Here is a 72,089-nt window from a genome sequence, read left to right on the forward strand (position 1 = left end):
TCAACGGATGAGTCCATGGCTCTTTATATGGATCTGTTGGTTGATCTTGCTGATCTTCAACGAGAGTCCATCTTGATAAGTGATTATATTATCGAGTATTATGGGCTAGGGATTAGGAAACGGCCCCTGAGTGGACAGGTGGTGAGCGTCCTAGTTACCAATGATGCCATAGATACTCTGATGAAGGAATGATGGGAAAATTGAGAATCAACTGGATAAATTGGAAGATGGTGATCAGTGATACTATGGTTTTATTAAAGGATTATTTTAAATTGGTTGAATTTGTGAAAAGGCAATTTCATATTGGGTGTGTGAGTGGCGTGACTAGTTTTATTTTGCATGAACATCCGGCTAGGGGGCCTTGGGACTCTTTTCCTTGGTACCCGGGACAAAACCTAACCAAATTCTTAATTGGATCCTATCACTACAGTGGTTGGGCAGTTGGCTAACCCATGGGATTGGATGGGGTTAGGCTGGATTGATGGATCCGTAAATCGAGACTGAATTTCTGTTATTACGATAGATAAAGTAAATCCCGGATAGTAATTGTTCTATGGATAGGAATCAATGGCTGTGCCTCCTTGGTGGGGAAAAAAGCGTTGATCCCAATGATCCAAGTGCAAGTTTCTTCCTTGATCTGACCAAGTATCTTATAGATGCAATTGGATCAGCTCGAATAGAAATGTTATTGACTACGTTAGAGTAAAAAGTTATCCAGGTGGAATCGCCCGTGCTTTTCGGTAAAGGAAGTTTTTTCGGGTTCGGTTTTGGAACAACCGACGGATTAGTCTCTTATCCGGATATCCGTGGGTGAGGCCCCGAATGTGGGACCCCTATCCCGCGCGAGAAGTGCTACTTCCGCTGCCAGTATCGTGAATCCGTTGCTCGGTGGGAACAGGGATCTCACAGTTGGTATCAGAGCCTTTGGGTTAATAAAGATCAACTGAGAAGACAAATATGTCAAAAAGTTATCAAGAAACACAAAAAGGTTATAATTGTGTGAGATAATTCATACAATTTGATATTCAAACTGAAATTCATAATTTTGGTAATTGGGTCTTCAAGGGAAGAACCGCAATTATATAGAATCCCTGACTTGCTTGAGGCCTAGACATGATGGTAATTACCTTATAATTCCAAGGTCCGTGACTACCCGTATATACCGAGAGTATACTGCAGCTCTTTACTGACAGTATATACGAGTAAATCTAAGACTTGAAATTATAAGCGTTAATGCTATCTAGATGAGGATTTCAAATGTGATTGATATGATTTTTAACTCTGTTTGAGAATGCATGAATTGATTTGGATTCTGATTGAAAATTCTGATTGAAAAATGATGATTTTTTAAAAATTAGTTGAAATATAATGAAACCACAATGAGGGGGAATGGGACGAGTCCCTGTGATGATATTCATAACTGGAATGATGATAATGATTTCAGCAAATCACTATGAGATTAGTGGATTGTGCTGTCAGATTGCTACTGTTAACACTTGACCAGTAGATCAAGTTAAGGGATGACAAATTGAGAACTAGTTTAACTGAAATTCCCGTAGAGGAATGTTTAGAAGGAAATTTTTCGGTCTGATGGACCATTATCGTGTTAAAGTTATGAATGATATGATTTAAATGAATTGTTATTTAATGATGAGTTCTATTTAAGGGATAATTATCCCAGTATTCTGTTGGGTTGACCAGAATATAAGGAACCCAGAATAAAATTGGATCTTAAGAAAAAGAATTGTCCTCTACCTTGCGAGATGAGGACATCTCGCACTTTGCAAGTGGGATAGAATGTAAGATTCTCCCCCAGCCTTCGAGGTATACAGGAGTAAGAATCTCCCTTTCTGATCTTATAATTATTCTCTCTCTAAAATAGAAGAAAGATTCTGTTTTTTTTTAAAACAAAGAACCTTTTCCCTGAATACTTCTCAAGAGTCCCACCTATTTTAAGGATTCAGAATAATGAGTTCAAAAGTGAGAATCAGTGTTTTGGATACCAAGGTTTTGGTCTTCATTCGTGTACGGCCCAAAAGAAGTTCTTTATCTCTTGGGAAGTATAAGAAGTTATCTCCCAGATATTGTGGACCAAAGAAAGTAGGTGATTTAGCTTACGAACTTCTTTTATCTCCTCATCTCAAAGTTCTTAATGCCTTCTATAGAAAAATGTGCCAAACCCAAATCTTGGAAAGACGGTAAAACTTCAGTGGCAAGTTACCGTTGGCTTCTAGGTTACGCTAGCTCCTTCCTTTATATAAGTCGTAACTTTTACTTGTCGCTCACAGTAATCTTACTTCCATCAATCTCCCTTCTTTCTTAATCTCCTTCATGGCTTGGCAACAGGAACTAGTTTTATCCATAATGATTCCTCACCTTCAAGACGCAAGTGAGTCTGTAAAGAAGGATTTTATAGAGCAGTATGAGCACTCACTTTTTCCTCACCTAGGAACTTCTGTAGCTCAAACCAAATGGCGGACCTATCAAAACATAACTAGGGTAACACCCTGGGGTCAGCAGCACTTTCGTAACAATGTCCGCTTGGCCATGGCTATTGAAGCTTTGGGTTTGGGTCCCCGATACTACTGTGTTATGAGATCAAGGCATCTTGGGTTTTCTGAGCGGGTCTTCTTACTGGCGTGTTTTCTTCCTCATGAGAAGATATACCTTTACCCCGTTTTTGGCTTGCCTCTCAAAGGTCCTTTTGTTAGATCACCTCATACCACTGAGATAGGTGCGGCAATAACCAGCAGAATCATTCCCATAGATGAGTTACCCTATACTTGTGCAGCTTGTGAGGACTGCTTTTGTGATCATATGATGGACGGGCTTATGGAAGTGTAAAGAGTTCTTCTATCTTTACTGTATAAGTTCTGAGAATGAATAAAGTTTAAATCTTGTTCTTATCTTAAATCTTGCTCTTTTTGAGACTTTTCTTGGTGGTTAATCCTGATTTAAATTTTCTCTAAGTCTCATAATTCGTGCATCTTGCGAAATTATCCCAGTTTGCGAGATGAGGACATCTCGCTTTTTTTAAGTGGGGTAGAATGTAAGATTCCTCCCCCAGCCCCTTTTTGATGTCTAGCATATTCCCCTGTAATCAATTCCTTTTCTGAAATATAAGAGATCTTGTTTGTGGCTGTTTTAACCTAGAGAGAGAAAATATTCTAGAGAGAGAATATTCAGATTTTGAATATTTTTGGATAGAAAAATATCTCTTATAATTCAGATGAGTTTCCCTGAAATAGAAATTCAAAAAGAATTTTCCAATGTGCAATTGGAATTAATTAGAAATAGGTATAAAGAACCTTAGTCTAAGGGTCTAGATTTTCAAAAATCTTTAGACTATGGTCCAATTAAGGTTCCTATGGGCCACGAGGAGATAAATCCAATTTGTAAAAAGAAAATACCCAAAAATGAGTAAATGCTCACATGAGGTGAAGAGTTGAAAATGTACAAGGTTTATTAGTAAAAAAACTATGAGCAATATTAAAAATATGAGATATTTTGGGTATAATGATTTTATTATGACACATATGTAAGGAAGGGGAGTCCCTTAAATGCTCACATAAGATGAAGAGTTGAAAATGTACAAGGTTTAATAGTAAAAAAATATGAGTAATATAAAAATATGAGATATTTTGAGTGTAAGGATTCCATTTTTGACACATCAGTAAGGAAAAGGACTGCCTTCAATGAGGCGCCTAAAACACATGCCTAAATGAGTTTTAAAATCATAAAAGTTGAGATATTTCATCTCTCTTCTCTCCTCATTCAAGTCTAGTTCCAAAAAGTTAGCTTAACTGATCTAAAAATGGTCAAAAAGTGACCAAACTGACTTGGAAAATTCTAGAATCAGTTTGTTTGGTTAGGAGCTCAAATTTTCCTATAAATAGAAGCCTTCCCTTGTTGAAAAAAATATAGTGTCTTATACATAGTTACTCTACTCCACCATAGCCAAGAACTGTGAATTCTTTAATAATTCACTAGTTTTTGACACTTCCCTCTTCTCTAATACCCATTGGTGGCTCCATCAACATACTAAACCAATTGATTGGTTGGGGGCCTCTACCGTGATCAAAGAATCAAGCAAATTGTAAGGTAAGTATGGAATTTTGATTTTTCTATAATTTCTCAATGTTTCTCTCTTCTCAACCCCTCTCAAGCTTGAGAAGCTTAATTGGTATGGTTTTTGAATATTATTAAAGTTATTTTTATCTATGCTTTTAATTTATATATTCTATGATTATTTTTTTTGATCCAATTAGGATCATTCTAATCATTTCCTTAAAGTTAACCTATCTTTTAAAATAATTGAGAATTATTAGTTATAGTAGCGGAGCTATGGTAAAATTTTATAAAAATTTACACATAAAATAATTTCATTCAAAGCATGAAAAGAGGATTTCCTACCATATTCTAGGAATTATCATCCTAGATTAATTGAAAGAAATTCATTAGAATCATGAGAAAACTGAATTTTTATATGCATAAAGAATAAATTTTTATATCAAAAGTATTACTTTTATCATTTTTTATTATATGCATAAAAGATAAATATTTTATTATAAAAGTGTTACTTTTAACATAATTAAATTTTATGCATAGAGGTATGCATAAAAGATAAATATTTTATTATAAAAGTGTTACTTTTAACATAATTGAATTTTATGCATAAAGGTATGCATAGAAGATAAATATTTTATTATAAAAGTGTTACTTTTAACATAATTGAATTTCATGCATAAAGGTATGTATAAAAGATAAATATTTTATTATAAAAGTATTACTTTTAACCTAATAGAATTTCATGCATAGTGTTATGCATAAAAGATGAATATTTTATTATTTTATTATAAAACTGTAAAGAAAAAAAATGATTATTTTATTATAAAAAGTTATTTCCATCATATTGAATTTCGTGCATAAAAATGAAAAAAATAAATAAATTATTATTTTATTATAAAAATTTTTACAGAGAAAAAAAAATATTGTAAAAGTGTTACTTTTATCACAATTGAAATTCTTGCATAGAGGTATGCATAAAAGATGAGTTAGGATGTGATAAGATGAGTTAGGATGTGATAAGAGGTGTATGAGATGTGATAAGAGGTGTATGAGATGTGATAAGATGAGATAAGATGCATATGAGATGAGTTAGGATGTGATAAGAGGAGTTAGGATGTGATAAGAGGTGTATGAGAGGTGATAAGATGAGATAAGATGCATATGAGATGAGTTAGGATGTGATAAGATGAGTTAAGAGGTGATAAGATGTGTATGGAATGAGATAAGAAGTGTATGTGATGAGATAAGATGAATATGGGTTGTGATAGGGTGAGAATGGAGGTGATGAAAGGGTTATATGAATGGGAATGAGGAAATGGTGTATGGATGTGTATGTATGGATGAGGATGCATGAATGTGCATGAAGATGTGGATGTGAAAATTAGATGCATGGATGTAGATGTGGATGTATGGATGTGGATGTGGACATAAGAATGGATGTGAATATATGATATGTGATGAGAAGGAATCTCAATGTGATGAGATGGAAAATGATGTGATGGGATGAGTACACATATAACTGGAATGTGGGATAAGCAATGTGGATTGATGAGGGATAATGTGGATTGATGAGGGATAAGCAATGTGGATTAATGAGGGATAATGTGGAAAAATGAGAGTTAATATAGAAACTATATTTTATGACTGTTTGTAAATGCTGTTTGTAAATGACTGTTTTATGTCAAGATTGCTGGGGAAGCATTGTGACCGTCTTGTGATCAAGGTCGTGAAGACCTAACTGATAAAGTTGCAACTGCTAACGGAGAGTCAATGAAGGACGTCTCGCGTAGCAAGGTTGGCCGAGGTCTTGACCAGCCTCGGTGCGATTAAAATGGTGAGCTTCCGGTACGGTGGATGAGGGGCCAAGGAAGCGGCCTATGCGTGAAGCGCTAGGTTACCTGCAAAGAAGGATCCTAGAGGGTGCTGACCATACGGTGCTCGGGCTCTGGGTCGCCCAGGATACCCACGCGTGCGTCCAGGAAGATATTGGAACAGAGTTGGAGTTGTTTTCTGAAACCGGGCATGGATCTGGTTGACTGACCTTGCTGGTCCTCAACGGATGAGTCCATGGCTCTTTATATGGATCTGTTGGTTGATCTTGCTGATCTTCAACGAGAGTCCATCTTGATAAGTGATTATATTATCGAGTATTATGGGCTAGGGATTAGGAAACGGCCCCTGAGTGGACAGGTGGTGAGCGTCCTAGTTACCAATGATGCCATAGATACTCTGATGAAGGAATGATGGGAAAATTGAGAATCAACTGGATAAATTGGAAGATGGTGATCAGTGATACTATGGTTTTATTAAAGGATTATTTTAAATTGGTTGAATTTGTGAAAAGGCAATTTCATATTGGGTGTGTGAGTGGCGTGACTAGTTTTATTTTGCATGAACATCCGGCTAGGGGGCCTTGGGACTCTTTTCCTTGGTACCCGGGACAAAACCTAACCAAATTCTTAATTGGATCCTATCACTACAGTGGTTGGGCAGTTGGCTAACCCATGGGATTGGATGGGGTTAGGCTGGATTGATGGATCCGTAAATCGAGACTGAATTTCTGTTATTACGATAGATAAAGTAAATCCCGGATAGTAATTGTTCTATGGATAGGAATCAACGGCTGTGCCTCCTTGGTGGGGAAAAAAGCGTTGATCCCAATGATCCAAGTGCAAGTTTCTTCCTTGATCTGACCAAGTATCTTATAGATGCAATTGGATCAGCTCGAATAGAAATGTTCTTGACTACGTTAGAGTAAAAAGTTTTCGAGGTGGAATCGCCCGTGCTTTCTGATAAAGGAAGTTTTTCCAGGTTCGGTTTTGGAACAACCGACGGATTAGTCTCTTATCCGGATATCCGTGGTGGGTGAGGCCCCGAATGTGGGACCCCTATCCCGCGCGAGAAGTGCTACTTCCGCTGCCAGTATCGTGAATCCGTTGCTCGGTGGGAACAGGGATCTCACAATTTCAAGTCTTAGATTTACTCGTATATACTGTCAGTAAAGAGCTGCAGTATACTCTCGGTATATACGGGTAGTCACGGCCCTTGGAATTATAAGGTAAATACTATCATGTCTAGGCCTCAAGCAAGTCAGGGATTCTATATAATTGCGGTACTTCCATCTGAAGACCTAATTACCAAATTACGAGTTTCAGTTTGAATATTAAATTGTATGAATTATCTCACACAATTATAACCTTTTTGTGTTTCTTGATAAATTTTTGATATATTTGTCTTCTCAGTTGATCTTTATTAACCAAATACTCTGATACCAACTGTAAGATCCTTGTTCCCACCGAGCAACGGATTCAAGATACTGGCAGCGGAAGTAGCACTTCTCGCGCGGGACAGGGGTCCCACATTCGGGGCCTCACCTTCGGATATCCGGATAAGAGACTAATCCGTCGGTTGTTCCAAAACTGAACCCGGAAAAACTTCCTTTACCGGAAAGCACGGGCGATTCCACCTGGATAACTTTTTACTCTAACGTAGTCAAGAACATTTCTGATCGAGCTGATCCAATTGCATCTATAAGATACATGGTCAGATTAAGGAAGAAACTTGCACTTGGATCATTGGGATCAACGCTTTTTTCCCCATTCAAGAGGCACAGCCGTTGATTCCTATCCATAGAACAGTTACTGTCCGGGATTTATTTTATCTATCGTAAAAAACAAAAGTTTGAGTCTCGATTTCCGGATCCATTAGTCCAGCCTAACCCCATCCAATCCCATGGGTTAGCCAACCGCCCAACCACTGTAGTGATGGGATCCAATTAAGAATTTGGTTAGGTTTTGTCCCGGGTACCAAGGAAAAGAGTTCCAAGGCCCCCTAGCCGGATGTTCATGCAAAATAAAACTAGTCACACCACTCACACACCCAATATGAAATTGCCTTTTTCACAGATTCAACCAGTTTAAAACAATCCTTTAATAAAACCATAGTATCACTGATCACAATCTTCCAATTTATCCAATTGATTCTTAATTTTCCATCATTCCTTCATCAGAGTATCTATGGCATCATTGGCAACTAGAACGCTCAGGGGCCGTTTCGATAGTTCCTAGTCCTTAATACTCCGCAATATAATCACTTATCAAGATGGACTCTCGTTGAAGATCAGCAAGATCAACCAACAGATCCATATAAAGAGCCATGGACTCATCCATTGAAGACCAGCAAGGTCAATCAACCAGATCCATGCCCGATTTCAGAAAACAACTCCAACTCTGTTCCAATATCTTCCTCGACGCACGCGTGGGTATCCTAAGCGACCCAGAGCCCGAGCACCGTATGGTCAGCACCCTCTAGGATCCTTCGCAGGTGACCTAGCGCTTCACTCATAGGCCGCTTCCTTGGCCCCTCATTCACCGTACCGGAAGCTCACCATTTTAATCGCACCGAGGCTGGTCAAGACCTCGACCGACCTTGCTACGCGAGACGTCCTTCATTGACTCCCCATCAGCAGTTGCAACTTTACCATCACGACCTTAATCACAAGACGGTCAAAATGCTCCCCCCAGCATTCTTGACATAAAACAATCATTTACAAACAGTTTACAATACAATTTCTATTTTAACTTTCATTTTTTCACATTATCCCTCATCAATCTACATTACTTATTCCATATTCCATTTATATGTATACTCATCCCATCACATCATTTCCATCTCATCACTTCAGATTCCCTCACATCACATATCGTATATTCACATCCATACATCCACATCTATATGCGTACATTCACATCTACATGCATACATCTACATCTCTATGCATACATCCACATCCACATTCACATTCACCTCCATACATCTACATCTATATGTATACATCCACCTCCACATTCACATCCACATCTATACATCTACATATACATCCACCTCTACATCCACATCTACATCTATACACCTACATCTACATGCATACATCCACATCTCCATTCACATCTACATCTATACATCTACATCTACATGCATCCATCCACCTCCACATCCACATCTACATCTACATGCATACATCCATATCTCCATTCCCATCTACATCTATACATCTACATCTACATGCATCCATCCACCTCCACATCCACATCTACATCTATACATCTACATCTACATGTATACATCCACATCTCCATTCACATCTACATCTATACATCTACATCTACATGCATACATCCATATCTCCATTCCCATCTACATCTATACATCTACATCTACATGCATCCATCCACCTCCACATCCACCTCCACATCTATACATCTACATCTACATGTATACATCCACATCTCCATGCACATCTACATCTATACATCTACATCTACATGCATACATCCATATCTCCATTCCCATCTACATCTATACATCTACATCTACATGCATCCATCCACCTCCACATCCACATCTACATCTATACATCTACATGTATACATCCACATCTCCATTCACATCTACATCTACATACATCCATCCACATCTCCATTTACATCCTCATCTACACATCTATTTCTACATGCATACATCCACATCTCCATGCATACATCCACCTCCACATTCACACTCACATCCATACCTCTACATCTACATGCAAACATCCATATCTCCATGCATAATAATATTCTTTTAATTAATCTAGGATGATAGTTCCTAGAATATGGTAGGAAGTCCTCTTTTTATGCTTTGAATGAAATTATTTTATGCGTAATTTCTATAAAAATTTTGCCATAGCTCCGCTACTATAACTGATAAGTCTCAATTTTTTCTAAGGGATAAGGTTTATCATTAAGGAAATAATTAGAATGGTCTCTAATTGGATCATCAATCCATAATGGATTGAATCATCGATAAACATAAACTAAAAGTATAGAAAAAAGCCATTAATTTGGTCTCAAGAATAGCTTAATCTTGGATTAAGGAAAAGCCTTATGAAAAACTTCATTTGGATTGAAAAGGATCATGAGTATGACTATTTCTTAAGTGAGAGAGAGAAAAACCATTAGAATTAAATATAAATAGAATCTTATGTAATTCTTTACTATCATTAATTAATTAACTTCAATAGCATTTCAAAAACCATATCAATTAAGCTTCTCAAGCTTGAGAGGGGTTTTGAAGAGAGAATCATTGAGAAATTATAGAAAAGATCAAAATTCACTATACTTATCTTATAATTTGCTTGATTCTTTGATCACGATAGAGGCCCCCAACCAATCAATTGGTTTAGTATGTTGATGGAGCCACCAATGGGGATTTAAGAAAGAGAGAAGTGTCAAAAACTAGTGAATTATTAAAGAATTCATAGTTCTTGGCTTAGGTGGAGTAGAGTAACAATGCATAAGACACTATATCTACATAAAGAATTTATAGTTCTTGGCTGAGGTGGAGTAGAGTAACAATGCATAAGACACTATATATATCTACATAAAAAATTCATAGTTCTTGGCTTAGGTGGAGTAGAGTAACAATGCATAAGACACTATATTTTTTTCAGCAAGGGAAGGCTTCTATTTATAGGAAAATTTGAGCTCCTAACCAAACAAACTGATTCTAGAATTTTCCAAGTCAGTTTGGTTGAATTTGGACTAGATTTAGACCTAGTTTGGTTACTTTATGATTCGATTTGGTTCCATTTTGATTTGGTTTGGTTCAAGAGATATGAGAGATAAAAATATCACATTATTTTTTAGTTAAAAACTCATTCAAGCATGTGAAATATGCACCTCCTTTAAAGAACTCCCCTTCCTTACATATGTGTCAAAATTTTATTGCTCATAGTTTTTTTACTAATAAACCTTGTACATTTTCAACTTTTCATCTTATGTGAAATATGCACCTTCTTTAAAGAACTCCCCTTCCTTACATATGTGTCAAAATTTTATTGCTCATAGTTTTTTACTAATAAACCTTGTACATTTTCAACTCTTCATCTTATGTGAAATATGCACCCTCTTTAAAGAACTCCCCTTCCTTACATATGTGTCAAAATTTTATTGCTCATAGTTTTTTACTAATAAACCTTGTACATTTTCAACTCTTCATCTTATGTGAGCATTTACTCATTTTTGGGTATCTTCTTTTACAAATTGGATTTATCTCCTCCCTACACATGGATTGATGCTATTGGCCCATAGGAACCTTAATTGGACCATAATCCAAAAAAATTTCTGAAAATCTAGACCCTTAGACTAAGATTCTTTATACCTATTTCCAATTAATTCCAATTGCGCATTGGAAAATTCTTTTTGAATTTCTGTTTCAGGGGAACTTATTTATCCAAAAATATTCATAATCTGAATATTCTCTCTCTAGAATAATTTTCTCTCTCTAAACTAAAACAGTTAGAAACAAGGTCTTTATATTTTTGAAGAGAGATTGATTACAGGGGAAGATACTAGACATCAAAAAAGGGTTGGGGGAGGAATCTTACACCCTGAGAATGGGAGTGGTGTCATTCTCCCCTTTCAGGCCATAAGAGGCCCTGAGAATGGGAGTGGTGCCATTCTCCCCTTCAATTAAGTTAATGGGAGGCCTTGAGAATGGTATTACTGCCATTCTTCCTTGAAAGTCAAGAAGAATGAAAGTGATGCTATTCTCCCCTTCAAGATGATAGGAAGCCTTGAGAATGGCACCAATACTATTAAAACCCTAAGATCTCTTTAGATAATTGTTATGCATAAACATGCATAAATCAGGCATAAACTCTACCACCCAACCACCCCCGGCCCAAGGGATGCACACATGAATCATAAATGAAATACATCATACCTCTACCTTGATGTCCCATACCATCAAGAGGTATAACTCCAATCCAATAGCATGTAGCTAAAGTGTGAAATGGTAGATGAGTAGATATGGACCTCTACACAAGAGACCATAGCATAAGCCCAAGCTCCCAAAGCTTCCAAGCCCCCTTGAGTGTGCCCCATGCCCCTATTATATAGGAGGGCCCTCAAGTGACTCTTGAATTTCCATTCCTCATGTGTGACCCTTGGATGCCTGACCCTAACCTTAAACCTTAAGGTTAGTCCTAACCCATGCTCCACTAGAGCTTGTTCCCATGCTCCCATACTCACAAGCCTAATGTGGGTTAGCCTCCTAGTATATACACTCATAATGTGTATATAACATAGCACACATAATGTACATATAACATACTTCCCCTCTCTCAAAACATTGCACTCTTGCAATGAAAAGAAGGAGAACTGCGCTGAACAATCTCAACCGACTCCCAAGTTGAATTCTCAATTTCCCTATCTTTCCACCTTATTTTAACCTCAGGGATTAGTCAACTACAAAGTTTCCTTTCCCTGAATTCAAGTACCTTGTCAAGTTCATGTGGAACATAGGATAATTCATCGACTTCAACGAGTTCTTGAGGAGTTACTGTGTCATCCTTACCTCCCAGTTTCCCTTTCAATCTATCGATATGAAAGACTGGATGAACTCTAACAATTGGAGATAGTTTTAGTTCATACGCAACCGTGCCAATCCGATGTATAACTCGAAATAGGATAATTCATCGACTTCAACGAGTTCTTGAGGAGTTACTGTGTCATCCTCACCTCCCAGTTTCCCTTTCAATCTATCGATATGAAAGACTGGATGAACTCTAACAATTGGAGATAGTTTTAGCTCATACGCAACCGTGCCAATCCGATGTATAACTCGAAATGGACCACAATATCTAGGAGATAAATTCGAGCATTTTCCCATTGACAAAGTCTGAGAATCTTTAAGAACATTAAAATAAACCAACGCTCCTGGTTCAAAAGACCGAGATGAGCGTCTCCTATCAGCATAAAACCATGCCCTATCATGAGCACTCCTGATAGAATCCCGAGCTTCGATCAACATTTCTTGCATATCTCGCAAGAAATCCCTCGATGCATCAAGCTCGATGTCCTTAAGACCGACATCAATAGGTGCCCTGGGTTGATAACCATACAGAAGTATGCACGAACTAAAAAATAATAGCCGTAAATTTAAAACTGTTATAGGCAAATTCCATCATTGGAAGATATTTTTTCCAATATAATGATTTTCTAGAGACATATGCACGAAGCATACACACTATAATCTGATTCATACACTCTGTTTGCCCATCAGACTACTGTGCGGATGATCAGAACAATTCACATTCAAAGTAACTTCCTCATTGTAAACCATTCGGAATAAAGTAAGAAAACATGGCATTATATAACAGCAAAAACTAGGGATTCATCGGCACCCCGACATACCCACATCTACATATGGAATAATCGACATCTCGAGTTACCCATATCAACATAGAGAGTCATCAATGTCTCGATGAGTCACATATATCCATCCGTAAACCTATCAGGTTGATTGTGTAAATCACCTAAAGTACGGAACTAAAGAAAGAAATGCCAACAAAGGAAGAATCCAAATTTCCTTATCCGAACACAACAAGATAAACTTGTTTGAACTCTAAAGAAAGAGATTTCAACAAGTGAAAATGCCGATGAGATTGCCCTCATCACAACATGTAGGTTATAGATAAAAGAAGTTTATCTAGAGAATGCCCACACTATAACTTCTAGTGAATTTAGAAAATAAGATTGTCTTTGAATGTTGAGGTCAACATGCTAAGTGATGTAAGCAAAGCAACAATCTTGAGCCCAAATTATCCCATAAGATAATATATGTGAGGGATCCCTAGCGTCCCATTCCACCATGATACCACCCATACATACCTTAACAATTTGAAACTCCCTAGTATGCCGTCTAGGAAAATATGAATAAAATCCTGTGTAAAAGGAATAAGATGGCCTTATCCAGACTTTCACATACTAAACCTGTCTCTATATACTTGAGACTACATCAAGGAATAACTCCGTCTGAGTACATCATTAGAAAAGAAATTGTATTATTGGTGCCTTTCTAATGATAACTACCCAAAACACAATAAAGTTAGGGTAGAAAAATAACTCACCTAGATATATAAGCAACTAGGTATCCGAGTTGGAATATATATAAGAGTATAAGAAATATACTCCAAAATTACGTGCAAAAAACGAAGGCAAATGCTACCTTCAAAGCACATGTAATTATTCAAAAGATCAAAAGATCCTTATAAAACCATGGATAAAAGCATAGAAGCTCCTTAAATCCATAAAAACCATAGTTGATCATAAAAATCAATGCATACCATCCAATGGACATAAATCATGCCAAAAGAAGCATTAAAATTGGTAGCCAACTCATCAATCCGGAGTATATGAACGTTGTGTTGTTCAAATAAAACTCCAAAGTAAGAAAGTGAAACACATGTGTGTAGCACTCAATAAGAAAACCCTAAACATAAGTGATCTAGGCAGAACATGATGAGTCCATATAAAACTTGGAAAACATCCAATAAATCCACCAAAACAAACCGATCAACTAATCCATGATAGAGTTTGTCTTAGGCTTAAGAAATTAAAGCACAATCCACACTTTAATAAGTGTCAAAATAAATTATCATGGAAAAATATCAAAGGTGAAACACACTTTGAACGTAAATTATAGCCATCAAAAGAAATTAAGGAACATGTCCAAAAAGAATGGCTAAACAATGGTAAAAAATCATGAATACATCGTTTAGAATTAATCCAAACATAAATATCCATCAATACGAGGTATAATCGTATTAATAATATGCGAATAACCCGCATCTATCTAATGTTAGCACGAGAAAACGTACTTCAACATTAAATAATCCTCGAAAATATTAAATTCTCGAGAAAAATAATTATCATGATTTTTTTCTAATTTTCCCTAATTTTATAGGACCTCAAAATATAGGGAGAATGGTAGTAGTGCCATTCTCCCCTTTAAAGTTATGGGAGGTTTTGGCAATGGCACCACTACCATTCTCCCCTTTAAGGTTATGGGAGGCCCTAAGAATGGTAGTGGTGTCATTCTTCCCTTCAATAAAAATTTCACCACTGTTGCCATTCTCCTTTTAATGTAAGGGAGAATGACCATGGTGCCTTTTCACCCTTTAAGGTGATGGAAGTCCTTGAGAATGGCACCACTGTTATTCTTCCTTGAACATAAGGGAGAATGGAAATGGTACCCTTATCCCCTTTCAAGGTGATGGGATGGATGTCCTTTAGAACGGCAGTACTGCCATTCTCATCTTTAAGGTGATGTGATGGGGAGGCCTTGAGAATGGTAGTTTTGCCATTCTTACCTTACCCAAAATGATGGGTTGCCCAAAAAAGGCATCATTGCCTTTCTTCCTTGAATATACGAGAATGGTAATGGTGCCATTCCCCCTTGCTATTCTCCCCTTCAAGATTATAGGAAGCCTTGAGAATGGCACCAATACCATTCTTCCTTGAATGTAAAGCAGAATGGCAAGTGGTGCCACTCTGCCCTTTCAAAGTCATGGGAGGGTTAGAATGGCACCACTTGTAAGATTCCTCCCCCACCCCCTTTTTGATGTCTAGTATCTTTCCCTGTAATCAATCCCTCTTCAGAAATATAAAGACCTTGTTTCTATCTGTTTTAGCCTAGAGAGAGAAAAATATTCTAGAGAGAGAATATTCAGATTTTGAATATTTTTGGATAGAAAAATATCTCTTCTAATTCAGATGAGTTCCCCTGAAACAGAAATTCAAAAAGAATTTTCCAATGTGCAATTGGAATTAATTGAAAATAGCTATAAAGAACCTTAGCCTAAGGGTCTAGATTTTCAGAAATCTTTAGACTATGGTCCAATTAAGGTTCCTATGGACCAATAGCATCAATCCATGTGTAGGGAGGAGATAAATCCAACTTGTAAAAAGAAAATACCCAAAAATGAGTAAATGCTCACATGAGGTGAAGAGTTGAAAATGTACAAGGTTTATTAGTAAAAAAACTATGAGCAATATTAAAAGTATGACATATGTAAGGAAGAGGAGTTCTTTAAAGGAGGTGCATATTTCACATAAGATGAAGAGTTGAAAATGTACAAGGTTTATTAGTAAAAAATTATGAGCAATATTAAAAGTATGACATATGTAAGGAAGAGGAGTTCTTTAAAGGAGGTGCATATTTCACATAAGATGAAGAGTTGAAAATGTACAAGGTTTATTAATAAAAAATTATGAGCAATATTAAAAGTATGACATATGTAAGGAAGGGGAGTTCTTTAAAGGAGGTGCATATTTCACATAAGATGAAGAGTTGAAAATGTACAAGGTTTATTAGTAAAAAACTATGAGCAATATTAAAAATATGACATATGTAAGGAAGGGGAGTTCTTTAAAGGAGGTGCATATTTCACATGCTTGAATGAGTTTTAAACTCATAAAAATTGAGATATTTCATCTCTCCTCTCTCCTCATTCAAGTCTAGTTCCAAAAAGTTAGCTTAACTGACCTAAAAATGGTCAAATATTGACCAAACTGATTTAGAAAATTCTAGAATCAGTTTGTTTGGTTAGGAGCTCAATTTTTCCTATAAATAGAAGCCTCACCCTTGTTGAAAAATATATAGTGTTTATGCATCGTTACTCTACTCCACCTAAGCCAAGAACTGTGAATTCATTTAATAATTCACTAGTTTTTGGAGCTTCCCTCTTTCTTCAATCCCCATTAGTGGCTCCATCAACATACTTAACCAATTGATTGGTTGGGGGCCTCTACCGTGAACAAAGAATCAAGCAAGTTGTAAGGTAATTAGTGAATATTCATCTTTCTATAATTTCTCAATGTTTCTCTCTTCTCAACCCCTCTCAAGCTTGAGAAGTTTAATTGGTATGGTTTTTTTTAAATGCTATTGAAGTTTGAATAGTAGTGAAGAGTTACATAATTTAATAAATGCTATTGAAGTTAATTTTCATTTATGTTTAAATTCTAATGATTCTTATGTAAATTCTCTCTCTCACTCAAAGAATGGTCATACTCATGACCCATTCTCAATCCAAATCAAGCTTTTCATAAAGCTTTTCCTTAACCCAAGATTAAGCTATGCTTGAGGCCAAATTAATGGTTTTTTCTTATGCTTTTAGTTTATGTATATTGATGATTCAATCCATTATGGATTAAGGATCCAATTAGAGAATCATTTTAATTATTTTCTTAATGATAAGCTTTATCCCTTAGAAAAATTGAGATTTATCAGTCATAGCAGCGGAGCTATGGTAAAATTTTTATAAAAATTATGCATAAAAAATTTTCATTCAAAGCATAAAAAGAGGACTTCCTACCATATTCTAGGAATCATCATCCTAGATTAATTGAAATAATTTCATTATAATCATGGAGAAATTGAATTTTAATATTATGCATAAAGGATAAATTTTTATATCAAAAGTGTTATTTTTACCATTTTTATTTTCATGCATAGAAGTATGCATAATGGATAAATTTTTATATCAAAAGTGTTACTTTTATCATTTTTACTTTCATGCATAGAAGTATGCATAAAGGATAAATTTTTATATCAAAAGTGTTATTTTTACCATTTTTATTTTCATGCATAGAAGTATGCATAATGGATAAATTTTTATATCAAAAGTGTTACTTTTATCATTTTTAATTTTCATGCATAGAAGTATGCATAAAGGAAAAAAATTTTATATCAAAAGTGTTACTTTTATCATATTGGATTTCATGCATATAGGTATGCATAAAAGATATTCTTTTTATACAAAAAGTATGATTTTCCTCATAAATGGATTTTATGCTTAACTTAGATGCATAAGAGAAATTCTTTTATTCTAAAAGTATAATTCCCTACCAAATTGAAATCATGCATAAGAAGATGCATAAAAGATTGATTTTAATTTCGAAAGTGTTAGTCTCCTTAAATGGAATTTATGTATAAATAAATGTGTAGAGAAATCTTATATCAAATAAAAGAATTCTCTTTTTAAAAAAAAAGATATGAAATGTGATAAGATGTGATAAGAGGTATATGAGATGTGATAAGAATTGATAAGATGCGTATGGAAAGTGATAGGATGTGATAAGAGGTGTGATAAGAGGTGATAAGATGCTTATGAAATAAGTTAGGATGTGATAAGATGAATTAAGATGTGTATGGGGGGATGAGGTAAGAAGTGTATGTGATAGGATAAGATGTATATGGGTTGTGATAGGGCGAGAATGGATGTGATGTAAAAGATTAGATGTGAAGGTATATGGGGTTATATAAATGGGAATGTGAAAATGGATGTATGTATGTGGATGTGTGGATATGGAGATGGGAGTGTGGATGTATGAACATGAAAATGGATATATGCATGAAGATGTATATGCATAGATGTAAATGTGGATGTAGATGTGGATGTATAGATGTGAATGGGAATGGGGATGTGGATGTATGTGAATGTGAATGTAGATGTGGATGTATGTGAATGTGAATGTAGATGTGAATGTGGAATGTGGATGTATAGATGTGGATGTATGGGAATGTGGATGGGGATGTATGTGAATGTGAATGTAGATGTGGATGTATAGATGTGAATGTGGAATGTGGATGTGGATGTATGTATGTATGTGGATGTATGGATGTGTATGTATGAATGTGGATATGGGATGTGGATATATAAATGAGGATGTGAAAATGGAGGTAAGCATGTAGATGTGGATGCATGTATGTGAATGTGAATGTAGATGTGAATGTGGAATGTGGATGTATAGATGTGGATGTATGGGAATGTGGATGTGGATATATGTGAATGTGAATGTAGATGTGGATGTATAGATGTGAATGTGGAATGTGGATGTGGATGTATGTATGTATGTGGATGTAGATGTGGATATATGGATGTGTATGTATGAATGTGGATATGGGATGTGGATGTATAAATGAGGATGTGAAAATGGAGATAAGCATGTAGAGGTGGATGTATGGATGTGAATGTGGATGTGGATGTGGATGTATGGATGTGGATATGGATGTGAATATATGATATGTGATGTGAAGGAATCTGAAGTGAAGAGATGGAAAAGGAGGTGATTGGATGAGTACACATATACATGGAATGTGGAATAAGTAATGTGGATTAATGAGGGATAATGTGAAAAAATGAGAGTTAATATAGAAACTGTATTTGTAAACTGTTTGTAAATGCTGTTTGTAAATGGCTGTTTTATGTCAAGAATGCTGGGGAAGCATTTTGACCGTCTTGTGATTAAGGTCGTGGAGACCTAACTGATAAAGTTGCAACTGCTGACGGGGAGTCAATGGAGGACGTCTCGCGTAGTAAGGTTGACCGAGGTCTTGACCAGCCTCGGTTCGATTAAAATGGTGAGCTTCCGGTACGGTGGATGAGGGACCAAGGAAGCGGCCTATGAGTGAAGCGCTAGGTCACCTGCGAAGGATCCTAGAGGGTGCTGACCATACGGTGCTCGGGCTCTGGGTCGCCTAGGATACCCACGCGTGCGTCGAGGAAGATATTGGAACAAGGAGTAAGAGTTGTTTTGTGAAACCGGGCATGGATCTGGTTGACTGACCTTGCTGGTCCTCAACGGATGAGTCCATGGCTCTTTTATATGGATCTGTTGGTTGATCTTGCTGATCTTCAACGAGAGTCCATCTTGATAAGTGATTATATTGCCGAGTATTATGGGCTAGGAACTATGGAAACGGCCTCTGAGTGGACAGGTGGTGAGCGTTCTAGTTGCCAATGATGCCATAGATACTCTGATGAAGGAATGATGGGAAATTTGAGGATCAACCGGATAAATTGGAAGATTGTGATCAGTGGTACTATGGTTTCATTAAAGGATTGTTTTAAAGTTAGCTGATGATAAGAAAAAGGCAATTTCATATTGGGTGTGTAAGTGGTGTGCCTAATTTTATGTTGCATGAACTTTCGGCTAGGGGGCCTTGGAACTCTCTTCCTTGGTACCCGGGACAAAACTTAACCAAATTCCAAATTGGATCCCATCACTACAGTGGTTGGGTGGTTGGCTAACCCATGGGATCGGATGGGGTTAGGCTGGACTGATGGATCCGTAAACCGAGACTCAATTTCTGTTATTACGATAGATGAAGTAAGTCCCGGATAGTAATTGTTCTATGGATAGGAATCAACGGCTGTGCCTCTTGATGGGGAAAAAAGCATTGATCCCAATGATCCAAGTGCAAGTTTCTTCCTTGATCCGACCGAGTATCTTTATAGGTGCAGTTGGATCAGCGTGATCAGTAATGATCTTGACTACGTTAGAGTAAAAAAATTATCCTGGTGGAATCGCCCATGCTTTCCGGGTAAAGGAAGTTTTTCCGGTTTCGATTTTGGACAAACCGACGGATTAGTCTCTTGTCCGGATATCCGTGGGCGAGGCCCCGAGTGTGAGACCCCTACCCGCGCATGAAGTGCTACTTCCGCTGCTAGTACCCGAATCCGTTGCGCGGTGGAGACCAGGATCTCACAGTTGGTATCAGAGCATTTGGTTAATAAAGATCAATTGAGAAGACAAATAGGTCAGAAATTTATCAAGAAACACAAAAAGGTTGTAATTGTGTGATATAATTCATACAATTTGATATTCAAATTGAAATTCGTAATTTGGTAATTGGGTCTTCAGATGGAAGTACCGCAATTATATAGAATCCTTGACTTGCTTGAGGCCTAGACATGATGGTATTTACCTTATAATTCCAAGGGCCGTGACTATCCGTATATACCGAGAGTATAACTGCAGCTCTTTACTGACAGTATATACGAGTAAATCTAAGACTTGAAATTATAAGCGTTAATGCTATCCAGATGATGAAATTGAATGTGGTTGATATGATTTTTAATTTTGTTTGGGAACTGATGAATTGATTGGGATTCTGATTGAAAAATGATGATTTTTGAAATTTAGTTGAAATATAATAACTTGAGCAAAACCGCAATGAGGATGAATGGGACGAGTCCCTGTAATGATAAATGATGATAATGATTTCAACAAATCACTATGAGATTAGTGGATTGTGCTGTCAAAGTACTACTGTTAACACTTGACTCGGTATATCAAGTTAAGGGATGACAAATTGAAAACTTGCTTGACTGAAATTCCCGTGGAGGAATGTTCAGAAAGAAAAAATTTCGATCTGATGGACCATTATCGTGTTAAAGATATGAATGATATGATCTGAAATGAATTTATTTAATGATGAGTTCTATATAAGGGATATTTATCCCCGTATTCTGTTGGGTTGACCAGAATATAAGGAACCCTAGAATAAATTGGATCTTAAGAAAAAGAGTTGTCCTCTACTTGGCGAGATGAGGACATCTCACACTTTTTTAAGTGGGGTAGAATGTAAGATTCCTCCCCAGCCTTCGAGGCATACAGGAGTAAGAATCTCCCTTTTTGATCTTAAAATTATTCCCTCTCAAAAATAAAAGAAAGATTCTGTTTAAAAAAAAGGAAGACCCTTTCCCTAGAATACTTCTCAGGAGTCACGCTGTTTTAAGGATTCAGAACAATGAGTTCAGAAGTGAAAATCGGTGTTTTGGATACCAAGGTTTTGGTCTTCATTCGAGTACGGCACAAAAGAAGTTCTTTATCTATTGGGGAGTTTAAGAAGTTATCCCCCAGATATTGTGAGCCTTATCTGACTTCAAAGAAAGTAAGTGACTTAGCTTACGAGCTTCTTTTATCTCCTCATCTCAAAGTTCTTAATGCCTTCTATAGAAAATTGTGCCAAACCCAAATCATGGAAAGATGGTAAAACTTCAGTGGCAAGCTACCATTGGCTTCTAAGTTACGCTAGCTCCTTCCTTTATATAAGTCGTAACTTTTACTTGTCGCTCACAGTAATCTTACTCCCATCGATCTCCTTTCTTCCTAATCTCCTTCATGGCTTGGCAACAAGAATTAGTTTTATCCATAATGATTCCTCACCTTCAAGACGCAAGTGAGTCTGTGAAGAAGGATTTTATAGAACAGTATGAGCGCTCACTTTTCCCTCACTTGGGAACTTCTGTAGCGCAGACCAAATGGCGGACCTATCAAGACATAACTAGGGTAACACCCTGGGGTCAGCAGCACTTCCGTAACAATGTCCGCTTGGCCATGGTTATTGAAGCTTTGGGTTTGGGTCCCCGATACTACTGCGTCATGAGATCAAGACATCCTGGGTTTTCTGAGCGGGTCTTCTTACTGGCGTGTTTTCTTCCTCATGAGAAGATATGCCTTTACCTTGTTTTTGGCTTGCCTCTCAGAGGTCCTTTTGTTAGAACACCTCATACCACTGAGATAGGTGCAGCAATAACCCACAGAATCATTCCCATAGATGAGTTACCTTATACTTGTGCAGCTTGTGAGGACTGCTTTTGTGACCATATGATGGACGGGCTTATGGAAGTGTAAAGAGTTCCTCTATCTTTACTGTATAAGTTCCGAGAATGAATAAAGTTTAAATCTTGTTCGTATTTTGAATCTTGCTCTCTTTAAGACTTATCTTGGTGGTTAATCTTGATTAAAATTTTTCTCTAAGTCTCATATTCGTGCATCTTGCGAAATTATCCCAGTTTGCGAGATGAGGACATCTCGCATTTTTTTAAGTGGGGTAGAATGTAAGATTCCTCCCCCACCCCCTTTTTGATGTCTAGTATCTTTCCCTGTAATCAATCCCTCTTCAGAAATATAAAGACCTTGTTTCTATCTGTTTTAGCCTAGAGAGAGAAAAATATTCTAGAGAGAGAATATTCAGATTTTGAATATTTTTGGATAGAAAAATATCTCTTCTAATTCAGATGAGTTCCCCTGAAACAGAAATTCAAAAAGAATTTTCCAATGTGCAATTGAAATTAATTGAAAATAGCTATAAAGAACCTTAGCCTAAGGGTCTAGATTTTCAGAAATCTTTAGACTATGGTCCAATTAAGGTTCCTATGGACCAATAGCATCAATCCATGTGTAGGGAGGAGATAAATCCAACTTGTAAAAAGAAAATACCCAAAAATGAGTAAATGCTCACATGAGGTGAAGAGTTGAAAATGTACAAGGTTTATTAGTAAAAAAACTATGAGCAATATTAAAAGTATGACATATGTAAGGAAGAGGAGTTCTTTAAAGGAGGTGCATATTTCACATAAGATGAAGAGTTGAAAATGTACAAGGTTTATTAGTAAAAAATTATGAGCAATATTAAAAGTATGACATATGTAAGGAAGAGGAGTTCTTTAAAGGAGGTGCATATTTCACATAAGATGAAGAGTTGAAAATGTACAAGGTTTATTAATAAAAAATTATGAGCAATATTAAAAGTATGACATATGTAAGGAAGGGGAGTTCTTTAAAGGAGGTGCATATTTCACATAAGATGAAGAGTTGAAAATGTACAAGGTTTATTAGTAAAAAACTATGAGCAATATTAAAAATATGACATATGTAAGGAAGGGGAGTTCTTTAAAGGAGGTGCATATTTCACATGCTTGAATGAGTTTTAAACTCATAAAAATTGAGATATTTCATCTCTCCTCTCTCCTCATTCAAGTCTAGTTCCAAAAAGTTAGCTTAACTGACCTAAAAATGGTCAAATATTGACCAAACTGATTTAGAAAATTCTAGAATCAGTTTGTTTGGTTAGGAGCTCAATTTTTCCTATAAATAGAAGCCTCACCCTTGTTGAAAAATATATAGTGTTTATGCATCGTTACTCTACTCCACCTAAGCCAAGAACTGTGAATTCATTTAATAATTCACTAGTTTTTGGAGCTTCCCTCTTTCTTCAATCCCCATTAGTGGCTCCATCAACATACTTAACCAATTGATTGGTTGGGGGCCTCTACCGTGAACAAAGAATCAAGCAAGTTGTAAGGTAATTAGTGAATATTCATCTTTCTATAATTTCTCAATGTTTCTCTCTTCTCAACCCCTCTCAAGCTTGAGAAGTTTAATTGGTATGGTTTTTTTTAAATGCTATTGAAGTTTGAATAGTAGTGAAGAGTTACATAATTTAATAAATGCTATTGAAGTTAATTTTCATTTATGTTTAAATTCTAATGATTCTTATGTAAATTCTCTCTCTCACTCAAAGAATGGTCATACTCATGACCCATTCTCAATCCAAATCAAGCTTTTCATAAAGCTTTTCCTTAACCCAAGATTAAGCTATGCTTGAGGCCAAATTAATGGTTTTTTCTTATGCTTTTAGTTTATGTATATTGATGATTCAATCCATTATGGATTAAGGATCCAATTAGAGAATCATTTTAATTATTTTCTTAATGATAAGCTTTATCCCTTAGAAAAATTGAGATTTATCAGTCATAGCAGCGGAGCTATGGTAAAATTTTTATAAAAATTATGCATAAAAAATTTTCATTCAAAGCATAAAAAGAGGACTTCCTACCATATTCTAGGAATCATCATCCTAGATTAATTGAAAGAATTTCATTATAATCATGGAGAAATTGAATTTTAATATTATGCATAAAGGATAAATTTTTATATCAAAAGTGTTATTTTTACCATTTTTATTTTCATGCATAGAAGTATGCATAATGGATAAATTTTTATATCAAAAGTGTTACTTTTATCATTTTTACTTTCATGCATAGAAGTATGCATAAAGGATAAGTTTTTATATCAAAAGTGTTATTTTTACCATTTTTATTTTCATGCATAGAAGTATGCATAATGGATAAATTTTTATATCAAAAGTGTTACTTTTATCATTTTTAATTTTCATGCATAGAAGTATGCATAAAGGAAAAAAAATTTATATCAAAAGTGTTACTTTTATCATATTGGATTTCATGCATATAGGTATGCATAAAAGATATTCTTTTTATACTAAAAGTATGATTTTCCTCATAAATGGATTTTATGCTTAACTTAGATGCATAAGAGAAATTCTTTTATTCTAAAAGTATAATTCCCTACCAAATTGAAATCATGCATAAGAAGATGCATAAAAGATTGATTTTAATTTCGAAAGTGTTAGTCTCCTTAAATGGAATTTATGTATAAATAAATGTGTAGAGAAATCTTATATCAAATAAAAGAATTCTCTTTTAAAAAAAAAAGATATGAAATGTGATAAGATGTGATAAGAGGTGTATGAGATGTGATAAGAATTGATAAGATGCGTATGGAAAGTGATAGGATGTGATAAGAGGTGATAAGATGCTTATGAAATAAGTTAGGATGTGATAAGATGAATTAAGATGTGTATGGGGGGATGAGGTAAGAAGTGTATGTGATAGGATAAGATGTATATGGGTTGTGATAGGGCGAGAATGGATGTGATGTAAAAGATTAGATGTGAAGGTATATGGGGTTATATAAATGGGAATGTGAAAATGGATGTATGTATGTGGATGTGTGGATATGGAGATGGGAGTGTGGATGTATGAACATGAAAATGGATATATGCATGAAGATGTATATGCATAGATGTAAATGTGGATGTAGATGTGGATGTATAGATGTGAATGGGAATGGGGATGTGGATGTATGTGAATGTGAATGTAGATGTGGATGTATGTGAATGTGAATGTAGATGTGAATGTGGAATGTGGATGTATAGATGTGGATGTATGGGAATGTGGATGTGGATGTATGTGAATGTGAATGTAGATGTGGATGTATAGATGTGAATGTGAAATGTGGATGTGGATGTATGTATGTATGTGGATGTAGATGTGGATGTATGGATGTGTATGTATGAATGTGGATATGGGATGTGGATGTATAAATGAGGATGTGAAAATGGAGGTAAGCATGTAGATGTGGATGCATATATGTGAATGTGAATGTAGATGTGAATGTGGAATGTGGATGTATAGATGTGGATGTATGGGAATGTGGATGTGGATGTATGTGAATGTGAATGTAGATGTGGATGTATAGATGTGAATGTGGAATGTGGATGTGGATGTATGTATGTATGTGGATGTAGATGTGGATATATGGATGTGTATGTATGAATGTGGATATGGGATGTGGATGTATAAATGAGGATGTGAAAATGGAGATAAGCATGTAGATGTGGATGTATGGATGTGAATGTGGATGTGGATGTGGATGTGGATGTGGATGTATGGATGTGGATATGGATGTGAATATATGATATGTGATGTGAAGGAATCTGAAGTGAAGAGATGGAAAAGGAGGTGATTGGATGAGTACACATATACATGGAATGTGGAATAAGTAATGTGGATTAATGAGGGATAATGTGAAAAAATGAGAGTTAATATAGAAACTGTATTTGTAAACTGTTTGTAAATGCTGTTTGTAAATGGCTGTTTTATGTCAAGAATGCTGGGGAAGCATTTTGACCGTCTTGTGATTAAGGTCGTGGAGACCTAACTGATAAAGTTGCAACTGCTGACGGGGAGTCAATGGAGGACGTCTCGCGTAGCAAGGTCGACCGAGGTCTTGACCAGCCTCGGTTCGATTAAAATGGTGAGCTTCCGGTACGGTGGATGAGGGACCAAGGAAGCGGCCTATGAGTGAAGCGCTAGGTCACCTGCGAAGGATCCTAGAGGGTGCTGACCATACGGTGCTCGGGCTCTGGGTCGCCTAGGATACCCATGCGTGCGTCGAGGAAGATATTGGAACAAGGAGTAAGAGTTGTTTTGTGAAACCGGGCATGGATCTGGTTGACTGACCTTGCTGGTCCTCAACGGATGAGTCCATGGCTCTTTTATATGGATCTGTTGGTTGATCTTGCTGATCTTCAACGAGAGTCCATCTTGATAAGTGATTATATTGCCGAGTATTATGGGCTAGGAACTATGGAAACGGCCTCTGAGTGGACAGGTGGTGAGCGTTCTAGTTGCCAATGATGCCATAGATACTCTGATGAAGGAATGATGGGAAATTTGAGGATCAACCGGATAAATTGGAAGATTGTGATCAGTGGTACTATGGTTTCATTAAAGGATTGTTTTAAAGTTAGCTGATGATAAGAAAAAGGCAATTTCATATTGGGTGTGTAAGTGGTGTGCCTAATTTTATGTTGCATGAACTTCCGGCTAGGGGGCCTTGGAACTCTCTTCCTTGGTACCCGGGACAAAACTTAACCAAATTCCAAATTGGATCCCATCACTACAGTGGTTGGGTGGTTGGCTAACCCATGGGATCGGATGGGGTTAGGCTGGACTGATGGATCCATAAACCGAGACTCAATTTCTGTTATTACGATAGATGAAGTAAGTCCCGGATAGTAATTGTTCTATGGATAGGAATCAACGGCTGTGCCTCTTGATGGGGAAAAAAGCGTTGATCCCAATGATCCAAGTGCAAGTTTCTTCCTTGATCCGACCGAGTATCTTTATAGGTGCAGTTGGATCAGCGTGATCAGTAATGATCTTGACTACGTTAGAGTAAAAAAATTATCCTGGTGGAATCGCCCATGCTTTCCGGGTAAAGGAAGTTTTTCCGGTTTTGGTTTTGGACAAACCGACGGATTAGTCTCTTGTCCGGATATCCGTGGGCGAGGCCCCAAGTGTGAGACCCCTACCCGCGCATGAAGTGCTACTTCCGCTGGTAGTACCCGAATCCGTTGCGTGGTGGAGACCAGGATCTCACACCACTTCCATTCTACCTTGAATGTAAGGAAGAATGGAAGTGTTGCCACTCTCCTATTCAAGGTGATGGGATGGGAGGCCTTTAGAATGGCACCACTGTCATTCTTCCTTGAATGTAAGGAAATATGAAAGTGGTGTAATTCTCCCCATGGTGCTGATGGGAGGCCTTGAGAATGGCACCATTGCCCTTCTTCCTTGAATGTAAGGGAGAATGGTTGTGGTGCCATGCCATTCTCCCTTTTAATCATGTTAATGGTAGGCCTTGAGAATGGCATCATTGGCATTCTTCCTTGAATGTAAGGGAGAATGGTAGTAGTTCCATTCTTTCCTTTAAAGTTATGGGAGGTTTTGATAATGGCACCACTGCCATTCTCCCATTTAAGGTTATGAGAGGTCCTAAGAATGGTAGTGGTGTCATTCTTCCCTTCAATCAAAATTTCACCACCGCTGCCATTCTCCTTTTAATGTAAGGGAGAATGACAATGGTGCCTTTTCACCCTTTAAGGTGATGGAAGTCCTTGAGAATGGCACCACTGTCATTCTTCCTTGAATGTAAGGGAGAATGAAAATGGTACCATTATCCCCTTTCAAGGTGATGGGATGGATGTCCTTTAGAATGGCACTAGTGCCATTCTCACCTTTAAGGTGATGTGATGGGATGTCTTGAGAAAGGTAGTTTTGCCATTCTCCCTTCAACCAAAACGATGGGTTGCCCCAAAAAAAGGCACCATTTCCTTTCTTCCTTGAATATACGAGAATGGTAATGGTGCCATTCCCCCTTTAAGGTGATGTGATGCTGTAAGAACGGCAGCACTACCATTCTTCCTTCAATGTAATGGAGAATGACAGTGGTGCCATTCTACCCTTCAAGGTGATGGGATGGGAAGCCTTGATAATGGTAGTGGTGCCATTCTTCCCTTTCGGGCCATAAGAGGCCCTGAGAAGGGGAGTGGTGCCATTCTCCCCTTCAATTAAGTTAATGGGAGGCCTTGTTAATGGTAATGGTATTACTGCCATTCTTTCTTGAATGTCAGGGAGAATGGTAGTGGTGCTATTCTCCCCTTCAAGATGATAGGAAGCCTTGAGATTGTTACCAATACCTTTCTTCCTTGAATGTAAAGCAGGATGGCAAGTGGTGCCACTCTGCCCTTTAAAAGTCATGGGATGGGAGGCCTTGAGAATGGCACCACTTCCATTCTACCTTGAATGTAAGGAAGAATGGAAGTGTTGCCACTCTCCTATTCAAGGTGATGGGATGGGAGGCCTTTAGAATGGCACCACTGTCATTCTTCCTTGAATGTAAGGAAATATGAAAGTGGTGTAATTCTCCTCATGGTGCTGATGGGCGGCCTTGAGAATGGCACCATTGCCCTTCTTCCTTGAATGTAAGGGAGAATGGTTGTGGTGCCATGCCATTCTCCCTTTTAATCATGTTAATGGTAGGCCTTAAGAATGGCATCATTGGCATTCTTCCTTGAATGTAAGGGAGAATGGTAGTAGTTCCATTCTCCCCTTTAAAGTTATGGGAGGTTTTGATAATGGCACCACTGCCATTCTCCCATTTACGGTTATGGGAGGTCCTAAGAATGGTAGTGGTGTCATTCTTCCCTTCAATCAAAATTTCACCACCGCTGCCATTCTCCTTTTAATGTAAGGGAGAATGACAATGGTGCCTTTTCACCCTTTGAGGTGATGTAAGTCCTTGAGAATGGCACCACTGTCATTCTTCCTTGAACGTAAGGGAGAATGGAAATGGTACCATTATCCCCTTTCAAGGTGATGGGATGGATGTCCTTTAGAATGGCACTAGTGCCATTCTCACCTTTAAGGTGATGTGATGGGATGTCTTGAGAAAGGTAGTTTTGCCATTCTCGCTTCAACCAAAACGATGGGTTGCCCCAAAAAAAGGCATCATTTCCTTTCTTCCTTGAATATACGAGAATGGTAATGGTGCCATTCCCCCTTTAAGGTGATGTGATGCTGTAAGAATGGCAGCACTACCATTCTTCCTTCAATGTAATGGAGAATGACAGTGGTGCCATTCTACCCTTCAAGGTGATGGGATGGGAAGCCTTGATAATGGTAGTGGTGCCATTCTTCCCTTTCGGGCCATAAGAGGCCCTGAGAAGGGGAGTGGTGCCATTCGCCCCTTCAATTAAGTTAATGGGAGGCCTTGTTAATGGTAATGGTATTACTGCCATTCTTCCTTGAATGTCAGGGAGAATGGTAGTGGTGCTATTCTCCCCTTCAAGATGATAGGAAGATTTGAGATTGTTACCAATACCTTTCTTCCTTGAATGTAAAGCAGGATGGCAAGTGGTGCCACTCTGCCCTTTAAAAGTCATGGGATGGGAGGCCTTGAGAATGGCACCACTTCCATTCTACCTTGAATGTAAGGAAGAATGGAAGTGGTGCCACTCTCCCATTCAAGGTGATGGGATGGAAGGCCTTGAGAATGGCACCACTGTCATTCTTCCTTGAATGTAAGGAAAAATGAAAGTGGTGTAATTCTCCCCATGGTGCTGATGGGAGGCCTTGAGAATGGCACCATTGCCATTCTTCTTTCAATGTAAGGGAGAATGGTTGTGGTGCCATGCCGTTTTCCCCTTTAATCACGTTAATGGTAGGCCTTAAGAATGGCATCATTGGCATTCTACCTTGAATGTAAGGGAGAATGGTAGTGGTGCCATTCTCTCCTTTAAAGTTATGGGAGGTTTTGATAATGGCACCACTACCATTCTCCCCTTTAAGGTTATGGGAGGCCCTAAGAATGGTAGTGGTGTCATTCTTTCCTTCAATCAAAATTTCATCACCGCTGCCATTCTCCTCTTAATGTAAGGGAGAATGACAATGCTGCCTTTTCACCCTTTAAGGTGATGGAAGTCCTTGAGAATGGCACCACTGTCATTCTTCCTTGAACGTAAGGGAGAATGGAAATGGTACCATTATCCCCTTTCAAGGTGATGGGATGGATGTCCTTTAGAATGGCACTAGTGCCATTCTCACCTTTAAGGTGATGTGATGGGAGGCCTTAAGAATGGTAGTTTTGTCATTCTCACCTTCAACCAAAATGATGGGTTGCCCCAAAAAATGCATCATTGCCTTTCTTCCTTGAATATACGAGAATGGTAATGGTGCCATTCCCCCTTTAAGGTGATGTGGTGCTGTAAGAATGGTAGAACTACCATTCTTCCTTGAATGTAATGGAGAATGGCAGTGGTGCCATTCTACTCTTCAAGGTGATGGGATGGGAGGCCTTGATAATGGTAGTGGTGCCATTCTCCCCTTTTAGGCCATAAGAGGCCTTGAGAAGGGGAGTGGTGCCATTCTCCCCTTTAATTAAGTTAATGGGAGGTCTTGGGAATGATATTACTGCCATAAGAGGCCTTGGGAATGATATTACTGCCATTCTTGCTTGAATGTCAGGGAGAATGGTAGTGGTGCTAGTCTCCCCTTCAAGATGATAGGAAGCCTTGAGAATGGTACCAATACCATTCTTCCTTGAGTGTAAAGCAGGATGGCAAGTGGTGCCACTCTGCCCTTTAAAAGTCATGGGATGGGAGGCCTTGAGAACGGCATCACTTCCATTCTACCTTGAATGTAAGGAAGAATCGAACTGGTGCCACTCTCCCATTCAAGGTAATGGGATGGGAGGCCTTGAGAATGGCACCACTGGCATTCTTCCCTAAATGTAAGGAAAAATGAAAGTGGTGTAATTCTCCCCATGGTGCTGATGGGAGGCCTTGAGAATAGTACCATTTTCCTTCTTCCTTGAATGTAAGGGATAATGGTTGTGGTGCCATGCCATTCTCGCCTTTAATCACGTTAATGGTAGGCCTTAAGAATGGCATCATTGTCATTCTACCTTGAATGCAAGGGAGAATGGTAGTGGTGCCATTCTCTCCTTGAAAGTTATGGGAGGTTTTGATAATGGCATCACTGTCATTCTCCTCTTTAAGGTTATGGGAGGCCCTAAGAATGGTAGTGGTGTCATTCTTTCCTTCAATCAAAATTTCACCACCGTTGCCATTCTCCTTTTAATGTAAGGGAGAATGACAATGGTGTGTTTTCACCCTTTAAGGTGATGGAAGTCCTTGAGAATGGCACCACTGTCATTCTTCCTTGAACGTAAGGGAGAATGTAAATGGTACCCTTATCCCCTTTCAAGGTGATGGGATGGATGTCCTTTAGAATGGCACTAGTGCCATTCTCCCCTTTAAGGTGATGTGATGGGAGGCCTTGAGAATGGTAGTTTTGCCATTCTCACCTTTAACCAAAATCATGGGTTGCCCCAAAAAAGGCATCATTGCCTTTCTTCCTTGAATATACGAGAATGGTAATGGTGCCATTTCCCCTTTAAGGTGATGTGATGTCGTAAGAATGGCAGCACTACCATTCTTCCTTGAATGTAATGGAGAATGGCAGTGGTGCCATTCTACCCTTCAAGGTGATGGGATGGGAGGCCTTGATAATGGTAGTGGTGCCATTCTCCCCTTTCAGGCCATAAGAGGCCTTGAGAAGGGGAGTGCTGCCATTCTCCCCTTCAATTAAGTTAATGGGAGGCCTTGGGAATGGTATTACTACCATTCTTCCTTGAATGTCAAGGAGAATGGTAGTGGTGCTAGTCTCCTCTTCAAGATGATAGGAAGCCTTGAGAATGGTACCAATACCATTCTTCCTTGAATGTAAAGCAGGATGGCAAGTGGTGCCACTCTGCCCTTTGAAAGTCATGGGATGGGAGGCCTTGAGAATGGCATCACTTCCATTCTACCTTGAATGTAAGGAAGAATGGAACTGGTGCCACTCTCCCATTCAAGGTGATGGGATGGGAGGCCTTGAGAATGGCACCACTCCCATTCTTCCCTAAATGTAAGGAAAAATGAAAGTGGTGTAATTCTCCCCATGGTGCTGATGGGAGGTCTTGAGAATGGCACCATTGCCCTTCTTCCTTGAATGTAAGGGAGAATGGTTGTGGTGCCATGCCATTCTCGCGTTTAATCACATTATTGGTGGGCCTTGCGAATAGCATCATTGGCATTCTTCCTTGAATGTAAGGGAGAATGGTAGTAGTGCCATTCTCCCCTTTAAAGTTATGGGAGATTTTCATAATTATAGGAGGTTTTGATAATGGCACCACTGCCATTCTCCCCTTTAAGAGTATGGGAGGCCCTAAGAATGGTAGTGGTGTCATTCTTCCCTTCAATCAAAATTTCACCACCGTTGCCATTCTCCTTTCAATGTAAGGGAGAATGACCATGGTGCCTTTTCACCCTTAAGGTGATGGAAGTCCTTGAGAATGGCACCACTGTCATTCTTCCTTGAAGGTAAAGGAGAATGGAAATGGTACCCTTATCCCCTTTCAAGGTGATGGGATGGATGTCCTTTAGAACGGCACTAGTGCCATTCTCACCTTAAGGTGATGTGATGGGAGGCCTTGAGAATGGTAGTTTTGCTATTCTCACCTTCAACCAAAATGATGGGTTGCCCCAAAAAAGGCATCATTGCCTTTCTTCCTTGAATATACGAGAATGGTAATGGTGGCATTCCCCCTTTAAGGTGATGTGATGCCGTAAGAATGGCAGCACTACCATTCTTCCTTGAATGTAATGGAGAATTGCAGTGGTGTCATTCTACCCTTCAAGGTGATGGGATGGGAGGCCTTGATAATGGTAGTGGTACCGTTCTCTTCTTTCAGGCCATAAGAGGCTCTGAGAATGGGAGTAGTGACATTCTCCCCTTCAATTAAGTTAATGGGAGGCCTTGAGAATGGTATTACTACCATTCTTCCATGAAAGTCAAGAAGAATGGTAGTGGTGCTATTCTCCCCTTCAAGATGATAGGAAGCCTTGAGAATGGCACCAGTACCGTTCTTCCTTGAATGTAAAGCAGAATGGAAAGTGGTGCCACTCTACCCTTTAAAAGTCATGGGATGGGAGGCCTTGAGAATGGCACCACTTCCTTGAATGTAAGGAAGAATGGAAGTGTTGCCACTCTCCCATTCAAGGTGATGGGATGGGAGGCCTTGAGAATGGCACCACTGTCATTCTTCCTTGAATGTAAGGAAATATGAAAGTGGTGTAATTCTCCCCATGGTGCTGATGGGAGGCCTTGAGAATGGCACCATTGCCCTTCTTCCTTGAATGTAAGGGAGAATGGTTGTGGTGCCATGCCATTCTCCCCTTTAATCACGTTAATGGTAGGCCTTGAGAATGGCATTATTGGCATTCTTCCTTGAATGTAAGGGAGAATGGTAGTAGTGCCATTCTCCCCTTTAAAGTTATGGGAGGTTTTGATAATGGCACCACTGCCATTCTCGCCTTTAAGGTTATGGGAGGCCCTAAGAATGGTAGTGGTGTCATTCTTCCCTTCAATCAAAATTTCACCACCCGCTGCCATTCTCCTTTTACTGTAAGGGAGAATGACAATGGTGCCTTTTCACCCTTTAAGGTGATGGAATTCCTTGAGAATGGCACCACTGTCATTCTTCCTTGAACGTAAGGGAGAATGGAAATGGTACCGTTATCCCCTTTCAAGGTGATGGGATGGATGTCCTTTAGAACGGCACTAGTGCCAATCTCACCTTTAAGGTGAGGTGATGGGACGTCTTGAGAATGGTAGTTTTGCCATTCTCACCTTCAACCAAAATGATGGGTTGCCCCAAAAAAGGCATCATTGCCTTTCTTCCTTGAATATACGAGAATGGTAATGGTGCCATTCCCCCTTTAAGGTGATGTGATGCTGTAAGAATGGCAGCACTACCATTCTTCCTTGAATGTAATGGAGAATGGCAGTGGTGCCATTCTACCCTTCAAGGTGATGGGATGGGAGGCCTTGATAATGGTAGTGGTGCCATTCTTCCCTTTCGGGCCATAAGAGGCCCTTAGAAGGGGAGTGGTGCCATTCTCCCCTTCAATTAAGTTAATGGGAGGCCTTGGTAATGGTATTACTGCCATTCTCCCCTTCAATTAAGTTAATGGGAGGCCTTGGTAATGGTATTACTGCCATTCTTCCTTGAATGTCACGGAGAATGGTAGTGGTGCTATTCTGGAATGAAGGGATGTAATGCATGAAAATATGAGTAATCACCATGTAAACATGATGCCTAAGTGTGTTTAGTCTCTCACACCAAGAGAATGGAAATAGCCTTCCACAAGCCAAGAAGCCATGAGCTCCAAGAAACATGAGTTTCCATTTCTAAAAATGATCATCAAAAGTTACAACCATGGTCCAAGTCCCCTCTTTTATACATGGACTTGTCCCATTATTAACCCTATTGAATAAAGTTCCTACTTTATTACAAACCATCCCTTCCCAAAGATTTTGTCCTCAAAATCAATAACATGTACAATCTCAAAGTATGAGACTCTAATGTAATCGATGGGAAGTGGTTAAGAGTTCTCAAGTACATCCAAAGCACATATACAATGAAAATTTGGATGCGTACAAGTCCACAAAGCTTCAAGCCCAAAGTGTATGAGTGGGACTGTTATGACAGCCCTTCTAGTTGATGAAGACCCTTGAAAATCCTTCATTTAGACTCCATATATTGGGCTGAAAATGATATGTACACTCAGCCATATGTAGCCCACATCATAATCCTTCATTAGGATACGCCATGAAGCTTGTTGGAGTAGAAAAATAGGCCCAATAGTAGACCTTCCCAAAGCTGTCCAGAAATTACAGCATGTATACTTCTCCTCATATTACCCAATTTGCTCAAGTAAACCATACCACTTGGTCACGGAAAGTCGTCCACAAGTAAGCCATGTTGTTGGACATACTCCAATGATTGCCAAGTAGCCTCATCCATGGGTAATTGCTTCCATTTGACAAGGTATTCATCAATATTCCGATTCCTCAACTCTCTTGTCCTCTTACCAATAACCCTCTCCGGCTCATAAATGATCTCACCTTCTTCATTCATGGGTGGAAGCTCTTCCATCTCTTGAGGCAAAGATCCCATAAACCTCTTAAGGTTAGATACATGAAACACATTATGGATCCTTGTCGAAGAAGGCAAATCCAACTTGTAGGCCAAATCACCAACCCTCTTGATAATCAAGTATGGTCCATAATACCTATGAGCCAATTTTGAGTTGGTTACACCTTTGAGAGTGTTATGCCGACTCTTGGGAAGCTTCAATAGCACATAATCACCCTCTTTAAACTCCACATCCCTTCTATGAACATCCACCTTAGCCTTCATGACATCTTGAGCCTTCTTCATATTGTCCTTGCAAAGTTGAAGAAGCTGTCTCATTCTTTCCAACTCTTCTTTTGCCAATGGATTGACCACTTTGTCTTCACGGAAGGCTATCGATGGCACATGTACTTGATATCCATAGAGAGCCTCAAATGGTGACATGCCAATACTCAAATGCTTGCTTGAATTATGGCAAAATTCAGCAAGATAAAGCCACTCATCCCAAGATGTTTGCATGTCATGACAATAGTGCCTCAAGTACACCTCAAGCCATTTGTTTGTGCACTCCGTTTGCCCATCCGTTTGAGGGTGATAGGCTGTAGATGGAGTGATTTGAGTACCCAAGCTCTCATATAATGACCTCCAAAAAGTCCCCATGAACTTGGTATCTCAATCACAAACTATGTTAAGTGGCAAGCCATGTATCTTGAATACATGTTCCAAAAATTGCTTGGCAATATGAGATGCTCCATAAGTGGTCTTTGAAGCAATGAAATGGGCTGATTTTGTAAGCCTATCAATCACCACAAATATTTGATCCCATCCATGCTTTGTCTTTGGTAGACCCGTGATGAAGTCCATAGAAATGTGAGTCCATTTACCATCCGGAATAGGTAATGGATGAAGTAAACCACTTGGGAGTTGATGGCTATCCTTATTCTTTTGACAAGAAGCACATTCCATCACAAACTTCTTCACATCTCCCCATATGCCTTTCCAATAAAAACTCTTGCTCACTTTATCATAGGTTTTGAGTACACCAAGATGGCCCGAAAGTGGTGAAGAATGCATCTCATGAAGCACCTTTGGTATGTAGAATGAGGTAGGAACCAAATACACCTTACCCTTGTACCACAAGAGACCATTGTGAAGCTTATAATGAGGAAACTCTCCACCATCACCTTGCTGTAATTTGGTATAAATATGGGCAGCACCTTCATTGATGAGGTATTCCTCTTGAATCCCCTTGATCCATTCACTATATACCTCCATGATTGAAGTTGTAGCGCATGCCCACATTCTAGACAATGCATCCGCCACTACATTGTCCTTCCCGGGTGTGTAGGATATCTCAAAATCATATCCTTGAAGTGTGGCCAGCCATCTCTTTTGCTTTGGAGAAAGATTTGGTTGGGAGAGGAAAAATTTCAGCACCCTATGATCACTTCTCACCTTGAAATGAGCACCATAAAGATAGTGATGCCACTTCTTGATGGCATGAAGTATGGCTAGCATCTCTTGCTCATAAACATGAAGCCCCATCTCCTTTTCGGTAAGCTTTCTACTTTCAAATGCAATGACTCCATGCTCTTGATACAAAACTGCCCCAATCCCTCTACCACTTGCATCCGCCCTCACATAAAATGTCTTTGCAAAATCCGGACATACAAGTATAGGGGCTGAAGTGAGCAACTCCTTGAGCTCATTGAAGCTCTTGTTGGCAATGGAATCCCAAAAGAAAGCCTCCCTCTTGAGCAAGTCGGTAAGAGGTGCCGCAATGGATGCATAATGTTGCATGAATCTTCTATAGAAAGAAGATAATCCCAAAAATCCTCTCAATTGAGTTGTATTGCTTGGTGTTGGCCACTCTTTGACACATGCCACTTTCTTAGGATCAGCCCTTATGCCATTCTCACCCACCAAGTGTCCAAGATATTCCACTTCATTGACCATGAATGTGCATTTGCTCTCCTTTGCATAAAGCTTGTGCTTCCTCAACACTTCAAACACTTGCTTCACATGACATAAATGTTCCCCTTTGCTCTTGCTATAGATCAAGATGTCATCGAAGAACACTAGCACAAACTTGAAAAGAAGGGGAGCCAATATCCGATTCATCAATGCTTGAAAAGTGGCCGGAGCATTTGTAAGACCAAAGGGCATCACCATGAAGTGAAACAATCCCCTTTTCGTCCTAAATGCTGTCTTCTCTTCATCACCTTCCTTCATCCTTATTTGATGATATCCCGATCTCAAATCAATCTTGGTGAAGAACTTTGCCCCTTTGAGCTCATCAAGAAGATCATCAATGCGAGGTATGGGATACCTATTCTTGATTGTGACCTTGTTCAAGTCACGATAATCAATGCACATGCGAAAGGATCCATCCTTCTTCTTCACCAAGAGAACGGGAGATGCAAATGGAGATTGTGAAGGTTGAATAAGACCCATAGCAAGCAAATCTTGCACTTGCTTAGCCACTTCCTCTCTTTCTACCTTAGACAAACGGTAAGGAGGCTTGTTGACAACCTTTGCATTTGGTTCAAGTACTATGGCATGGTCAATCTCCCTCTTAGGTGGTAGACTCTTTGGCACTTGCAAAATATCTTCATACTCCTTAAGAAGAGTTGCCATTTCCTCATCTATGTGCTGTCCACTGCCTTCCATCCCCTCTTGGGTAACATGTAACACATAGATAGTGCCAAAAGCCTTAATCTCTTTCTTGAGTCGCCTTGGAGTGATCAAAGAGAGCTTCTTAGGTGCATTTGTAGCAAGTACCACTTGTTGCCCATGATGTAGAAAGCTCATGAAACCTTGTTGAAGGTTCATGTGAATGTCACCAAGTGAAGCCAACCAATCACACCCCATGATAATATCGATGGGACCCATATCCAAAACCACCAAATCACCTTCCCAAGTGTATGAAGAGGATAAAACCACTTTTGTAGAAGGGCAAACCAAGCTAGTCTTCTCACTTTCCCCATTTGCCACTTGCACTTGGAACGTTGTAGGTGTCTTCTTTGTGTTGAGTTTGAGAGAGTTGATGGATTTAGAGTTGATGAAGCTATGAGTGCTCCCGGAATCCACAAGAATATGTGCAACCCTCCCATTGATGGTCCCCACCAACCTTAGTGTGCTTGGGTTCTTGCAACCCGCCAACAACTCTTGCGAGATAGAGCATATGCAAGCTGAAATTTCTGCATTTGTAGGCATGTCTCCATCCACAAGGCTTTCCTTAACTCTACCTCCCGGATCAAACGGAAACTCACCATCCTCCATGATGAAAGAATGGTCTTCAAGTGACTCCTCATGTGCTTCTTCATTGCAATCCTTCCATTCTTCAATGTCATGAGAGTCATCCTTGTTCTCTTCCTCATCCATGAGGATCATAGTGGCCACAATCTTCTTTGATTTGCACACATGCCCGGGTGACCACCTCTCTTTGCACTTGAAACATAGCCCTTTGCTTCTCAACTCCTCAATCTTTGGATCATCCATTCTTTGAGTCTTCTTGAAGGGTTGAAAGGGCTTCTTCTTCATGAAGTCACTACTCCTTTTGGCATCAAATTGATGTATCCCATTCTTTGGCTGTCCACCCCCAAATGATGTAGGAGTTCTTGGATTAGAGGATGGTAATGTAGAGGTAGGACCTTTCCCAAAATTGTAAGAAGTAGTGGTTGGTTTGAGTGTGTCTTTGGTGAAGGTCATGGGCTGAGATCTCTTGTACTTTGGCTCATAGAGTTCGGCTAACCTCATAGCTTCTTTGAGAGAGCTAGGCCTTTGAGCCGACACATCCGCCTTGATGAAGTGTTCAAGCCCATGCACAAACTTTTTCATCTTCATGTCTTCACTCAAGCCTTCCACGTACATTGAAAGCTTCAAAAATTTCTTGATATAATCTCTCACCATCATCCCCTTTTGAGAAAGTTCATACCATTCTTCATGGTAACGGTCAAGCACTAGGGGTGAAATGAAGGCCAAGTTCATCTCCCGCTTCAATCCTTCCCAAGTTGATGGCGTGTTCCCTTGTTTGACCAAGTGCCTCCACCATTGATGTGCATAATCTTCAAGGTGTAAGGAAGCAAATTGTACCATATCACGCTCACTTTTTGGGTAAAGTTGGAAATAAGTGTCAAGCTTAGTAGCCCACTCCTCCAACTCTTGCGGAGATGATCCATCACCTTTGAACTTTGATAGTGAGACTTTGTCTTTGACATCCTTAGAAGCTGTGTAGGATGGGTTGTCATGTTGGGTAGAGGGTTTGAACCTTTGCATCTTCATATACGATTCCATGAATTGCGCAAAGTCTTTGTAGTCCCTCTTGATGTCATTTGGTAACTCCATCCACTTCTCATGAGCATCCCTTTGTCTTTGGGCAAAGGACAATTGGTTCCAATCAAGTACCACCTCTTCATCAATCATGTGCATATTGGAATTAGATGGACCCGAGTGAAAAGAAGAATGAAACATGTCCTTGACAAGGGGCCTCCGTGCATCCGCCATGAATCCAAAAGTAGCATTCTTGGTGGCATGCTCATGCATTACTTTGGGAGAAACCTCTTGTGCCATAGGTAGCTTGCCTTCCCTACGGCCTTCAAAAGCTGTCCCATATTGCTTGCCTGCATGTGAAACACCATGACCACTATCAAATGAAGGTTGGCTCATTGGCCGAGCCACCCTCTCTTCCAAGACTTCCATCCTTGTGGCCATAGTATCAAGTCTATCATTGACCTCCACCCTTGTAGCCATCGTGTCCATCTTCGCATTCATTTGCATCAGCATTTGCATGATCGAATCGATGGGGATGGTATGTGACGCTTGTGGGGTGGGCTTGTGGGCACTTCCAACATTCACTTCTTCATGCACTTCCCTTGAAGTATGCCCACAAGTATCTTCCGGAGCATCTAAGATTCCTTGCTCCATAATTGCTTCTTCTCCCTCTACCTCGTCGAGAGTCAAGGTGTTATGCTTTGGTCGCCCTCTTGTCCTCGTTCCCATGGAAAGTATCGGTTTCAAAGATTTGGCTCTAACTTGAGGTAGGGATGTCCGATTGAAGTGGTCTAGAGCTTGTTGGAGAGCTAATGAGGTGTACTAGACCACTATACAAAGACCCTTAAGAAGTGAGAAGTGCTACTATTCTCTGTTTTAGGGTTTACAGGGTTATAGGCTGAAATAGTATTTTGAGCATAACTTGAGCTAGAAATATCTGAATGCAAAACTTCTTAGCTCAAATCAAAGCCCTCGATGAGTACTACGAGCCTATGTGATTAGATCTTGAAGACCTTAAAACCCCTATGACTGAATTAGGGTTTACTGTTTCTGCAAAAACCCTAATTTCTACCCCAAAGAGATATCAAAACGGAAAGGTTAAGGGCTCGTTGGGTAGCTCTAAGGAAGCACTAAGAGCTCATATGATCACCTTTAATTCAGTCCAAAAGGTTTGGGACTGAATTAGGGTTTTGTAAATCTGCAATTTTCTTGCCCAAGTGACCCTTTTGTGCCCCCAATGATCCTTGCTTGTTCCCGCACCTTTGTTAGCACCTTTTGCACTTCCTTTGCATCCCAAGGTCTGCAATTAATGTTTCACCAACCTCAATTGCCATGCATAGTCAAGATTTTGGAAGAATTTCGCCATAGTCTCCTTTGTAAATGGAGCCAAATCTCAACTGAAAATGCAATTTCTGAAATCAAAATACAATGCTCTTTGCATCCCACAATGCCATGAAAGCTCTTATGCAATCTTTGTCCATCAAGGCATTAGCAACATCCACACAATATGATGGAATAGGGGCCCCATTGCCCAAATGCATCCATAAAGTCGATGTGAGGATTGTTGAGGACGCGCGTTGAAGCTTGCCAATCTCCCGGCCAAGCCCTTCTCACCCCTTCACCAAGTTTTCCTCCAAGGTGAAGGTTGAGGCCATGTCTTCACCACCATGTACCTAATCCTCCACCGTATCGCTTTCCCAAAGCAATCACGACACGGTAGATTCAAAACATGCTCCCCTTGGCCTCTCCAACCAACGCCAAGGTACCCTCACACATTGCTAGATTCACTAGGAAATGAAAGTGAATGCAATGGTGAGTGTATGTGTTTGGAAGTTACAAATGGGATGAAGGTAAAATCACTTACATGTGTGTGGCATGACTCATGCCATTTACAATATTCTCATGAATCAATACGCATGAACTCATGCTCATTCTCCTCACTCCAAGTGTTCACCATCCATCAAACAAATTCCAACATCAACAACATCCAACAACACATTGACACTTGTGAAATATGAGTTCAATCCCCCAAAATTGATCCAAGAGCTATGCTTTCTTATGCCAAAATGCAAGTCATAGCATTGAATGGCTATGTAGATGATTCAAGGCATCTATGTGGCATAAAGATAAGCATGAATGGCTCCCAAAAGCATTGAGTAAACTTGATACTCCATCAATGGCATGCCAATTGAATCAAAGTGAAGAGAATCTCCAAAAATATGATCCCTTGTTTGGCCAAGGCTCATGTGGAAGCAATCCATTGCACAAATGCAAGCAATAATGCATAGACAAGCATCATTGGCATGTGAATGGTCAAGCCAAATGGTTAATGTCTGAAATTTAGGGTTTCTGAATGTAACCAACCCCAATCAACTCCCAAAGCTCCACCAAATGCTTCAAACTTGCAAGAGATTGATGGAATCACTCACCGATGACATCCCATGAGCTTCAATGGTGGAAAATGTTGAAGAATGCTTCATGTTGGAGAAAAACGTAGCCCTTCTTGCTCTGAAATTTGCAGCCAAATAGCATCTCCCATGTGCTTGAATAAGGCTTGAAAATATGCTCCAAGCAAGGGCTAAGAACCCTATTGAAAGACTTCCAACTCTTGAGGTAGTAGAGCTAGGCTTCACCTAGCTCTCCCTCCCTCTATTTTCAGCGCAGATTTGAGGCGGCAGCCTGCAGCAGCCCGCCGTGTGCTTCTTTGCCTCCTCCATGAGATGATTAGGATGCCAAACATGCCTATGAAATGTGTAGAAGCTTAGCAATGCAAGATATGGTTCAATGGAAGGTAGGTTAAGCTCAACTTTCAGCCATGGAGAAATGAACAAAAGCTCCCAAATCTTGAGAAAAAAAATTAGCAAGAAGAGGCTCAAATGAAAGATCTCAGAAAGCTCTACAAAAACCCTAAGGTTTGGCATCAAAACGGGTAAAGGAAGAGCATCCCATGGCTATGGAAAGCTTGAGGAAGAAGAAGATGATTACTAATCATGATTAACAGAAAAGTTAATTGCAATTAGTCACTTGCCCTAAGTTTTGGCCCGACTGCCCCAAATTTTTGGTCCAGAGGCCCAAAATTTGGTCCAAAAATGGCAAAATTGGCCAAAATCACTCAAAATTTAAGCAATTTCCATGAAATGCTCACCATATCCATGAGATTAAGCAAGATTAGAGAAGATTTGTCAAGAATCACTCAAGGATTACAAGAAAATGAAAAAAAATTAAAAGAAACTCAAATTTTCAAGCAAATTTTCCCAACAACCCATGCATGCCCATGATCAAAATCAAGAGCTCTGATACCAATTGGAATGAAGGGATGTAATGCATGAAAATATGAGTAATCACCATGTAAACATGATGCCTAAGTGTGTTTAGTCTCTCACACCAAGAGAATGGAAATAGCCTTCCACAAGCCAAGAAGCCATGAGCTCCAAGAAACATGAGTTTCCATTTCTAAAAATGATCATCAAAAGTTACAACCATGGTCCAAGTCCCCTCTTTTATACATGGACTTGTCCCATTATTAACCCTATTGAATAAAGTTCCTACTTTATTACATATTCTCCCTCCTTCAAGATGATAAGAATCCTTGAGAGTGGTACCAATACCTTTCTTCCTTGACTGTAAAGCAGATGGCAAGTGGTGATACTCTAGCCTTTAAAAGTCATGGGATGGGAGGCCTTGAGAATGGCACCACTTCCATTCTACCTTGAATGTAAGGAAGAATGGAAGTGGTGCCACTCTCCCATTCAAGTGATGGGATGGGAGGCCTTGAGAATGGCACCACTGTCATTCTTGCTTGAATGTAAGAAAAAATGAAAGTGGTGTAATTCTCCCCATGGTGCTGATGGGAGGCCTTGAGAATGGCACCACTGCCATTCTTCCTTGAATGTAAGGGATAATGGTTGTGGTGCCATGCCGTTCTCCCCTTTAATCACGTTAATGGTAGGCCTTGAGAATGGCATCATCCGCATTCTTCCTTGAATGTAAGGGAGAATGGTAGTGGTGCCATTCTCCCCTTTAAAGTTTTGGGAGGTTTTGATAATGGCACCACTGCCATTCTCCCCTTTAAGGTTATGGGAGGCCCTATGAATGGTAGTGGTGTCATTCTTTCCTTCAATCAAAATATCACCACCGCTGCCATTCTCCTTCTAATGTAATATACGAGAATGGTAATGGTTCCATTCCCCCTTTAAGGTGATGTGATGCCGTTAGAATGGCAGCACTACCATTCTTCCTTGAATGTAATGGAGAATGGCAGTGGTGCCATTCTACCCTTCAAGGTGATGGAATGGGAGGCCTTGATAATGGTAGTGGTGCCATTCTCCCCTTTCAGGCCATAAGAGGCCTTGAGAAGGGGAGTGGTGCCATTCTCCCCTTCAATTAGGTTATTGGGAGGCCTTGGGAATAGTATTACTGCCATTCTTCCTTGAATGTCAGGGAGAATGGTAGTGGTGCTAGTCTCCCCTTCAAGATGATAGGAAGCCTTGAGAATGGTACCAATACCATTCTTCCTTGAATGTAAAGCAGGATGGCAAGTGGTGCCACTCTGCCCTTTAAAAGTCATGGGATGGGAGGCCTTGAGAATGGCATCACTTCCATTCTACCTTGAAAGTAAGGAAGAATGGAAGTGGTGCCACTCTCCCATTCAAGGTGATGGGATGGGAGGCCTTGAGAATGGCAACACTGGCATTCTTCCCTTAATGTAAGGAAAAATGAAAGTGGTCTAATTCTCCCCATGGTGCTGATGAGAGGCCTTGAGAATGGCACCATTGTCCTTCTTCCTTGAATGTAAGGGAGAATGGCTGTGGTGCCATGCCGTTCTCGCCTTTAATCACGTTAATGGTAGGCCTTGCGAATGGCATCATTGGCATTATTCCTTGAATGTAAGGGAGAATGGTAGTAGTGCCATTATCCCCTTTAAAGTTATGGGAGGTTTTGATAATGGCACCACTGCCATTCTCCCCTTTAAAAGTATGGGAGGCCCTAAGAATGGTGGTGTCATTCTTCCCTTCAATAAAAATTTCACCACCGCTGCCATTCTCCTTTTCATGTAAGGGAGAATGACCATGGTGCCTTTTCACCCTTTAAGGTGATGGAAGTCCTTGAGAATGGCATTACTGTCATTCTTCCTTGAACGTAAGGGAGAATGTAAATGGTACCCTTATCCCCTTTCAAGGTGATGGGATGGATGTCCTTTAGAACGACACTAGTGCCATTCTCACCTTTAAGGTGATGTGATGGGAGGCCTTGAGAATGCTAGTTTTGCCATTCTCACCTTCAACCAAAATGATGGGTTGCCCCAAAAAAGGCATCATTGCCTTTCTTCGTTGAATATACGACAATGGTAATGGTGCCATTCCCCCTTTAAGGTGATGTGATGCCGTAAAAATGGCAGCACTACCATTCTTCCTTGAATGTAATGGAGAATGGAAGTGGTGCCATTCTACCCTTCAAGGTGATGGGATGGGAGGCTTGATAATGGTAGTCGTGTCATTCTCCCCTTTCAGGCCATAAGAGGCCTTGAGAATGGGAGTAGTGCCATTCTCCCCTTCAATTAAGTTAATGGGAGGCCTTGGGAATGGTATTACTTCCATTCTTCCTTAAAAGTCAAGAAGAATGAAAGTGATGCTATTCTCCCCTTCAAGATGATAGGAAGCCTTGAGAATGGTATTACTGCCATTCTTCCTTCAAAGTCAAGAAGAATGAAAGTGATGCTATTCTCCCCTTCAAGATGATAGGAAGCCTTGATAATGGCACCAATACCATTCTTCCTTGAGTGTGAAGCAGGATGGCAGAGGTGCCACTCTGCCCTTTAAAAGTCATGGGATGGAAGGCCTTGAGAATGGCACCACTTCCATTCTACCTTGATTGTAAGGAAGAATGGAAGTGTTGCCACTCTCCCATTCAAAGTTAATGGTAGTGGTGCTATTCTCCCCTTCAAGATGATAGGAAGCCTTGAGAATGGCACCAATACCATTCTTCCTTGAATGTAAAGCACGATGGCAAGTGGTGCCACTCTGTCCTTTAAAAGTTATGGGATAAGAGGCCTTGAGAATGGCACAACTTCCATTCTACCTTGAATGTAAGGAAGAATGGAAGTGGTGCCACTCTCCCTTCAAGGTGATGGGATGGGAGGCCTTGAGAATGGCACCACTGTCATTCTTCCTTGAATGTAAGGAAAAGTGAAAGTGGTGTAATGCTCCCCATGGTGCTGATGGGAGGCCTTGAGAATGGCACCATTATCATTCTTCTTTGAATGTAAGAGGCTCTGAGAATGGGAGTAGTGCCATTCTCCCCTTCAATTAAGTTAATGGGAGGCCTTGAGAATGGTATTACTACCATTCTTCCTTGAAAGTCAAGAAGAATGGTAGTGGTGCTATTCTCCCCTTCAAGATGATAGGAGGCCTTGAGAATGGTATTACTACCATTCTTCCTTGAAAGTCAAGAAGAATGGTAGTGGTGCTATTCTCCCCTTCAAGATGATAGGAAGCCTTGAGAATGGCACCAATACCATTCTTCCTTGAATGTAAAGCAGAATGGCAAGTGGTGCCATTCTGCCCTTTAAAAGTCATGGGATGGGAGGCCTTGAGAATGGCATCACTTCCATTCTACCTTGAATGTAAGGAAGAATGGAAGTGTTGCCACTCTCCCATTCAAGGTGATGGGATGGGAGGCCTTGAGAATGGCACCACTGTCATTCTTCCTTGATTGTAAGGAAATATGAAAGTGGTGTAATTCTCCCCATGGTGCTGATGGGAGGCCTTGAGAATGGCACCATTGCCCTTCTTCCTTGAATGTAAGGGAGAATGGTTGTGGTGCCATGTCATTCTCCCCTTTAATCATGTTAATGGGAGGCCTTGAGAATGGCACCACTGTCATTCTTCCTTGATTGTAAGGAAATATGAAAGTGGTGTAATTCTCCCCATGGTGCTGATGGGAGGCCTTGAGAATGGCACCATTGCCCTTCTTCCTTGAATGTAAGGGAGAATGGTTGTGGTGCCATGTCATTCTCCCCTTTAATCATGTTAATGGTAGGCCTTCAGAATGGCATCATTGGCCTTCTTCTTTGAATGTAAGGGAGAATGGTAGTAGTGCCATTCTCCCCTTTAAAGTTATGGGAGGTTTTGATAATGGCACCACTGCCATTCTCCCCTTTAAGAGTATGGGAGGCCCTAAGAATGGTAGTGGTGTCATTCTTCCCTTCAATCAAAATTTCACCACCACTGCCATTCTTCTTTTCATGTATGGGAGAATGACCATGGTGCCTTTTCACCCTTTAAGGTGATGGAATTCCTTGAGAATGGCACCACTGTCATTCTTCCTTGAACATAAGGGAGAATAGAAATGGTACCCTTATCCCCTTTCAAGGTGATGGGATGGATGTCCTTTAGAACGGCAGTACTGCCATTCTCACCTTTAAGGTGATGTGATGGGAGGCCTTGAGAATGGTAGTTTTGCCATTCTCACCTTCAACCAAAATAATGGGTTGCCCCAAAAAAGGCATCATTATCTTTCTTCGTTGAATATACGACGATTGTAATGGTGCCATTCCCCCTTTTAAGGTGATGTGATGCCGTAAAAATGGCAGCACTACCATTCTTCCTTGAATGTAATGGAGAATAAAAGTGGTGCCATTCTACCCTTCAAGGTGATGGGATGGGAGGCTTGATAATGGTAGTGGTGTCATTCTCTCCTTTCAGGCCATAAGAGGCCTTGAGAACGGGAGTCGTGCCATTCTCCCCTTCAATTAAGTAAAGTCAAGAAGAATGAAAGTGATGCTATTCTCCCCTTCAAGATGATAGGAAGCCTTGAGAATGGTATTACTGCCATTCTTCCTTGAAAGTCAAGAAGAATGAAAGTGATGCTATTCTCCCCTTCAAGATGATAGGAAGCCTTGAGATTGTTACCAATACCTTTCTTCCTTGAATGTAAAGCAGGATGGCAAGTGGTGCCACTCTGCCCTTTAAAAGTCATGGGATGGGAGGCCTTGAGAATGGCACCACTTCCATTCTACCTTGAATGTAAGGAAGAATGGAAGTGGTGCCACTCTACCATTCAAGGTGATGGGATGGAAGGCCTTGAGAATGGCACCACTGTCATTCTTCCTTGAATGTAAGGAAAATGAAAGTGGTGTAATTCTCCCCATGGTGCTGATGGGAGGCCTTGAGAATGGCACCATTGCCATTCTTCTTTCAATGTAAGGGAGAATGGTTGTGGTGCCATGCCGTTCTCCCCTTTAATCACGTTAATGGTAGGCCTTAAGAATGGCATCATTGGCATTCTTCCTTGAATGTAAGGGAGAATGGTAGTAGTGCCATTCTCCCCTTTAAAGTTATGGGAGGTTTTGGCAATGGCACCACTGCCATTCTCCCCTTTAAGGTTATGGGAGGCCCTAAGAATGGTAGTGGTGTCATTCTTCCCTTCAATAAAAATTTCACCACTGTTGCCATTCTCCTTTTAATGTAAGGGAGAATGACCATGGTGCCTTTTCACCCTTTAAGGTGATGGAAGTCCTTGAGAATGGCACCACTATTATTCTTCCTTGAACATAAGGGAGAATGGAAATGGTACCCTTATCCCCTTTCAAGGTGATGGGATGGATGTCCTTTAGAACGGCAGTACTGCCATTCTCACCTTTAAGGTGATGTGATGGGAGGCCTTGAGAATGGTAGTTTTGCCATTCTTACCTTACCCAAAATGATGGGTTGCCCAAAAAAGGCATCATTGCCTTTCTTCCTTGAATATACAAGAATGGTAATGGTGCCATTCCCCCTTGCTATTCTCCCCTTCTTCAAGATGATAGGAAGCCTTGAGAATGGCACCAATACCATTCTTCCTTGAATGTAAAGCCGAATGGCAAGTGGTGCCACTCTGTGCCCTTTCAAAGTCATGGGATGGGAGGCCTTTAGAATGGCACCACTTCCATTCTACCTTGAATGTAAGGAAGAATAAAACTGTTGCCACTCTCCTATTCAAGGTGATGGGATGGGAGGCCTTTAGAATGGCACCACTGTCATTCTTCCTTGAATGTAAGGAAATATGAAAGTGGTGTAATTCTCCCCATGGTGCTGATGGGAGGCCTTGAGAATGGCACCATTGCCCTTCTTCCTTGAATGTAAGGGAGAATGGTTGTGGTGCCATGCCATTCTCCCTTTTAATCATGTTAATGGTAGGCCTTGAGAATGGCATCATTGGCATTCTTCCTTGAATGTAAGGGAGAATGGTAGTAGTTCCATTCTCCCCTTTAAAGTTATGGGAGGTTTTGATAATGGCACCACTGCCATTCTCCCATTTAAGGTTATGGGAGGTCCTAAGAATGGTAGTGGTGTCATTCTTCCCTTCAATCAAAATTTCACCACCGCTGCCATTCTCCTTTTAATGTAAGGGAGAATGACAATGGTGCCTTTTCACCCTTTAAGGTGATGGAAGTCCTTGAGAATGGCACCACTGTCATTCTTCCTTGAACGTAAGGGAGAATGAAAATGGTACCATTATGCCCTTTCAAGGTGATGGGATGGATGTCCTTTAGAATGGCACTAGTGCCATTCTCACCTTTAAGGTGATGTGATGGGATGTCTTGAGAAAGGTAGTTTTGCCATTCTCCCTTCAACCAAAACGATGGGTTGCCCCAAAAAAAGGCATCATTTCCTTTCTTCCTTGAATATACGAGAATGGTAATGGTGCCATTCCCCCTTTAAGGTGATGTGATGCTGTAAGAATGGCAGCACTACCATTCTTCCTTCAATGTAATGGAGCATGACAGTGGTGCCATTCTACCCTTCAAGGTGATGGGATGGGAAGCCTTGATAATGGTAGTGGTGCCATTCTTCCCTTTCGGGCCATAAGAGGCCCTGAGAAGGGGAGTGGTGCCATTCGCCCCTTCAATTAAGTTAATGGGAGGCCTTGTTAATGGTAATGGTATTACTGCCATTCTTCCTTGAATGTCAGGGAGAATAGTAGTGGTGCTATTCTCCCCTTCAGGATGATAGGAAGCCTTGAGATTGTTACCAATACCTTTCTTCCTTGAATGTAAAGCAGGATGGCAAGTGGTGCCACTCTGCCCTTTAAAAGTCGTGGGATGGGAGGCCTTGAGAATGGCACCACTTCCATTCTACCTTGAATGTAAGGAAGAATGGAAGTGGTGCCACTCTCCCATTCAAGGTGATGGGATGGAAGGCCTTGAGAATGGCACCACTGTCATTCTTCCTTGAATGTAAGGAAAAATGAAAGTGGTGTAATTCTCCCCATGGTGTTGATGGGAGGCCTTGAGAATGGCACCATTGCCATTCTTCTTTCAATGTAAGGGAGAATGGTTGTGGTGCCATGCCGTTCTCCCCTTTAATCACGTTAATGGTAGGCCTTAAGAATGGCATCATTGGCATTCTTCCTTGAATGTAAGGGAGAATGGTAGTAGTGCCATTCTCCCCTTTAAAGTTATGGGAGGTTTTGGCAATGGCACCACTGCCATTCTCCCCTTTAAGGTTATGGGAGGCCCTAAGAATGGTAGTGGTGTCATTCTTCCCTTCAATAAAAATTTCACCACTGTTGCCATTCTCCTTTTAATGTAAGGGAGAATGACCATGGTGCCTTTTCACCCTTTAAGGTGATGGAAGTCCTTGAGAATGGCACCACTGTCATTTTTCCTTGAACATAAGGGAGAATGGAAATGGTACCCTTATCCCCTTTCAAGGTGATGGGATGGATGTCCTTTAGAACGGCAGTACTGCCATTCTCACCTTTAAGGTGATGTGATGGGAGGCCTTGAGAATGGTAGTTTTGCCATTCTTACCTTACCCAAAATGATGGGTTGCCCAAAAAAGGCATCATTGCCTTTCTTCCTTGAATATACAATAATGGTAATGGTGCCATTCCCCCTTGCTATTCTCCCCTTCTTCAAGATGATAGGAAGCCTTGAGATTGTTACCAATACCTTTCTTCCTTGAATGTAAAGCAGGATGGCAAGTGGTGCCACTCTGCCCTTTAAAAGTCATGGGATGGGAGGCCTTGAGAATGGCACCACTTCCATTCTACCTTGAATGTAAGGAAGAATGGAAGTGGTGCCACTCTCCCATTCAAGGTGATGGGATGGAAGGCCTTGAGAATGGCACCACTGTCATTCTTCCTTGAATGTAAGGAAAAATGAAAGTGGTGTAATTCTCCCCATGGTGCTGATGGGAGGCCTTGAGAATGGCACCATTGCCATTCTTCTTTCAATGTAAGGGAGAATGGTTGTGGTGCCATGCCGTTCTCCCCTTTAATCACGTTAATGGTAGGCCTTAAGAATGGCATCATTGGCATTCTTCCTTGAATGTAAGGGAGAATGGTAGTAGTGCCATTCTCCCCTTTAAAGTTATGGGAGGTTTTGGCAATGGCACCCCTGCCATTCTCCCCTTTAAGGTTATGGGAGGCCCTAAGAATGGTAGTGGTGTCATTCTTCCCTTCAATAAAAATTTCACCACTGTTGCCATTCTCCTTTTAATGTAAGGGAGAATGACCATGGTGCCTTTTCACCCTTTAAGGTGATGGAAGTCCTTGAGAATGGCACCACTCTCATTCTTCCTTGAACATAAGGGAGAATGGAAATGGTACCCTTATCCCCTTTCAAGGTGATGGGATGGATGTCCTTTAGAACGGCAGTACTGCCATTCTCACCTTTAAGGTGATGTGATGGGAGGCCTTGAGAATGGTAGTTTTGCCATTCTTACCTTACCCAAAATGATGGGTTGCCCAAAAAAGGCATCATTGCCTTTCTTCCTTGAATATACAATAATGGTAATGGTGCCATTCCCCCTTGCTATTCTCCCCTTCTTCAAGATGATAGGAAGCCTTGAGAATGGCACCAATACCATTCTTCCTTGAATGTAAAGCAGAATGGCAAGTGGTGCCACTCTGTGCCCTTTCAAAGTCATGGGATGGGAGGCCTTTAGAATGGCACCACTTCCATTCTACCTTGAATGTAAGGAAGAATAAAAGTGTTGCCACTCTCCTATTCAAGGTGATGGGATGGGAGGCCTTTAGAATGGCACCACTGTCATTCTTCCTTGAATGTAAGGAAATATGAAAGTGGTGTAATTCTCCCCATGGTGCTGATGGGAGGCCTTGAGAATGGCACCATTGCCCTTCTTCCTTGAATGTAAGGGAGAATGGTTGTGGTGCCATGCCATTCTCCCTTTTAATCATGTTAATGGTAGGCCTTGAGAATGGCATCATTGGCATTCTTTCTTGAATGTAAGGGAGAATGGTAGTAGTTCCATTCTCCCCTTTAAAGTTATGGGAGGTTTTGATAATGGCACCACTGCCATTCTCCCATTTAAGGTTATGGGAGGTCCTAAGAATGGTAGTGGTGTCATTCTTCCCTTCAATCAAAATTTCACCACCGCTGCCATTCTCCTTTTAATGTAAGGGAGAATGACAATGGTGCCTTTTCACCCTTTAAGGTGATGGAAGTCCTTGAGAATGGCACCACTGTCATTCTTCCTTGAACGTAAGGGAGAATGAAAATGGTACCATTATCCCCTTTCAAGGTGATGGGATGGATGTCCTTTAGAATGGCACTAGTGCCATTCTCACCTTTAAGGTGATGTGATGGGATGTCTTGAGAAAGGTAGTTTTGCCATTCTCCCTTCAACCAAAACGATGGGTTGCCCCAAAAAAAGGCATCATTTCCTTTCTTCCTTGAATATACAAGAATGGTAATGGTGCCATTCCCCCTTTAAGGTGATGTGATGCTGTAAGAATGGCAGCACTACCATTCTTCCTTCAATGTAATGGAGAATGACAGTGGTGCCATTCTACCCTTCAAGGTGATGGGATGGGAAGCCTTGATAATGGTAGTGGTGCCATTCTTCCCTTTCGGGCCATAAGAGGCCCTGAGAAGGGGAGTGGTGCCATTCACCCCTTCAATTAAGTTAATGGGAGGCCTTGTTAATGGTAATGGTATTACTGCCATTCTTCCTTGAATGTCAGGGAGAATGGTAGTGGTGCTATTCTCCCCTTCAAGATGATAGGAAGCCTTGAGATTGTTACCAATACCTTTCTTCCTTGAATGTAAAGCAGGATGGCAAGTGGTGCCACTCTGCCCTTTAAAAGTCATGGGATGGGAGGCCTTGAGAATGGCACCACTTCCATTCTACCTTGAATGTAAGGAAGAATGGAAGTGGTGCCACTCTCCCATTCAAGGTGATGGGATGGAAGGCCTTGAGAATGGCACCACTGTCATTCTTCCTTGAATGTAAGGAAAAATGAAAGTGGTGTAATTCTCCCCATGGTGCTGATGGGAGGCCTTGAGAATGGCACCATTGCCATTCTTCTTTCAATGTAAGGGAGAATGGTTGTGGTGCCATGCCGTTCTCCCCTTTAATCACGTTAATGGTAGGCCTTAAGAATGGCATCATTGGCATTCTTCCTTGAATGTAAGGGAGAATGGTAGTAGTGCCATTCTCCCCTTTAAAGTTATGGGAGGTTTTGGCAATGGCACCCCTGCCATTCTCCCCTTTAAGGTTATGGGAGGCCCTAAGAATGGTAGTGGTGTCATTCTTCCCTTTAATAAAAATTTCACCACTGTTGCCATTCTCCTTTTAATGTAAGGGAGAATGACCATGGTGCCTTTTCACCCTTTAAGGTGATGGAAGTCCTTGAGAATGGCACCACTCTCATTCTTCCTTGAACATAAGGGAGAATGGAAATGGTACCCTTATCCCCTTTCAAGGTGATGGGATGGATGTCCTTTAGAACGGCAGTACTGCCATTCTCACCTTTAAGGTGATGTGATGGGAGGCCTTGAGAATGGTAGTTTTGCCATTCTTACCTTACCCAAAATGATGGGTTGCCCAAAAAAGGCATCATTGCCTTTCTTCCTTGAATATACAATAATGGTAATGGTGCCATTCCCCCTTGCTATTCTCCCCTTCTTAGGGATGATAGGAAGCCTTGAGAATGGCACCAATACCATTCTTCCTTGAATGTAAAGCAGAATGGCAAGTGGTGCCACTCTGTGCCCTTTCAAAGTCATGGGATGGGAGGCCTTTAGAATGGCACCACTTCCATTCTACCTTGAATGTAAGGAAGAATAAAAGTGTTGCCACTCTCCTATTCAAGGTGATGGGATGGGAGGCCTTTAGAATGGCACCACTGTCATTCTTCCTTGAATGTAAGGAAATATGAAAGTGGTGTAATTCTCCCCATGGTGCTGATGGGAGGCCTTGAGAATGGCACCACTGCCATTCTTCCTTGAATGTAAGGGAGAATGGTTGTGGTGCCATGCCGTTCTCCCCTTTAATCACGTTAATGGTAGGCCTTGAGAATGGCATCATTGGCATTCTTCCTTGAATGTAAGGGAGAATGGTAGTAGTTCCATTCTCCCCTTTAAAGTTATGGGAGGTTTTGATAATGGCACCACTGCCATTCTCCCATTTAAGGTTATGGGAGGTCCTAAGAATGGTAGTGGTGTCATTCTTCCCTTCAATCAAAATTTCACCACCGCTGCCATTCTCTTTTTAATGTAAGGGAGAATGACAATGGTGCCTTTTCACCCTTTAAGGTGATGGAAGTCCTTGAGAATGGCACCACTGTCATTCTTCCTTGAACGTAAGGGAGAATGAAAATGGTACCATTATCCCCTTTCAAGGTGATGGGATGGATGTCCTTTAGAATGGCACTAGTGCCATTCTCACCTTTAAGGTGATGTGATGGGATGTCTTGAGAAAGGTAGTTTTGCCATTCTCCCTTCAACCAAAACGATGGGTTGCCCCAAAAAAAGGCATCATTTCCTTTCTTCCTTGAATATACAAGAATGGTAATGGTGCCATTCCCCCTTTAAGGTGATGTGATGCTGTAAGAATGGCAGCACTACCATTCTTCCTTCAATGTAATGGAGAATGACAGTGGTGCCATTCTACCCTTCAAGGTGATGGGATGGGAAGCCTTGATAATGGTAGTGGTGCCATTCTTCCCTTTCGGGCCATAAGAGGCCCTGAGAAGGGGAGTGGTGCCATTCACCCCTTCAATTAAGTTAATGGGAGGCCTTGTTAATGGTAATGGTATTACTGCCATTCTTCCTTGAATGTCAGGGAGAATAGTAGTGGTGCTATTCTCCCCTTCAAGATGATAGGAAGCCTTGAGATTGTTACCAATACCTTTCTTCCTTGAATGTAAAGCAGGATGGCAAGTGGTGCCACTCTGCCCTTTAAAAGTCATGGGATGGGAGGCCTTGAGAATGGCACCACTTCCATTCTACCTTGAATGTAAGGAAGAATGGAAGTGGTGCCACTCTCCCATTCAAGGTGATGGGATGGAAGGCCTTGAGAATGGCACCACTGTCATTCTTCCTTGAATGTAAGGAAAAATGAAAGTGGTGTAATTCTCCCCATGGTGCTGATGGGAGGCCTTGAGAATGGCACCATTGCCATTCTTCTTTCAATGTAAGGGAGAATGGTTGTGGTGCCATGCCGTTCTCCCCTTTAATCACGTTAATGGTAGGCCTTAAGAATGGCATCATTGGCATTCTTCCTTGAATGTAAGGGAGAATGGTAGTAGTGCCATTCTCCCCTTTAAAGTTATGGGAGGTTTTGGCAATGGCACCACTGCCATTCTCCCCTTTAAGGTTATGGGAGGCCCTAAGAATGGTAGTGGTGTCATTCTTCCCTTCAATAAAAATTTCACCACTGTTGCCATTCTCCTTTTAATGTAAGGGAGAATGACCATGGTGCCTTTTCACCCTTTAAGGTGATGGAAGTCCTTGAGAATGGCACCACTCTCATTCTTCCTTGAACATAAGGGAGAATGGAAATGGTACCCTTATCCCCTTTCAAGGTGATGGGATGGATGTCCTTTAGAACGGTAGTACTGCCATTCTCACCTTTAAGGTGATGTGATGGGAGGCCTTGAGAATGGTAGTTTTGCCATTCTTACCTTACCCAAAATGATGGGTTGCCCAAAAAAGGCATCATTGCCTTTCTTCCTTGAATATACAATAATGGTAATGGTGCCATTCCCCCTTGCTATTCTCCCCTTCTTAGGGATGATAGGAAGCCTTGAGAATGGCACCAATACCATTCTTCCTTGAATGTAAAGCAGAATGGCAAGTGGTGCCACTCTGTGCCCTTTCAAAGTCATGGGATGGGAGGCCTTTAGAATGGCACCACTTCCATTCTACCTTGAATGTAAGGAAGAATAAAAGTGTTGCCACTCTCCTATTCAAGGTGATGGGATGGGAGGCCTTTAGAATGGCACCACTGTCATTCTTCCTTGAATGTAAGGAAATATGAAAGTGGTGTAATTCTCCCCATGGTGCTGATGGGAGGCCTTGAGAATGGCACCACTGCCATTCTTCCTTGAATGTAAGGGAGAATGGTTGTGGTGCCATGCCGTTCTCCCCTTTAATCACGTTAATGGTAGGCCTTGAGAATGGCATCATTGGCATTCTTCCTTGAATGTAAGGGAGAATGGTAGTAGTTCCATTCTCCCCTTTAAAGTTATGGGAGGTTTTGATAATGGCACCACTGCCATTCTCCCATTTAAGGTTATGGGAGGTCCTAAGAATGGTAGTGGTGTCATTCTTCCCTTCAATCAAAATTTCACCACCGCTGCCATTCTCTTTTTAATGTAAGGGAGAATGACAATGGTGCCTTTTCACCCTTTAAGGTGATGGAAGTCCTTGAGAATGGCACCACTGTCATTCTTCCTTGAACGTAAGGGAGAATGAAAATGGTACCATTATCCCCTTTCAAGGTGATGGGATGGATGTCCTTTAGAATGGCACTAGTGCCATTCTCACCTTTAAGGTGATGTGATGGGATGTCTTGAGAAAGGTAGTTTTGCCATTCTCCCTTCAACCAAAACGATGGGTTGCCCCAAAAAAAGGCATCATTTCCTTTCTTCCTTGAATATACAAGAATGGTAATGGTGCCATTCCCCCTTTAAGGTGATGTGATGCTGTAAGAATGGCAGCACTACCATTCTTCCTTCAATGTAATGGAGAATGACAGTGGTGCCATTCTACCCTTCAAGGTGATGGGATGGGAAGCCTTGATAATGGTAGTGGTGCCATTCTTCCCTTTCGGGCCATAAGAGGCCCTGAGAAGGGGAGTGGTGCCATTCACCCCTTCAATTAAGTTAATGGGAGGCCTTGTTAATGGTAATGGTATTACTGCCATTCTTCCTTGAATGTCAGGGAGAATGGTAGTGGTGCTATTCTCCCCTTCAAGATGATAGGAAGCCTTGAGATTGTTACCAATACCTTTCTTCCTTGAATGTAAAGCAGGATGGCAAGTGGTGCCACTCTGCCCTTTAAAAGTCATGGGATGGGAGGCCTTGAGAATGGCACCACTTCCATTCTACCTTGAATGTAAGGAAGAATGGAAGTGGTGCCACTCTCCCATTCAAGGTGATGGGATGGAAGGCCTTGGGAATGGCACCACTGTCATTCTTCCTTGAATGTAAGGAAAAATGAAAGTGGTGTAATTCTCCCCATGGTGCTGATGGGAGGCCTTGAGAATGGCACCATTGCCATTCTTCTTTCAATGTAATGGAGAATGGTTGTGGTGCCATGCCGTTCTCCCCTTTAATCACGTTAATGGTAGGCCTTAAGAATGGCATCATTGGCATTCTTCCTTGAATGTAAGGGAGAATGGTAGTAGTGCCATTCTCCCCTTTAAAGTTATGGGAGGTTTTGGCAATGGCACCACTGCAATTCTCCCCTTTAAGGTTATGGGAGGCCCTAAGAATGGTAGTGGTGTCATTCTTCCCTTCAATAAAGATTTCACCACTGTTGCCATTCTCCTCTTAATGTAAGGGAGAATGACAATGCTGCCTTTTCACCCTTTAAGGTGATGGAAGTCCTTGAGAATGGCACCACTGTCATTCTTCCTTGAACGTAAGGGAGAATGGAAATGGTACCATTATCCCCTTTCAAGGTGATGGGATGGATGTCCTTTAGAATGGCACTAGTGCCATTCTCACCTTTAAGGTGATGTGATGGGAGGCCTTGAGAATGGTAGTTTTGTCATTCTCACCTTCAACCAAAATGATGGGTTGCCCCAAAAAAGGCATCATTGCCTTTCTTTCTTGAATATACGAGAATGGTAATGGTGCCATTCCCCCTTGCTATTCTCCCCTTCAAGATGATAGGAAGCCTTGAGAATGGCACCAATACCATTCTTCCTTGAATGTAAAGCAGAATGGCAAGTGGTGCCACTCTGTGCCCTTTCAAAGTCATGGGATGGGAGGCCTTTAGAATGGCACCACTTCCATTCTACCTTGAATGTAAGGAAGAATGGAAGTGTTGCCACTCTCCTATTCAAGGTGATGGGATGGGAGGCCTTTAGAATGGCACCACTGTCATTCTTCCTTGAATGTAAGGAAATATGAAAGTGGTGTAATTCTCCCCATGGTGCTGATGGGAGGCCTTGAGAATGGCACCATTGCCCTTCTTCCTTGAATGTAAGGGAGAATGGTTGTGGTGCCATGCCATTCTCCCTTTTAATCATGTTAATGGTAGGCCTTGAGAATGGCATCATTGGCATTCTTCCTTGAATGTAAGGGAGAATGGTAGTAGTTCCATTCTCCCCTTTAAAGTTATGGGAGGTTTTGATAATGGCACCACTGCCATTCTCCCATTTAAGGTTATGAAAGGTCCTTAGAATGGTAGTGGTGTCATTCTTCCCCTCAATCAAAATTTCACCACCGCTGCCATTCTCCTTTTAATGTAAGGGAGAATGACAATGGTGCCTTTTCACCCTTTAAGGTGATGGAAGTCCTTGAGAATGGCACCACTGTCATTCTTCCTTGAACGTAAGGGAGAATGGAAATGGTACCATTATCCCCTTTCAAGGTGATGGGATGGATGTCCTTTAGAATGGCACTAGTGCCATTCTCACCTTTAAGGTGATGTGATGGGATGTCTTGAGAAAGGTAGTTTTGCCATTCTCCCTTCAACCAAAACGATGGGTTGCCCCAAAAAAAGGCATCATTTCCTTTCTTCCTTGAATATACGAGAATGGTAATGGTGCCATTCCCCCTTTAAGGTGATGTGATGCTGTAAGAATGGCAGCACTACCATTCTTCCTTCAATGTAATGGAGAATGACAGTGGTGCCATTCTACCCTTCAAGGTGATGGGATGGGAAGCCTTGATAATGGTAGTGGTGCCATTCTTCCCTTTCGGGCCATAAGAGGCCCTAAGAAGGGGAGTGGTGCCATTCGCCCCTTCAATTAAGTTAATGGGAGGCCTTGTTAATGGTAATGGTATTACTGCCATTCTTCCTTAAATGTCAAGGAGAATGGTAGTGGTGCTATTCTCCCCTTCAAGATGATAGGAAGCCTTGAGATTGTTACCAATACCTTTCTTCCTTGAATGTAAAGCAGGATGGCAAGTGGTGCCACTCTGCCCTTTAAAAGTCATGGGATGGGAGGCCTTGAGAATGGCACCACTTCCATTCTACCTTGAATGTAAGGAAGAATGGAAGTGGTGCCACTCTCCCATTCAAGGTGATGGGATGGAAGGCCTTGAGAATGGCACCACTGTCATTCTTCCTTGAATGTAAGGAAAAATGAAAGTGGTGTAATTCTCCCCATGGTGCTGATGGGAGGCCTTGAGAATGGCACCATTGCCATTCTTCTTTCAATGTAAGGGAGAATGGTTGTGGTGCCATGCCGTTCTCCCTTTTAATCACGTTAATGGTAGGCCTTAAGATTGGCATCATTGGCATTCTACCTTGAATGTAAGGGAGAATGGTAGTGGTGCCATTCTCTCCTTTAAAGTTATGGGAGGTTTTGATCATGGCACCACTACCATTCTCCCCTTTAAGGTTATGGGAGGCCCTAAAAATGGTAGTGGTGTCATTCTTTCCTTCAATCAAAATTTCACCACCGCTGCCATTCTCCTCTTAATGTAAGGGAGAATGAAAATGCTGCCTTTTCACTCTTTAAGGTGATGGAAGTCCTTGAGAATGGCACCACTGTCATTCTTCCTTGAACGTAAGGGAGAATGGAAATGGTACCATTATCCCCTTTCAAGGTGATGGGATGGATGTCCTTTAGAATGGCACTAGTGCCATTCTCACCTTTAAGGTGATGTGATGGGAGGCCTTGAGAATGGTAGTTTTGTCATTCTCACCTTCAACCAAAATGATGGGTTGGTAGGTAGAGAAGAAGAGGTCAAAGAATGGTATGTGTTAAAAAGCTTGCTATTTTTTTTGTGCATACTGCAGTTTTCAGTTTTGTATGTGTTTTTTCTTCATCAAAGAACCCCATGTTAGAGGCCTTGGTAATGGTATTACTCCCATTCTTCCTTGAATGTCAAGGAGAATGGTAGTGGTGCTATTCTCCCCTTCAAGATGATAGGAAGCCTTGAGAATGGTACCAATACCTTTCTTCCTTGAATGTAAAGCAGGATGGCAAGTGGTGCCACTTTGCCATTTAAAAGTCATGGGATGGGAGGCCTTGAGAATGGCACCACTCCCATTCTACCTTGAGAATGGCACCACTTCCATTCTACCTTGAATGTAAGGAAGAATGGAAGTGGTGCCACTCTCCCATTCAAGGTGATGGGATGGGAGGCCTTGAGAATGGCACCACTGTCATTCTTCCTTGAATGTAAGGAAAAATGAAAGTGGTGTAATTCTCCAAATGGTGCTGATGGGAGGAGGCCTTGAGAATGGCACCACTGCCATTCTTCCTTGAATGTAAGGGAGAATGGTTGTGGTGCCATGCCATTCTCCCCTTTAATCGCGTTAATGGTAGGCCTTGAGAATGGCATCATTGGCATTCTTCCTTGAATGTAAGGGAGAATGGTAGTGGTGCCATTCTCCCCTTTAAAGTTATGGGAGGTTTTGATAATGGCACCACTACCATTCTCCCCTTTAAGGTTATGGGGGGCCCTAAGAATGGTAGTGGTGTCATTCTTTCCTTCAATCAAAATTTTACCACCGCTGCCATTCTCCTTTTAATGTAAGGGAGAATGACAATGGTGTCTTTTCACCCTTTAAGGTGATGGAAGTCCTTGAGAATGGCTCCACTGTCATTCTTCCTTGAACGTAAGGGAGAATGGAAATGGTACCCTTATCCCCTTTCAAGGTGATGGGATGGATGTCCTTTAGAATGGCACTAGTGCCATTCTCCCCTTTAAGGTGATGTGATGGGAGGCCTTGAGAATGGTAGTTTTGCCATTCTCACCTTCAACCAAAATGATGGGTTGCCCCAAAAAAGGCATCATTGCCTTTCTTCCTTGAATATACGAGAATGGTAATGGTGCCATTCCCCCTTTAAGGTGATGTGATGCCGTAAGAATGGCAGCACTACCATTCTTCCTTGAATGTAATGGAGAATGGAAGTGGTGCCATTCTACCCTTCAAGGTGATGGGATGGGAGGCCTGATAATGGTAGTGGTGTCATTCTCCCCTTTCAGGCCATAAGAGGCCCTGAGAATGGGAGTGGTGCCATTCTCCCCTTCAATTAAGTTAATGGGAGGCCTTGAGAATGGTATTACTACCATTCTTCCTTGAAAGTCAAGAAGAATGAAAGTGATGCTATTCTCCCCTTCAAGATGATAGGAAGCCTTGAGAATGGCACCAATACCATTCTTCCTTGAGTGTAAAGCAGGATGGCAAGCGGTGCCACTCTGCCCTTTAAAAGTCATGGGATGGAAGGCCTTGAGAATGGCACCACTTCCATTCTACCTTGAATGTAAGGAAGAATGGAAGTGTTGCCACTCTCCCATTCAAAGTGAATGGTAGTGGTGCTATTCTCCCCTTCAAGATGATAGGAAGCCTTGACAATGGCACCAATACCATTCTTCCTTGAATGTAAAGCACGATGGCAAGTGGTGCCACTCTGTCCTTTAAAAGTCATGTGATAGGAGGCCTTGAGAATGGCACCACTTCCATTCTACCTTAAATGTAAGGAAGAATGGAAGTGGTGCCACTCTCCCATTCAAGGTGATGGGATGGGAGGCCTTGAGAATGGCACCACTGTCATTCTTCCTTGAATGTAAGGAAAAATGAAAGTGGTGTAATTCTCCCCATGGTGCTAATGGGAGGCCTTGAGAATGGCACCATTGCCATTCTTCTTTGAATTTAAAGGAGAATGATTGTGGTGCCATGCCATTCTCCCCTTTAATCACGTTAATGGTAGGCCTTAAGAATGGCATCATTGGCATTCTACCTTGAATGTAAGGGAGAATGGTAGTGGTGCCATTCTCTCCTTTAAAGTTATGGGAGGTTTTGATAATGGCATCACTGTCATTCTCCCCTTTAAGGTTATGGGAGGCCCTAAGAATAATAGTGGTGTCATTCTTCCCTTCAATCAAAATTTCACCACCGCTGCCATTCTCCTTTTAATGTAAGGGAGAATGACAATGGTGTTTTTTCACCCTTTAAGGTGATGGAAGTCCTTGAGAATGGCACCACTGTCATTCTTCCTTGAACGTAAGGGAGAATGTAAATGGTACCCTTATTCCCTTTCAAGGTGATGGGATGGATGTCCTTTAGAATGGCACTAGTGCCATTCTCCCCTTTAAGGTGATGTGATGGGAGGCCTTGAGAATGGTAGTTTTGCCATTCTCACCTTTAACCAAGATGATGGGTTGCCCCAAAAAAGGCATCATTGCCTTTCTTCCTTGAATATACGAGAATGGTAATGGTGCCATTCCCCCTTTAAGGTGATGTGATGCCGTAAGAATGGCAGCACTACCATTCTTCCTTGAATGTAATGGAGAATGGAAGTGGTGCCATTCTACCCTTCAAGGTGATGGGATGGGAGGCTTGATAATGGTAGTGGTGCCATTCTCCCCTTTCAGGCCATAAGAGGCCTTGAGAAGGGGAGTGGTGCCATTCTCCCCTTCAATTAAGTTAATGGGAGGCCTTGGGAATGGTATTACTGCCATTCTTACTTGAATGTCAGGGAGAATGGTAGTGGTGCTAGTCTCCCCTTCAAGATGATAGGAAGCCTTGAGAATGGTACCAATACCATTCTTCCTTGAATGTAAAGCAGGATGGCAAGTGGTGCCACTCTGCCCTTTAAAAGTCATGGGATGGGAGGCCTTGAGAATGGCATCACTTCCATTCTACGTTGAATGTAAGGAAGAATGGAACTGCCACTCTCCCATTCAAGGTGATGGGATGGGAGGCCTTGAGAATGGCACCACTGGCATTCTTCCCTAAATGTAAGGAAAAATGAAAGTGGTGTAATTCTCCCCATGGTGCTGATGGAAGGCCTTGAGAATGGTACCATTGCCCTTCTTCCTTGAATGTAAGGGAGAATGGTTGTGGTGCCATGCCGTTCTCGCCTTTAATCACGTTAATGGTAGGCCTTACGAATGGCATCATTGGCATTCTTTCTTAAATGTAAGGGAGAATGGTAGTAGTGCCGTTCTCCCCTTTAAAGTTATGGGAGGTTTTGACAATGGCACCACTGCCATTCTCCCCTTTAAGGTTATGGGAGGCCCTAAGAATGGTAGTGGTGTCAATCTTCCCTTCAATCAAAATTTCACCACTGCTGCCATTCTCCTTTTAATGTAAGGGAGAATGACCATGGTGCCTTTTCACCCTTTAAGGTGATGGAAGTCCTTGAGAATGGCACCACTGTCATTCTTCCTTGAACGTAAGGGAGAATGGAAATGGTACCATTATCCCCTTTCAAGGTGATGGGATGGATGTCCTTTAGAACGGCACTAGTGCCATTCTCACCTTTAAGGTGATGTGATGGGACGTCTTAAGAATGGTAGTTTTGCCATTCTCCCTTCAACCAAAATGATGGTGGGTTGCCCCAAAAAAAGGCATCATTTCCTTTCTTCCTTGAATATACGAGAATGGTAATGGTGCCATTCCCCCTTTAAGGTGATGTGATGCTGTAAGAATGGCAGCACTACCATTCTTCCTTGAATGTAATGGAGAATGACAATGGTGCCATTCTACCCTTCAAGGTGATGGGATGGGAGGCCTTGATAATGGTAGTGGTGCCATTCTTCCCTTTTGGGCCATAAGAGGCCCTGAGAAGGGGAGTGGTGCCATTCTCCCCTTCAATTAAGTTAATGGGAGGCCTTGGTAATGGTATTACTGCCATTCTTCCTTGAATGTCATGGAGAATGGTAGTGGTGCTATTCTCCCCTTCAAGATGATAGGAAGCCTTGAGAATGGTACCAATACCTTTCTTCCTTGAATGTAAAGCAGGATGGCAAGTGGTGCACTCTGCCCTTTAAAAGTCATGGGATGGGAGGCCTTGAGAATGGTACCACTTCCATTCTACCTTGAATGTAAGGAAGAATGGAAGTGGTGCCACTCTCCCATTCAAGGTGATGGGATGGAAGGCCTTGAGAATGGTACCAATACCTTTCTTCCTTGAATGTAAAGTAGGATGGCAAGTGGTGCCACTCTGCCCTTTAAAAGTCATGGGATGGAAGGCCTTGAGAATGGTACCAATACCTTTCTTCCTTGAATGTAAAGCAGGATGGCAAGTGGTGCCACTCTGCCCTTTAAAAGTCATGGGATGGGAGGCCTTGAGAATGGCACCACTTCCATTCTACCTTGAATGTAAGGAAGAATGGAAGTGGTGCCACTCTCCCATTCAAGGTGATGGGATGGAAGGCCTTGAGAATGGCACCACTGTCATTCTTCCTTGAATGTAAGGAAAAATGAAAGTGGTGTAATTCTCCCCATGGTGCTGATGGGAGGCCTTGAGAATGGCACCACTGCCATTCTTTTTTGAATGTAAGGGAGAATGGTTGTGGTGCCATGCCGTTCTCCCCTTTAATCACGTTAATGGTAGGCCTTGAGAATGGCATCATTGGCATTCTTGCTTGAATGTAAGGCAGAATGGTAGTGGTGCCATTGTCCCCTTTAAAGTTATGGGAGGTTTTGATAATGGCACCACTACCATTCTCCCCTTTAAGGTTATGGGGGGCCCTAAGAATGGTAGTGGTGTCATTCTTTCCTTCAAACAAAATTTCACCACCGCTGCCATTATCCTTTTAATGTAAGGGAGAATGACAATGGTGTTTTTTCACCCTTTAAGGTGATGGAAGTCCTTGAGAATGGCACCAGCATCTCTTGCATGTGCATCAAGATATCTCTAACTGCATCAATCTGAATACCCAAAAATGAGTAAATGCTCACATAAGATGAAGAGTTGAAAATGTACAAGGTTTATTAGTAAAAAATTATGAGTAATATCAAAAAAATGAGATAAATTGAGTATCCAAAAATGAGTAAATGCTCACATAAGATGAAGAGTTGAAAATGTACAAGGTTTATTAGTAAAAAACTATGATTAATATCAAAAAAATGAGATAAATTGAGTATCCAAAAATGAGTAAATGCTCACATAAGATGAAGAGTTGAAAATGTACAAGGTTTATTAGTAAAAAACTATGAGCAATATTAAAAATATGAGATATTTTGGGTATAATCATTCCATTTTGACACATATGTAAGGAAGGGGAGTTCTTTAAAGGAGGTGCATATTTCACATGCTTGAATGAGTTTTAAACTCAAAAATAATGTGATATTTTTATCTCTCATCTCTCTTGAACCAAACCAAATCAAAATAGAACCAAACCGAATCAAAAAGTAACCAAACTAGGTCCAAATCTAGTCCAAAGTAACCAAACTAGGTCCAAATCTAGTCCAAATTCAACCAAACTAACTTGGAAAATTTTAGAATCAGTTTGTTTGGTTAGGAGCTCAAATTTTCCTATAAATAGAAGCCTTCCCTTGTTGAAAAAAATATAGTGTCTTATGCATTATTACTCTACTCCACCTAAGCCAAGAACTGTGAATTCTTTAATAATTCACTAGTTTTTGACACTTCTCTCTTTCTTCAATCCCCATTAGTGGCTCCATCAACATACTAAAACAATTGATTGGTTGGGAGCCTCTATCGTGAACAAAGAATCAAGCAAATTATAAGGTAAGTATAGTGAATTTTGATCTTTTCTATAATTTCTCAATGATTCTCTCTTCTCAACCCCTCTAAAGCTTGAGAAACTTAATTGGTATGGTTTTTGAAATGCTATTGAAGTTAATTAATTAATGATAGTAAAGAATTACATAAATTTCCATTCATGTTTAATTCTAATGGTTTTTTCTCTCTCTCACTTAAGAAATGGTCATACTCATGACCCATTCTCAATCCAAATGAAGCTTTTCATAAAGCTTTTTCTTAATCCAAGATTAATCTATGCTTGAGAATAAATTAATAGTTTTTTTAATCTATGCTTTTAGTTTATGATTATTTTTTATTTAATCCATTAAGGGTTAATGATCCAATTAGGGATCATTCTAATAATTCCCTTAAAGATAACCTATCTTTTAAAATAATTGAGATTTATTAGTTATAGTAGCGGAGCTATGGTAAAATTTTATAAAAATATACACATAAAATAATTTCATTCAAAGCATGAAAAGAGGATTTCCTACCATATTCTAGGAACTATCATCCTAGATTAATTAAAAGAATTTTATTATGCAAGGAGATGTGGATGTATGCATGTAGATGTAGATGTATGGATGTGAGTGTGAATGTGGATATGGATGTATGCATGGAGATGTGGATGTATGCATGTAGATGTAGATGTATAGATGTGGATGTGAATGGAGATATGGATGTATGCATGTAGATGTAGATGTATAGATATGGATGTATGCATGTAGATGTAGATGTATAGATGTGGATGTGAATGGAGATGTGGATGTATGCATGTAGATGTAGATGTATAGATGTGGATGTGAATGTGGAGGTGGATGTATGCATGTAGACGTAGATGTATGGATGTGAATGTGAATGTGGATATGGATGTATGCATGGAGATGTGGATGTATGCATGTAGATGTAAATGTATGGATGTGAGTGTGAATATGGATGTGGATGTATGCATGGAGATGTGTAAGGTCCCTCCCAAGCCATGTATGTATGTGTCTCTTTTAATATAGATTTCAATAAGGAAAGAGAGTGTATTTAGAGAAGAGTGAGACAATAAGGCTAGAAACATTAGGAAAGTGTTAGAATAAAAATATTAGCTCCAAAAATCCTAAAAGAAATAAGAACATAAGAATAGTTCTATTAAGAGATAAGTATCCCCAAAAATAGAATTTCGATTTTAGGTAATAAGAGGTCATATTTAGAGTACTTTTACACATTTGTTTCCAAAGATGGCACGTTTGTGGCTATATACACACGTTTTTGCCTATTCTGCTCGCGTTGGCTTGTAGACCAAATGCCTTCCCGTTCTTTTGATTGGTTATATGATCATATTCTGAGTTTTTATCAGAGAGTTATGAACGAAACAGTTTGCTGTTTCTATCAGGGTCTTTACATAGAGAAAACTGTGAGAAGATAGCAAGTAGCCTTAAGGTAATCCCAGAGTTTGAGATGCATATATCCCTTCATTCTTATCTAATATCTCAGAAAAGAAGCTTAGATTGCTATAGTCTTTCGGAGGAAGAGACCAAAACTCCATAGCTTTTCTTTTAGAGAAAGAATAGTATGCCGTAGCCCTGTAAGAGAAGGCTATTTTGCCATAGATCTTAGAAAGAGAGAAGAGTCACAATATGAGTAAGAGGAGATAAAGCTTGGAGATGATTGGATGATTTCAATCATAAGAGAAGGTATTAGAAGACTCTATATTCTAAAGCTCTTGTTAATAATAACGAGCAAAGGCAACGATAAACGACAAATTGCTATGAGGTATATACATATTTTGTTTTTCAATTATATATCATTCTTAGGGGTTGAGGTATGGCCCCGGCTTCTCTATTAATTGTTAATAGTGATCTATTTGATTGATTTACTATTTAAAGTTTGTATTCTTTTAAGCAATAGCATATGCCTTAATAAAGAATGTCTTATCACAAAATCTCAAGTTGAAATGCTAAAATCTTTGTGAAAAAGATTGTTTTCTTAAAGAAGGTGACATGGATCCTAGTCATACGATTTAGTGAGTAAATGGATTGTTATCTTGGTTAAATTAAGGTACAGGTACAACTTCTCCCTGCCTTGACGCTGCCCCATTCTTGTGCTTGTGTAGCCGGACGGCGGAGACGTTAGTAAGGCCCGGAGTTGGCCCATGGTATCCCTCATACCATTGGGAGAATGAGGTTTGCCGATTGAGGCAAGTGATTGTGATGATGCTGCCTAGTTCTGAGGGCCCAGGCTAGTGCGGTGAATTAGCCCACCCTAGTGCGCAGACATCCCTTTGAGGGGCGGGAGGATCGAGCAATGGAGCCTTAGAGGGCGACAGGCCGGCTTGAGTCCTCGCCAGCGGCCAACGATGAGGTGTATGGTCCCGTAGGGTTTTGCCCAGCATGTAGAGGCTGGAAGGTCAAATTCTAGATCATCGGCGGTATAAAGAAAAAGAATAAGAGAGCCGGTTTGGCTTGTATGAAATTGATTCATGTTTAAACTTTGTTTTTATAAATCTTGTCTTTGGTATTATTGTATTGTAGAAAAAGGCTGTTTTAACAAACCTTGTGAAAAGGACCTTAATTAAGGAACATGTTTATTTATGTCAAACAGTGTGGTAGGATTAATTAGAAAACAAATTGACGCGTGAGTAGGGTGAAAAGTGGGAGGATGGAATGCCCCGACGGCACCATCCTACGGACGGGTGGACCCGATTAGTCGGGTAGCTTTCCAACAGATCAAGTGAAAGCCCTACGCTAGATAAATAGGTTCTCGGGCAACTCTATTGTAGAAGACTAGACCAGCGGCTGTGCCTTGCATGGATGAGGAAAAAAGCATTGCCTCTAGAAATCAAGTCTTGTAGTTGCCCAATTTATGTGATCAATTACCCTATGGGTGATTTGATTTTAGAAGACCACGCTCCCCCTGCGGGATAGAACTAGGTCTTACCTATGAATCATATCCTTGAATCTCTGTATGGTCAAGGTGTCGATGAGTAGGAAATTTTCTCTAAGATAAGACTTAGCGGACTATCTTAAGTGTTTCCCCTATTTGTGGAAGGGGGGAACCTTACAAGTGGTATCAGAGCCGATCTTAGTTCCTAGGATTTGTTTTTCAAAGGTTAACACTCAAGGGATTAAAATAAGTGATTCTTTATCATATGAGGACGAATCAATCATCTCTACTGGCCATAGAATTGATTTGAATATCCTCACATGTTGAGACAATCATCCTATGAAATTGTACTTGTATCTTGGGGGTGCACACGCAAGATATTTGTACAATAAATTTGAGAAATAAGATTGGGGAGAAAACCTTTTGTGAGAAAAAACATAGGGTGATCAAATTAAGAAACTAGTGAGAGACTGAATGACTAGAAGGATAGACCGAAACTTATTTAGAGAAATTTTCAAGATATATCTCATTAACTTGCATATTATAAATTATTAAGATTGTAACTCCATTAAGATTTGAATAGTTGACGTGTGAATGCCATCCATTCGATACTGTACACTAGGATGATCATCCAAGATCTTTAATCCATCTCTGACAAACATGGGTCTTGGATGTGTAATTCCCAGAGGATCATGCTCTTAGATGTGTTAATCCGAAGATACCAGATGTGTAATTCTCAAAAAAATGAAGATCTTAGATGTATTAATCCTGACTGCCTTCAAATGTGGTGCTATGATAAGTATTTGATAGTTTTGAACTTTTAATGGATACAATGAAAGAAGCAAGCTCACCCTTGCTCGTGTCTAAAAATCGTAAGAAATGCCAAATTAGTTGGAAGCATTGTTGTCAATCTAACCATTGGAGCTAGAAAGTTAGAAGCATTGTTGTCAATCTAACCACTACTAGAGCTAGAATCACTTATGAGATGCCATGAGAGTACACCTTCGTGAAAGGTTTTGTCCTCTAGGATTTCGAGAGGATAAAATGAACGAATTTTTAGAGCTAACCCAAGAAAGGAAGACCCTAAAAGAATACCACCAAACTTTTGTTAAACTTCTCCGATTTACTCCAGAGATGGATGAGGTAACTCTTCTCCATCGATTCATTTGGAAGCTTAATCTACCTTTAAATAACCTCATCAAGAATGTGAAAACCATCCTCTATTTCAGAAGCCATAAGTATAGCCAGAGACTGTGATAAAGTTTTTTTGTATAGAAAGTGTCGAGAAGGACATGAGTCCTTCCATGTTGATCAAGAAGAGGTCTCCTAATTCAAGAAGAGGTCTCCTAATTCAAGAGGAACGTCAAGCCCACCCCTGGCTACAAGGAATCATGAGCTAGAGCAAAATTTAGGTCAAGAAATAGAGATAGTAGGATTAAAGATAACCAAATTCAACAAGTATTTCTATAAGTAAATAGAAGATGATTGGTGCAAGATTCATGTGAAGTAATATGCATGATGAATAGAAGTATTCTATAAGATGATTCTAAGATTATGAAATTACTATCATAGGTTTGATTGCGTAAAGAATTGATTCCCTTATATTTTTCCACCATGATAATTTGTTAAGTACCATATTACATGGGGGTATAGAATAAGGAATTCTAAGGTTCATATCATATGAGAGGTATATGGATGCAAGAAATTAGGATAATAAGGCCAATTAACTCTAGAATAATAAAGAACTTTTGGAGGTAAAATAAAACAAGCCAAACACATGAAATAAGGGACTCGGAACAATGTTTAGATAAAAGAAGATTTTTAACTAGTGGAGACACCGCTTTGAAAGAGATAGGAGGATTTACTTAGATACTACCCTAGCTCACGAGATGAGGACATCTCGAATCTTTCAAGTGGGAGAGATTGTAAGGTCCCTACCAAGCCATGTATGTATGTGTCTCTTTTAATATAGATTTCAATAAGGAAAGAGAGTGTATTTAGAGAAGAGTGAGACAATAAGGCTGGAAACATTAGGAAAGTGTTAGAATAAAAATATTAGCTCCAAAAATCCTAAAAGAAATAAGAACATAAGAATAGTTCTATTAAGAGATAAGTATCCCCAAAAATAGAATTTCGATTTTAGGTGATAAGAGGTCATATTTAGAGTACTTTTACACATTTAGAGTCCATGCATACTAAAAATGTGAAAAAACAACGTGTTTCCAAAGATGGCGCGTTTGTGGCTATATACACACGTTTTTGCCTATTCTGCTCACGCTAGCTTGTAGACCAGATGCCTTCCCGTTCTTTTGACTGGTTATATGATCATATTCTGAGTTTTTATCAAAGAGTTATGAATGAAACAATTTGCTGTTTCTGTCAGGGTCTTTACATAGAGAAAACTGTGAGAAGACAGCAAGTAGCCTTAAGGTAATCCTAGAGTTTGAGATGCATATATCTCTTCATTCTTATCTAATATCTCAGAAAAGAAGCTTAGATTGCTATAGTCTTTCGGAGGAAGAGACCAAAACTCCATAGCTTTTCTTTTAGAGAAAGAATAGTATGCCGTAGCCCTGTAAGAGAAGGCTATTTTGCCATAGATCTTAGAAAGAGAGAAGAGTCACAATATGAGTAAGAGGAGATAAAGCTTGGAGATGATTGGATGATTTTAATCATAAGAGAAGGTATTAGAAGACTCTATATTCTAAAGCTCTTGTTAATAATAACGAGCAAAGGCAACGATAAACGACAAATTGCTATGAGGTATATACATATTTTATTTTTCAATTATATATCATTCTTAGGGATTGAGATATGGCCCCGGCCTCTCTATTAATTGTTAATAGTGATCTATTTGATTGATTTACTATTTAAAGTTTGTATTCTTTTAAGCAATAGCATATGCCTTAATAAAGAATGTCTTATCACAAAATCTCAAGTTGAAATGCTAAAATCTTTGTAAAAAAGATTGTTTGCTTAAAGAAGGTGACATGGATCCTAGTCATATGGTTTAGTGAGTAAATGGATTGTTATCTTGGTTAAATTAAGGTACATGTATAACTTCTCCCTGCCTTGATGCTGCCCCGTTCTTGTGCTTGTGTAGCCGGACGGCGGAGACGTTAGTAAGGCCCGGAGTTGGCCCATGGTATCTCTCATACCATTGGGAGAATGAGGTTTGCCGATTGAGACAAGTGATTGTGATGATGCTGCCTAGTTCTGAGGGCCCAGGCTAGTGCGGTGAATTAGCCCACCCTAGTGTGCAGACATCCCTCTGAGGGGCGGGCAGATCGAGCAATGGAGCCCGAGAGGGCGACAGGCCGGCTTGAGTCCTCGCCAGCGGGGCCGACGATGAGGTGTATGGTCCCGTATGATTTTGCCCACCATGTAGAGGTTGGAAGGCCGAATTCTAGATCATCGGCGGTATAAAGGAAAAGAATAAGAGAGCCGGTTTGGCTTGTATGAAATTGATTCATGTTTAAACTTTGTTTTTATAAATCTTGTCTTTGGTATGATTGTATTGTAGAAAAAGGCTGTTTTAACAAACCTTGTGAAAAGGACCTTA

The sequence above is a fragment of the Cibotium barometz genome, chromosome 32, assembly GCF_041138505.1.
Source record: "Cibotium barometz isolate CiBa-2024 chromosome 32, ASM4113850v1, whole genome shotgun sequence".
NCBI lineage: Eukaryota > Viridiplantae > Streptophyta > Polypodiopsida > Cyatheales > Cibotiaceae > Cibotium > Cibotium barometz.